Genomic DNA, 72,089 nt, shown 5'->3' with positions numbered 1-72,089 from the left:
TGAGGTCACAGCAGCCTCCGTGTCTCATAGGTCACTGGCTAGTTCATGGCTGCTGGCGGTGCTTGTGAGGTCACAGCAACCTCAGTGCCTTATAAACCAGTGGCAGGCCCCTGACTGCTGGCTGTGCTTGTGAGGTCACAGCAGCCTCAGTGCCTCCTGAGGCCAGTTGTAGGCTCCTAGCTGCTGGCTGTGCTGGTGAGGTCACAGCAGCCTCAGTGCCTCCTAGGCCAGTGGCAGGCTCATGGCTGATGGCTGTGCTTGTGACGTCACAGCAGCCTCACTGCCTCATAGGCCAGTGACAGGCTCATGGCTGCTGGCTTAGCTTTTCAGGTCACAGCACCCTAAGAGTCTGACAGGCCAGTGGCAGACTCCTGGATGATGGCTGTGCTTGGGACGTCACATCAGCCTGAGTGCCTCCTAGGCCAGTGGCATGCTCCTGGCTGCTCTCTGTGCTTGTGAGGTCACAGCAGCCTCAGTGCCTCCGAGGCCAGTGGCAGGCTCCTGGCTGCTGGCTGTGCTTGTGAGGTCACAGCAGCGTCCGTGCCTCATAGGCCAGTGTCAGGCTCATGGCTGCTGGCTGTGCTTGTGAGGTCACAGCAGCCTCAGTGCCTCCGAGGCCAGTGGCAGGCCCCCGACTGCTGGCTGTGCTGGTGAGGTCACAGCAGCCTCAGTGCTTCACAGGCCAGTCGCAGGCTCCTGGCTGCTGGCTGTGCTTGTGAGGTCACAGCAGCCTCCATGCCTCCTAGGCCAGTGTCAGGCTCATGACTGCTGGCTTAACTTGTCAGGTCTCAGCACCCTAAGTGTCCGACAGGCCAGTGGCAGGCCCATAGCTGCTGGCTGTGCTTGCCAGGTTACAACACTCCTAGAGCCTGATAGGCCAGCAGCAGGCCCCTGGCTGCTGACTGTGCTTGTGAGGTCACAGCAGCCTCAGTGCCTCATAGGCCAGTGGCAGGCCCACAGCTGCTGCCTGTGCTTGTGAGGTCACAGCAGCCTCAGTGCTTCACAGGCCAGTGGCAGGCCCATAGCTGCTGGCTGGGCTTCTGAGGTCACAGCAGCCTCCATGCCCTTGAGGGCAGTGGCAGGCCCCTGACTGTTTACTGTGCTTCTGAGTTGACAGCAGCGTCAGCGCCTCATCGGGCAGTGGGAGGCTAATGGCTGCTGGCTGTGTTTGTGAGGTCACAGCAGCCTCAGTGCCTGATAGGCCCGTGGGAGGCCAATGGCTGCTTGTTGTGCTTCTGAGGTCACAGTAGCCTCAGTGCCTCATAGGCCAGTGGCAGGCCCATAGCTGCTGGGTGTGCTTGTGAGGTAACTGTAGCCTCCGTTCCCTATAAGCCAGTGGCAGGCCCTTGGCTCCTGGACGTGCTTGCCAGGTGACAGCAGTCCTATTGCCTGATAGGCCTGTGGCAGGCCCTTGGCTGCTGGCTGTGCTTGTCAGGTCACAGCAGTCCTATTGCCTGATAGGCCAGCAGCAGGCCCCTGGCGGCTGCCTGGGCTCATGAGGTCACAGCAGCCTCAGTGCCTCCAGGGCCAATGGCAGGCTCCTGGCTGCTGGCTGTGCTTGTGAGGTCACAGCAGCCTTAATGCCTCCTAGGCCAGTGGCAGGCTCGTGGCTGCTGGCTGTGCTTGTGAGGTCACAGCAGCCTGAGTGCCTCCGAGGCCACTGGCAGGCTCTTGGCTGCTGGCTGTGCTTGTGAGGTCACAGCAGCCTTAATGCCTCCTAGGCCAGTGGCAGGCCCATTGCTGCTGGCTGTGATTGTGAGGTTACAGAAGCCTCAGTGCCTGATAGGCCAATTTGAGGTCAATGACTGCTGGGTGGGCTTGTGAGGTTAGAGAAGCCTCAGTGCCCTATAGGGCAGTGGCAGGCCCATAGCTGCTGGCTGGGCTTCTGAGGTCACAGCAGCCTCCATGCCCTTGAGGGCAGTGGCAGGCCCCTGACTGTTTACTGTGCTTCTGAGTTGACAGCAGCGTCAGCGCCTCATCGCGCAGTGGGAGGCTAATGGCTGCTGGCTGTGTTTGTGAGGTCACAGCAGCCTCAGTGCCTGACAGGCCCATGGGAGGCCAATGGCTGCTTGGTGTGCTTGTGAGGTCACAGCAGCCTCAGTGCGTGATAGGCCAGTGGAAGGCCCGTAGCTGCTGGCTGTGCTTGTAAGGTCACAGTAGTCCTATTTCCTGATAGGCCTGTGGCAGGCCTCTGTCTGCTGGCTGCCTTTTGAGGTCACAATTGTCTCTGTACCTTGTAGGGCAATGGCAGGCCTCTGGCTCCTCGCTGTGCTTGTGAGGTCACAGCAGCCTCAGTGCCTCATAGGGCAGCGGCAGGCCAATGGCTGCTTGGTGTGCTGGTGAGGTCAAAGCAGCCTGAGTGCCTGTTTGGACAGTGGAAGGCCAATGGCTGCTGGCTGTGCTTGTGAGGTCACAGCAGCCTCTGTTCCCTATAGGCCAGGGGCAGGCCCATAGCTGCTGGCTGTGCTTGTCAGGTCACAACACTCCTACAGCCTGATAGGCCAGCAGCAGGCCCCTGGCTGCTGACTGTGCTTGTGAGGTCACAGCAGCCTCAGTGCTTCACAGGCCAGTGGCAGGCCCCTTGCTGCTGCCTGTGCTTGTGAGGTTACAGAAGCCTCAGTGCCTGATAGGCCAGTTTGAGGCCAATGAATGCTGGGTGGGCTTGTGAGGTCAGAGAAGCCTCAGTGCCCTATAGGGCAGTGGCAGGCCCATAGCTGCTGGCTGGGCTTCTGAGGTCACAGCGGCCTCCATGCCCTTGAGGGCAGTGGCAGGCCCCTGACTCTTTACTGCGCTTCTGAGTTGACAGCAGCGTCAGCGCCTCATCGGGCAGTGGGAGGCTAATGGCTGCTGGCTGTGTTTGTGAGGTCACAGCAGCCTCAGTGCCTGATAGGCCCGTGGGAGGCCAATGGCTGCTGGCTGTGCTTATGAGGTCACAGCAGTCCTATTTCCTGATAGGCCCGTGGCAGGCCTCTGTCTGCTGGCTGCCTTTTGAGGTCACATTTGTCTCTGTACCTTATAGGGCAATGGCAGGCCTCTGGCTCCTCACTGTGCTTTTGAGGTCACAGCAGCCTCAGTGCTGTATAGGACAGTGGCAGGCCAATGTCTGCTGTCTGTTCTTGTGAGGTCACAGCAGTCCTATTTCCTGAGAGGCCCGAGGCAGGCCCCGTCTGCTGGCTGCCTTTTGAGGTCACATTTGTCTCTGTACCTTATAGGGCAGTGGGAGACCCCTGGCTACTCGCTGTGCTTGTGAGGTCGCTTCAGCCTCCTTTTCCTGTAGGCCAGAGGGAGGCCAATGGCTGCTTGGTGTGCTGGTGAGGTCAGAGGAGCCTCCGTGCCTGTTTGGACAGTGGCAGGCCAATGGCTGCTGGCTGTGCTTGTGAGGTCACATCAGCCTCTGATCCCTATAGGCCAGTGGCAGGCCCATAGCTGCTGGCTGTGCTTGTCAGGTGACAACACTCCTAGAGCCTGATAGGCCAGCAGCAGGCCCCTGTCTGCTGGCTGTGCTTGTGAGGTCACAGCAGCCTCAGTGCCTCATAGGTCAGTGGCAGGCCAATAGCTGCTGCCTGTGCTTGTGAGGTCACAGCAGCCTCCTTTTCCTATAGGCCAGTGGCAGGCCCATAGCTGCTGGCTGTGCTTGTGAGGTCACAGCAGTCCTATTGCCTGATAGGCCTGTGGCAGGCCCTTGGCTGCTGGCTGTGCTTGTGAGGTCACAGCAGCCTCAGTGCCTCCTAGGCCAATGGCAGGCCCCTGGCTGCTGGCTGTGCTTGTAAGGTCACAGTAGTCCTATTTCCTGAGAGGCCCGTGGCAGGCCCCGTCTGCTGGCTGCCTTTTGAGGTCACATTTGTCTCTGTACCTTATAGGGCAGTGGGAGGCCCCTGGCTACTCGCTGTGCTTGTGAGGTCACCTCAGGCTCCTTTTCCTGTAGGCCAGTGGCAGGCCCATAGCTGCTGGCTGTGCTTGTCAGGTGACAGCACTCCTACAGCCTGATAGGCCAGTGGCAGGCCCCTGGCTGCTGACTGTGCTTGTGATGTCACAGCAGCCTCAGTGCCTCATAGGCCAGTGGCAGGCCCATAGCTGTTGGGTGTGCTTGTGAGGTAACTGTAGCCTCCCTTCCCTATAAGCCAGTGGCAGGCCCTTGGCTGCTGGCTGTGCTTGTCAGGTGACAGCAGTCCTATTGCCTGATAGGCCTGTGGCAGGCCCTTGGCTGCTGGCTGTGCTTGTGAGGTCACAGCAGCCTCAGTGCTTCATAGGCCCTTGGGAGGCCAATGGCTGCTTGGTGTGCTTGTGAGCTCACAGCAGTCCTATTGCCTGATAGGCTAGTGGCAGGCCCTTGCCTGCTGTTTTTTCTTGTAACGTCACAGCAGTCCTATTTCCTGATAGGCTTGTGGCAGGCCTCTGTCTGCTGGCTGCCTTTTGAGGTCACATTTGTCTCTGTACCTTATAGGGCAATGGCAGGCCTCTGGCTCCTCACTGTGCTTGTGAGGTCACATCAGCTTCCTTTTCCTGCAGGCCAGAGGGAGGCCAATGGCTGCTTGGTGTGCTGGTGAGGTCAAACCAGCCTGGGTGCCTGTTTGGACAGTGGCAGGCCAATGGCTGCTGGCTGTGCTTGTGAGGTCACAGCAGCCTCTGTTCCCTATAGGCCAGTGGCAGGCCCAGAGCTGCTGGCTGTGCTTGTCAGGTGACAACACTCCTACAGCCTGATAGGCCAGCAGCAGGCCCCTGGCTGCTGACTGTGCTTGTGAGGTCACAGCAGCCTCAGTGCCTCATAGGCCAGTGGCAGGCCCATAGCTGCTGCCTGGGCTCGTGAGGTCACAGCAGCCTCAGTGCTTCACAGGCCAGTGGCAGGACCCTTGCTGCTGCCTGTGCTTGTGAGGTCACAGCAGCCTCAGTGCCTGATAGGCCAGTTTGAGGCCAGTGACTGCTGGGTGGGCTTGTGAGGTCAGAGAAGCCTCAGTGCCCTATAGGGCAGTGGCAGGCCCATAGCTGCTGGCTGGGCTTCTGAGGTCACAGCAGCCTCCATGCCCTTGAGAGCATTGGCTGGCCCCTGACTTTTTACTGTGCTTCTGAGTTGACAGCAGCGTCAGCGCCTCATCGGGCAGTGGGAGGCCAATGGCTGCTTGCTGTGTTTGTGAGGTCACAGCAGCCTCCTTTTCCTATAGGCCAGTGGCAGGCCCATAGCTGCTGGCTGTGCTTGTGAGGTCACAGCAGTCCTATTGCCTGATAGGCCTGTGGCAGGCCCTTGGCTGCTGGCTGTGCTTGTGAGGTCACAACAGCCTCAGTGCCTGATAGGCCCGTGGGAGGCCAATGGCTGCTGGCTGTGCTTTTGAGGTCACAGCAGCCTCCGTGCCTCATAGGCCAGTGGCAGGCCCGTAGCTGCTGGCTGTGCTTGTAAGGTCACAGTAGTCCTATTTCCTGATAAGCCTGTGGCAGGCCTCTGTCTGCTGGCTGCCTTTTGAGGTCACAATTGTCTCTGTACCTTATAGGGCAATGGCAGGCCTCTGGCTCCTCGCTGTGCTTGTGAGGTCACAGCAGCCTCAGTGCCTCATAGGGCAGCGGCAGGCCAATGGCTGCTTGGTGTGCTGGTGAGGTCAAAGCAGCCTGAGTGCCTGTTTGGACAGTGGAAGGCCAATGGCTACTGGCTGTGCTTGTGAGGTCACATCAGCCTCTGTTCCCTATAGGCCAGTGGCAGGCCCATAGCTGCTGGCTGTGCTGGTCAGGTTACAACACTCCTAGATCCTGATAGGCCAGTAGCAGGCCCCTGTCTGCTGACTGTGCTTTTGAGGTCACAGCAGCCTCAGTGCCTCATAGGCCAGTGGCAGGCCCATAGCTGCTGGCTGTGCTTGTCAGGTCACAGCAGTCCTATTTCCTGATAGGCCAGCAGCAGGCCCCTGGCTGCTGACTGTGCTTGTGAGGTCACAGCAGCCTCAGTGCCTCATAGGCCAGTGGTAGGCCCATAGCTGCTGCCTGTGCTTGTGAGGTTACAGAAGCCTCAGTGCCTGATAGGCCAGTTTGAGGCCAATGAATGCTGGGTGGGCTTGTGAGGTCAGAGAAGCCTCAGTGCCCTATAGGGCAGTGGCAGGCCCATAGCTGCTGGCTGGGCTTCTGAGGTCAAAGCAGCCTCCATGCCCTTGAGGGCAGTGGCAGGCCCCTGACTGTTTACTGTGCTTCTGAGTTGACAGCAGCGTCAGCGCCTCATCGGGCAGTGGGAGACTAATGGCTGCTGCCTGTGCTTGTGAGGTCACAGCAGCCTCCTTTTCCTATAGGCCAGTGGCAGGCCCTTGGCTGCTGGCTGTGCTTGTGAGGTCACAGCAGCCTCAGTGCCTGATAGGCCCGTGGGAGGCCAATGGCTACTTGGTGTGCTTTTGAGGTCACAGCAGCCTCCGTGCCTCATAGGCCAGTGGCAGGCCCGTAGCTGCTGCCTGTGCTTGTAAGGTCACAGCAGTCCTATTTCCTGATAGGCCCGTGGGAGGCCAATGGCTACTTGGTGTGCTTTTGAGGTCACAGCAGCCTCAGTGCTTCACAGGCCAGTGGCAGGCCCCTTGCTGCTGCCTGTGCTTGTGAGGTTACAGAAGCCTCAGTGCCTGATAGGCCAGTTTGAGGCCAATGACTGCTGGGTGGGCTTGTGAGGTCAGAGAAGCCTCCGTGCTGTATAGGCCAGTGGCAGGCCAATGGCTGCTGCCTGTGCTTGTGAGGTCACAGCAGCCTCTGTTCCCTATAGGCCAGTGGCAGGCCCAGAGCTGCTGGCTGTGCTTGTCAGGTGACAACACTCCTACAGCCTGATAGGCCAGCAGCAGGCCCCTGGCTGCTGACTGTGCTTGTGAGGTCACAGCAGCCTCAGTGCCTCATAGGCCAGTGGCAGGCCCATAGCTGCTGCCTGGGCTCGTGAGGTCACAGCAGCCTCAGTGCTTCACAGGCCAGTGGCAGGACCCTTGCTGCTGCCTGTGCTTGTGAGGTTACAGAAGCCTCAGTGCCTGATAGGCCAGTTCGAGGCCAATGACTGCTGGGTGGGCTTGTGAGGTCAGAGAAGCCTCAGTGCCCTATAGGGCAGTGGCAGGCCCATAGCTGCTGGCTGGGCTTCTGAGGTCACAGCGGCCTCCAGGCCCTTGAGGGCAGTGGCAGGCCCCTGACTCTTTACTGTGCTTCTGAGTTGACAGCAGCGTCAGCGCCTCATCGGGCAGTGGGAGGCCAATGGCTGCTTGGTGTGCTTGTGAGGTCACAGCAGCCTCCTTTTCCTATAGGCCAGTGGCAGGCCCATAGCTGCTGGCTGTGCTTGTGAGGTCACAGAAGTCCTAGTGCCTGATAGGCTAGTGGCAGGCCCTTGGCTGCTGGCTGCCTTTTGAGGTCACATTTGTCTCTGTACCTTATAGGGCAGTGGCAGGCCCCTGGCTCCTCGCTGTGCTTGTGAAGTCCCATCAGCCTCCTTTTCCTGTAGGCCAGAGGGAGGCCAATGGCTGCTTGGTGTGCTGGTGAGGTCAAAGCAGCCTGAGTGCCTGTTTGGACAGTGGAAGGCCAATGGCTGCTGACTGTGCTTGTGAGGTCACAGCAGCCTCTGATCCCTATAGGCCAGTGGCAGGCCCATAGCTGCTGGCTGTGCTTGTGACATGACAGCAGACTCAAAGCCTCCTAGGCCAGTGGCAGGTTCATGGCTGCTAGCTGTGCTTGTGAGGTCACAGCAGCCTCCTTGCCTCCGAAGCCAGTGGCAGGCTCCTGGCTGCTGGTTGTGCTTGTGACGTCACATCAGCCTCAGTGCCTCCTAGGTTTTTGGTAGGATCCTGGCTGCTGGCTGTGCTTGTGAGGTCACAGCAGCCTCAGTGCCTCCTAGGCCAGTGGCAGGCTCACAGCTGCTGACTGTGCTTGTGAGGTCACCGCAGCCTGAGTACCTCCGAGGCCAGTAGCAGGCTCATGGCTGAAGGCTGTCCTTGTGAGGTCACAGCAGCCTCAGTGCCTCATAGGTTAGTCTACAGCACCCACTGCTGCCTGTGCTTGGGAGGTCACAGCAGCCTCCGTGCCTCCTAGGCTTGTGGCAGGCTCATGGCTGCTGGCTGTGCTTGTGACGTCACAGCAGCGTCAGTGCCTCCTAGGCCAGTGGCAGGCTCATGTTTGCTGGCTGTGCTTGTGACATCACAGCAGCCTCAGTGCCACTGAGGCCAGTGGCAGGCTCCTGGCTGCTTGCTGGGCTTGTGACATTACAGCAGCCTCAATGCCTCCTAGGCCAGTGACAGCTTCATGGCTGATGGCTCTGCTTGTGAGGTCACAGCAGCCTGAGTGCCCCTGAGGCCAGTGGCAGGCTCATGACTGCTGGCTGTCCTTGCGAGGTAACAGCAACCTCAGTGCCTCATAGGTTAGTGGTAGGCTCCTGGCTGCTGCCTGTGCTTATGACGTCACAGCAGCGTCAGTGCCTTGTAGGCCAGTAGCAGGCTGCTGGCTGCTGACTGTGCTTGTGAGGTCACAGCAGCCTGAGTTCCTCATTAGTTAGTGGCAGGCTGCTGGCTGCTGGCTGTGCTTGTGAGGTCACAGCAGCCTCAGTGCATCCTGGGCCAGTGGCAGGCTCCTGGCTGCTGCCTGTGCTTGTGAGGTCACAGCAGCCTGAGTGCCTCCTAGGCCAGTAGCAGGCTGCTGGCTGCTGGCTGTGCTTGTGATGTCACAGCAGCCTCAGTGCATCCTAGGCCAGTGGCAGGCTCATGGCTGCTAGCTGTGCTTGTGAGGTCCCAGGAGCCTCAGTGCCTCCGAGGCCAGTGTCAGGCTCCTAGCTGCTGGCTGTGCTTGTGAGGTCACAGCAGCCTCAGTTCCTCCAAGGCCAGTGGCAGGCTCCTGGCTGCTGGCTGGGCTTGTGAGGTCACAGAAGCCTGAGGGCCTGACAGGCTAGTAGCAGGCTGCTGGCTGTGCTTGTGAGGTCACAGCAGCCTGAGTGCCTCCTATGACAGTAGCAGGCTCATGGCTGCTGGCTGTGTTTGTGAGCTCACAGCAGCCTCAGAGCCTGACAGGCCAGTGGCAGGCTCCTGGCTGCTGGCTGTGCTTGTGAGGTCACAGCAGCCTCAGTGCCACCGAGGCCAATGGCAGGCTCCTGGCTTTTTGCTGGGCTTGTGACATTACAGCAGCCTCAGTGCCACCTAGGGCAGTGGCAGGTTCATGGCTGCTAGCTGTGCTTGTGAGGTCACAGCAGCCTGAGTGCCTCCGAGGCCTGTGGCAGGCTTATGGCTGAAGGCTGTGCTTCTGAGGTCACAGCTGCCTCAATGCCTCCTAGGCCAGTGGCAGGCTCATGGCTGCTGGCTGTGCTTGTGAGGTCACAGAGAGCCTCAGTGCCTCATAGGTTAGTCTACAGCGCCTCCTGCTGGCTGTGCTTGTGAAGTCACAGCAGCCTGAGTGCCTGACAGGCCAGTGGCAGGCTCCTGGCTGCTGGCTGTGCTTGTGAGGTCACAGCAGGCTCAGTGCCTCCAAGGCCAGTGGCAGGCTCCTGGCTGCTAGCTGTTCTTGTGAGGTCACAGAAGCCTGAGGGGCTGACAAGCTAGTGGCAGGCTGCTGGCTGCTGGCTGTGCTTCTGAGGTCACATCAGGCTCAGTGCCTCCTAGGTTAGTGGCAGGCTCCTGGCTGCTGGTTGTGCTTGTGATATCACAGCAGCCTCAGTGCCACCGAGGCCAGTGGCAGGTTCATGGCTACTAGTTGTGCTTCTGAGGTCACAGCAGCCTACGTGCCTCCTAGGCCAGTGGCAGGCTGCTGACTGATGGCTGTGTATGTGAGGTCACAGCAGCCTCAGTGCCTCCTAGGCCAGTGGCATGTTCATGGCTACTAGCTGTGCTTGTGAGGTCACAGCAGCCTCCATGCCTCCTAGGCCAGTGGCAGGCTGCTGACTGCTGGCTGTGCTTGTGACGTCACAGCAGCCTCAGTGCCTCCTAGGCCAGTGGCAGGCTCATGGCTACTAGCTGTGCTTGTGAGGTCACAGCAGCCTCCATGCCTCCTAGGCCAGTGGCAGGCTGCTGACTGCTGGCTGTGCTTGTGATGTCACAGCAGCCTGAGTGCCTCATAGGTTAGTCTACATGGCCTCCTCCTGGCTGTGCTTCTGAGGTGACAGCAGACTGAGTGCCTGACAGGCCAGTGGCAGGCTGCTGGCTGAGGGCTGTGCTTGTGAGGTCACAGCAGTCTGAGTGCCTCCTAGGCTAGTGGCAGGCTCATTACTGCTGGCTGTGCTTGTGACATCACAGCAGCCTGAGTGCCTGATAGCATAGTCTACAGGGGCCCCTGCTGGCTGCGCTTCTGAGGTCACAGCAGCCTTAGGGCCTCATAGGTTAGTGTCCAGCGCCCCCTGCTGGCTGTGTTTGTGGCATCACAGCAGCCTCAGTGCCTCCTATGCCAGTGGCAGGCTCATGGCTGCTGGCTGTGCTTGTGACATCACAGCAGCCTCACTACCACCGAGGCTAGTGGCAGGTTCATGGCTACTAGCTGTGCTTCTGAGGTCACAGTAGTCTGAGTGCCTCCGAGGCCAGTGGCAGGCTAATGGTTGTTGGCTGTGCTTGTGAAGTCACAGCAGCCTGAGTGCCTGACAGGCCAGTGGCAGGCTCCTGGCTGCTGGCTGTGCTTGTGAGGTCACAGCAGCCTCAGTGCCTCCTAGGCTAGTGGCAGGCTCATGGTTGCTGGCTGTGCTTGTGAGGTAACAGCAGCCTCAGTGCCTCCGAGGCCAGTGGCAGGCTCCTGGCAGATGGCTGTGCTTCTGAGCTCCAAGCAACTTGAGTGCATCTGTGGCCAGTGGAAGGCTCCTGGCTGCTGGTTGTGTTTGTGAAGTCACAGCAGCCTCAGTGCCTCATAGGTTAGTGTCAGGCTCATGGCTGCTGGCTGTGCTTGTGAGGTCACAGTAGCCTCCGTGCCTCCGAGGTCAGTAGCAGGCTAATGGCTGCTGGCTGTGCTTGTGATGTCACAGCACCCTCAGGGCCTCATAGGTTAGTGTCCAGCGCACCCTGCTGGCTGTGCTTGTGATATCACAGCAGCCTCAGTTCCTCATAGGTTAGTGGCAGGCTCCTGGCTGCTAGCTGTTCTTGTGAGGTCACAGAAGCCTGAGTGCCTCCTAGGCCAATGGCAGGCTCATTGCTGCTGGCTGTGCTTGTGAGGTCACAGTAGCCTCAGTGCCTCCTAGGCCTGTGGCAGGCTAATGGCTGCTGGCTGTGCTTGTGAGGTCACAGCAGCCTCAGTGCATCTGAGGCCAGTGGCAGGCTCATGGCTGCTGGCTGTGCTTGTGAGGTCACAGCAGCCTCAGTGCCGCATAGGTTATTGTCCAGCGCCCCCTGCTGGCTGTCCATGTGAGGTCACAGCAGCGTCAGTGCCTCCTAGGCCAGTGGCAGGCTCATGGCTACTGGCTATGCTTCTGACATCACAGTAGCCTCAGTGCCACCGAGGCCAATGGCAGGCTCCTGGCTGCTTGCTGCGCTTGTGAGGTCACAGCAGCCTGAGTGCCTCTGAGGCCAGTGGCAGGCTCCTGGCTGCTGCCTGTGCTTGCGAGGTCACAGCAGCCTCAGTGCCTCCAAGGGCAGTACCAGGCTCATGGCTGCTGGCTGTGCTTGTGAGGTCACAGCAGCCTCAGTGCCCACAGGCTAGTGTCTAGCGCCCCCTGCTGGCTGTGTTTGTGAGGTCACAGCAGCCTAAGTGCCTCCTAGGCCAGTGTCAGGCTCATAGTTGCTTGCTGTACTTGTGAGGTGACAGCAGCCTGAGTGCCTGCTAGGCCAGTGTCAGACTCATGGCTGCTTGGTGTGCTTGTGAGGTCAGAGCAGCCTCAGAGCCTGACAGGCCAGTGGCAGGCTCATGGCTGATGGCTGTGATTGTGATGTCACAGCACCCTGAGTGCACCGTAGGCCAGTGTCAGGCTCATGGCTGCTGGCTGTGCTTGTGAGGTCACAGCAGCCTCACTGCCTCATAGGCCAGTGACAGGCTCATGGCTGAAGGCTGTGCCTGGGAGGTCACAGCAGCCTCTGTGCCTCCGAGGTCAGTAGCAGGCTCATGGCTGCTCGCTGTGCTTGTGAGGTCACAGCAGCCTCAGTGCCTCCTAGGCCAGTGGCAGGCTCATGGCTGATGGCTGTGCTTGTGAGGTCACAGCAGCCTCAGTGCCTCATAGGTTATTCTACAGCGCCCTCTACTGACTGTGCTTGTGAGGTCATAGCAGCGTCAGTGCCTCATCGGTTATTCTACAGCACCCCCTGGTGGCTGTGCTTGTGAGGTAACAGCAGCCTCAGTGCCTCCGAGGCCAGTGGCAGGCTCCTGGCAGATGGCTGTGCTTCTGAGCTCCAAGCAACTTGAGTGCATCTGTGGCCAGTGGAAGGCTCCTGGCTGCTGGTTGTGTTTGTGAAGTCACAGCAGCCTCAGTGCCTCATAGTTTAGTGTCAGGCTCATGGCTGCTGGCTGTGCTTGTGAGGTCACAGTAGCCTCCGTGCCTCCGAGGTCAGTAGCAGGCTAATGGCTGCTGGCTGTGCTTGTGAGGTCACAGCAGCCTCAGTGCCTCCTAGGCCAGTGGCAGGCTCATGGCTGCTGGCTGTGCTTGTGAGGTCTCATCAGCCTGAGTCCCTCTGAGGCCAGTGTCAGGCTCATGGCTGCTGGCTGCGCTTCTGAGGTCACAGCAACCTCAGGGCCTCATAGGTTAGTGTCCAGCGCCCCCTGCTGGCTGTGCTTGTGACATCACAGCAGCCTCCGTGCCTCCTAGGCCAGTGTCAGGCTCATGGCTGCTGGCTGTGCTTGTGAGGTCACAGCAGCCTGAGTGCCTCCTAGGCCAGTGACAGGCTCATGGCTGAAGGCTGTGCCTGGGAGGTCACAGCAGCCTCCGTGCCTCCTAGGCCAGTGGCAGGCTCCTGGCTGCTGGCTGTGCTTGTGAGGTCACAGCAGCCTAAGTGCTTCCAAGGCCAGAGGCAAGCTCCTGGCTGCTGGCTGTGCTTGTGAGGTCACAGCAGCCTGAGTGCCTCCTAGGCCAGTGTCAGGCTCATGGCTGATGGCTGTGCTTGTGAGGTCACAGCAGCCTCACCGCAAGGAATTTTCGAAGGCATCACAAGTGGATGCTGGTGCTAGTGTTTAGGCAACTGAAATCCATTCTCAGACTGGGATTGTAGCTGAGATTCCCACTTCACATGTTGATGCCACCTGTAGACACCTGGAGTGGAGGGGGGTCACTAATGTGGGGCTGACCACTAGGCTGACTGCCTGCAGAGGAAGCGTGAAACTTGGGATTTGGGGCATCGTCTGAGCCCTGGTTCTCAAGCGTGCACAGGGCCTGCTGCTTGCCCCCTCCAGAGCTCAAGTCCTCCTGTGCTAGCAACAACAGGCGATGTTGCAGCTGTGTGGGGAGGCTATTGTTGCAGCCTGTGCACTGGGGGCTATTCACCAATACAGAGCCAGCTGCTGAAGCTGGGAGCTCCTCCAGCATGAAGCCTATCTCCGCCCTTGTCCTAGGCACCATTTGCCTCCCTGCAGCCACCACCAGGACACACAAAGGCAGCTCATCTCTGAGCACGTCCCTTCGACCCTCTGCATGACAGGAGCCAGCGCTGGGCATGTGGGGCTGAGACGCGGAGAGCAAAGGGGGCATCATGGGAGCCAGCAGCAGTGTCACTGTGTCATAAGAGGTGCTGGGCGGCCGAGAAGACTGCCCTTTGTGCCCGCAGCCCCCAGCCCGCACCCGCAGCTCTGCCCCATGACCCGGCCGGCGCATCACAATGTGCGGCAGTGACACCCGGGTGGCCACGGTCACCAGCACCCCCCCCGCCCCAGTGCGGCGCTGTGCCGGCGCAGGGCAGCAGGGAGACGCAGGCTCCCAGCCCAGCGGCACTGCCAGCACAGGGACACTGCTCCCAGCCTTGCTCAGGCCCGGCCCGTGCCTGGCGCTGCTCGGCGTGGGGCACGGCCACACCATAGCCGTCTGCCCAGCTGCAGCACCATGGGCCAGGCCAACTGCTGCGGCGCCTGGGGCACTCGCAGCCCCGCTCCTGGCACGCAGGCACAGCCCGGGGCCCCTGGCTACGTGGCTCCTGGTGCCAGCCTTGGGCTCATGGGCAGGGGAGCCTCCCGGCCCCCGGCGCCGCTTGGCGCCTTTGAGTCACGCAGGAGCCCCCAGCTCCTGCTCAGTGACCGGGCGCAGGTGACCCGGCACCACAGGACGAGGGACAGACACATCCTGCTCTTCCCCAACGCCATCGCCATCGCCAGATTCAAGTAAGATTAGCAACCGCAGCTATCCTTCCTCCTGCTACCACCTCTACCACCAGCCCCAGGGCACTGCTCCTCCCCGGAGCTGCTTCCGCGGGAGCAGAAAGTGCCTCCTGGGGGCTGCCTGCACAGCACCTGGCCATCAGTGGACAGGGGCTGGCTCATTTTAACCTTGGCAGGGCCGCACAAGCAAAGCAGCACGTGCTTTCCCAGCAGCCTAAATGCCAATGGAGGTGCCCACAGCTGGGCAGGAGAAGGGATTTTGGCCAAACTCTTTGCATTTGTTCCTTACTGAACAGCATCTCTCTGCAACAAACAGCAATACTGCCAAATATTGCTGATCTGGATCCTCTAGGAGCCAAATCCCCACGGAGGCTGCCCAGAAGGAGGCCTTTTGCCTATTCTCACTGCGTATGCGATGTGTGGATGCCCTTTGCTCCCGACAAGGACTTGTGTCCAAATGACCTGCAGTCCTCTGCATGGGTGTCCCTGCACTGCGGGTAGGAACACCCTTTCCCTTTAATTCAGGGAGGTGTAAGAGGAAAGGGGCAGGCTCCTGGTTTTGCTGTCCTGATTCGCAGCCCCTGATGAAGCGCCTGCTGGCACTGCTGACCAGCAGCGACTTTTTGGAAGTGCCTTCTGTGTGCGCTGGGCCTGAAACTCCTTTCTTCTGCCTGAGCCTTGGGGTGGCTGCCTCGAGGCTCTGCCCCTGGGAAATGGCTCTGCCCTGGAGGGCTGCTGGGGCTGCCCCCATGACACAATCTCCAAGTCAGACTCTGCTCTTGCCCCCGGCAGATGCGGCTCCACCTTCCTCCTGAAGCACCGAGTGCGTCTCGGCGAGCTCTGGGTGCTGTGTCGGAAGCATGAGGTGGCGTGCGAGTGGGAAGATGAGGAGGAGGTTTTTGGCCTGAAATGTGCCAATAGCCTCGTCCTCGTGTGGCCCGGTGACTTCTGCGTGGTCACTTTCCGGTGAGTCTTGGGGACACGTCCAGGACTGTTCTGGGGGGTAAAGAGCACTGTGCTGGCCTTCAGGTCTCTGTGGGCTTGCTGGGGCTCAGCTCAGGCTGTGGGGAGAGAAAGCAGAAGCCCCGCTTGGGTTTCAGATGCACCCACCAGCAGCTCCAGGTGTGCACAAGGCACCTGCCCCTGCCACGTCCCTGCAGCTCTGCTCACCTGGGGGACACCGAGCAGGGGACACCGAGTGGGGGCTTTGGTGTCTGGCCGTGTGGAGCAGGGCCAAGCGGGCAAGATGTGCCTGGGGGCCTCTGCCTCTGCAGAGGAGGGAGGAGGAGCAGCGGGCTCTGAGGCTGTTTCTCCTCTTTGCCGCAGGTCGCAGGAGGCGAAGGAGCTGTGGCTCAGTGCCATCCTCAGGTGAGCCCTGCTGGGGAATTCAGCCTGCCAGCAGCTGGCGTCAAGGCTGCAGGCAGTGGAGAGCTCCCAGGGGAGCTGCCCCCAGCAATGCAGCGGTGGAGGTGGGGGAACGGGACACCCTCTGCGCAGGGCAGCTCCTGGGCAGAGCGGCAGGAGGTGCTTCACCTTGTGAGGGCACGTGAACAGCAAGGCCGTGGAGCTGTCACCTCAGCTCCTTGCTTGCATGGATTGGGACCCCAAGCTGCCACTTCCCATTTCCATACGGAGGAGGCCCGGAGGCAGCAGACCCGGGGGTGTTTGCAGAGCGGTGCTGCCAGCGAGCGCTGTGGGAAGGTCTGCTGTGTGAGGGTGGTGTGGAGGTGCTGGGCTGGTGTCAGGGGAGCGAGCAGCGAGGGCTGGCTATGACTGAGCTCTGCCTTTGTGCCTGCCCTGTGCCCAGGCAAAGCCAAGGAGCCCAGGAGACCCGCGTCACCCGCCTGGCCTCCCTTCGGCTCCTTGTGAAGGTCATTGGCTCCTACAACCTCGTAAGTGTCCCTGGGGTTTCTGCTCTGCGTAGAGCACCACGGGGTTTTTGGCAGCAGCTCCTGCTACCAGCTGCTCACGTTGGCTCTTTGCTCTCTTGCCTAGCCGGTGCCGCTGAGTGCCCGGACCGTGGAGACGTTGATTCCGGCGGAGATCAGGGGCTCGCTCCGCCCCGGCCCTTGCCAGGTGCTGGCGGGAGGTGTCTGAGTTTCAGGAGGGAAGGTGGCGGGGACGGAAGCCCTCAAGACACCAGCTGCCTCACGGGGAGGTCTGGGAGGAGTTGCTTAGTGTGGGGGCAGCGCAGGAGGGCTGCGCCTTCTTGACATCCACCGGCACCCCAAAACTGCCTGGGGGCTGTGGTCTGCAGGGTCAAGTGGGGTGGCCGGCTGCAGCAGCAGCCTGTGCCCCCAGCACCTGTGTTGGGCAGAGAGGCAACGCCATTCCCACACCCAAGCGCCTCCTCCACAGGCGTCTGATGACCTCAGGATTGGCCCTGGAGCTGCTCACACATTTCTGCGCTGCTGCAGCGACACGCTGGCGGCCCTTGCTGCTGCGGGGTGGCCCTGTAATCTGAACATGTTTCTTGCAGGCTGGCACCAAGCAATGCCCTGTCTTGGTCCCATCAGCTCCTGAGGAGGGACTTTGCCACTCGCCTGGTGAGTTGGAAAGAGAAGCTGAGCAGCTGCCTTCTCACATAGCGCTTGACAGCAGCTCCAAAGCAGGAGCCCCTCCTGCCCCTCTTGCCAGACCTTGGATGGGGCACGCTCAGACTGCGTAGCCAAAACTGCCGCCACTGCAAGCTGTCCAAGCGACGCATCTGCCTTACGATGGTCCCAGAAACCTCTGCCATGCCCAAAACCTCTGCACATGACAAACACCCCGCAGCTCTTTCTGTGCCCTGTGTGCTCCTACTTTCTCAGAGGAAACAGTCACCAGAAGGTGAAAAATGCAGGAAAGCTGGTGTGCTCAGAGGGGTGGTCACACTTTTACAGCTGTGGTGGTTCTTCCCTCAGGAAGCCCTTAGCTATCTCCCAGTTTCCCCCGCAGAGTCAGAGTCACTGTTTCAACACACGGCTCTGCTCTGCATTCGGCATCACACGGCACTGCACACAGACAATTTTCCTCTGGCTTTTTTCACCTGCCCTTTGCTTTCCTCTTGCTTGCAGTGGATGGGACTAAGAAAAGGAAGAGGTTGATCCTGTGGCCGTTTGCTCAGAGATGAACCTCGGCCAATGGGGACTGCCCAGGGCAGCCAGACTCTGGCCTCAAGAGCCCCCTCTTTGGGCAGCCTCTGGCAAGTCTTTGTGGGGAAGAGGAGACCCTGCCCCAGCCAGTCCAGGTAAGCCAGCCTGGCTATGCAGTTACCCTGCTCCCGGCTGTGTCACGGCAGCATCGCCAGCACTTGGGCTGTGGCTCTCTGGAGACAAGGGATTTGGGGGGTTGCCCTCCATGCTCACTTCTCACTGGCAAGGCCTGAAGGTCAGGTCTGATTGTGCAAGTCAAAGGGGTCGTCTGCGGGTTTGTGCGGCCCACGCAGCTGCTGCGGGAAGTAACTTTGGAGTGGAGACAACCCCAGAGCAGGAAGAGGAGAAGCAGGTCTGCTCCCTAAGGGGCATGTTGGTGGCCTTGCAGAAGTCATTGAAAGGAAGCTCTCAGCAGCATAAACAGATGGCGATTTCTGGGTTTCCCTGAAGAAGGTGCTCAAGAGGGTGGCTTGGGGTTACTTGGCCAAGTTTCTGCCAGTGTAACCTACCGGCAGTGAGAACTAGATGCAAACCCAAGCAAAGCAGAGTGCGCCTCCCAGGCAAAAACTTGCTTCTGTCTCCAGCAAATGCTCCCCTAAGGCTAAAGGGCCTTTCTTCACCCAAGGAACTCTTCTGCCACCCCTATCTGCTTTCTCCTGCAGGATCTCCTGGCCATACTGTACAGAGAAGGGCCTGCCACTGAGGGGATATTTTGCAAAGCTGCCAGTGAGACAGAGCGCAGGGACTTGAAGGAGGCCCTCGACAAAGGGGACACCGTTGGCTTGGACAGCAAACCTGTGCACCTCTTGGCGGTAGTCTTGAAGGTGAATTCTTCTGCCTTGCAGCTCTGAGAGGACACTGCGAACCTGCAGGGGCCCACTCAAGTGCCTGGATGGTCCCAGGGGGGACTCAAAGCTGATACCCTAGTGAAGCCAAACGGCATGTTTTTGGACTTGGGAAAGTTTGGCATTTGTGTTTTCCATCTGGTTTTCAGTCCCCCTTGTTCTGCCACTGATTTCCTGCCTGCCCACGGGAAACTCCCTTCCTCCTCCTCCTCCTCCGCCTCCTCCTCCCCAGCACCCTCCTCAGGGAGGAAGACTGAGATTTCTGGGTGGACTCCAGGCTGATAGGCACCAGGGCCTCTTACTGCACTCATACAGGCATGTTCAAGCAGGGCAGGGACCTGTGCAGCCCACTGCTCTGCCAGTGGCCGTGAGCACCTTTGAGAGCAGGTAGCTCAAAGCAAGCTGCCTCCTTGGGTGCCCAAGTGCTGGGGGTGCTCCCTGTGGGCTCAGGCGTGGTGTCCAAAGCCTCATCTCCATATCCTGGCCTTGCAGGACTTCCTCTGCAATATCCCCTCCCAACTCCTGTCAGCGGCCCTGTACGAGAAGTGGATGCTGGCTCTGGAGAAGCCAAGCAGGGAAGAAAAGATTGAAGAACTGAAAGAGTGAGTGTTGTAGCCAGTCATAGTGTTCTGGAGGGGCTGAGAGAGGCCGGGGCCTTCTCCAAAAATGGGGAGTCGCATGGAAAAACCTGCCATTTCTATCAGCTTGCTAGTACTGATACTTCACAACACAGGCACAGGCTTTCATGGGCCTTTGCAAGGCTTCCTGTGATGTTTCCTGACAACCTTACCTTCATTCACACTGTCCATCTACTGAAAAGCAGGCACTGTGCTCAAACGCTCACCTTGCAGTCAAGATCTGGTCATTCCAGATCTTGCACTTAACCATATACCCAGCTACCGCTGGGGGTTTCTTGACAGGACTTGTGTAAAGTAGTGAAAGTAAGCACAGGCGTTGCTCTCTTTGGAGAAGGCACCGTTTGTGGGAGTTTACTTGAGACTTGCTCACGGCAAGAAGCAGTGGCCACTGCCCCCTCAAGTCATGGCTTGTTGTGCTTGTGTTCACACAGGGTGGCTGACCAGCCGCCCCGACCAAATCGTCTCTTGCTCAAGCCCGTGCTGGCTGTGCTCCATCACATTAGCCAGAACGCAGAGACCAGCAGGATGAACTCCCACAACCTTTGCCATCTGCTTTGGGCCCAACATGCTGAGCCCAGGCACGGACAGCACACTCCCACTGCAAGTCCAGAAAGAGATGAATGACAAGGTATGTTGAACTCACCAGCTAGCTCCCCCCACTGGGGCACAGCTGAGCCATCCCCACAGATCCCATGGCTATTGCAACAGCTAAATGCAGCAGCAGCACCTGGGAGCATGGGGGATGCCCCTCAGCTGGGCTATCTGCAATATGTGACAGGCAGATCTCCTAATGGAGCTGCAGCCACAGAGCTACAGCTTTCACTGGAGAAATGTCAGTCAGGAGCAGCAAGACTCTTGAGCACATTTTCTGCCTCTTGCACTGACACCCATGGTTTTCCGTGTGCAGGTGCTGGTGGAGTTCCTCATTGACAACTGCACAGCAATATTTGGGCGGGACATGGCCTTGGCTTGCAGCCCCTCTGCTGAGGAGTGTCCCGAGCACACCGGCAGCTCCGCAGGTAGGAGGCTGCACTGGGGATTGGCACTGCCCAGGGCTGCTGGTTGCAGGTCTTGAGCTGGCTGTGGGAAGATGTCTGTGGCAATGCAGAGAGGTGTGGAGGGTTCAATACCTTCCGGCAGTGCCTTCCCCCTGCAACACTTTTCCGGAAGTTCAGAATGACCTTCCTCACACCACAAACTGCATCCCAGCTGTTAAACATCTGTAGAGCTCTGCTCTGCAAAGCCTTGCTCACTATGGGCCAGAACTCTCCCCCTGTGCAGGATATTGCCCCCAGGGGTATTTGTATCTCCTGAACTGCCCCTCACATCCATAGGTGTTAAGGCCGCAGCTTGCCATCTGCCCGGGCTGCGTGGTGCCACTGCAAAAGTCCCCTTTTCTCTTCAGAGGGCCAGTACAAAGTAGCTAACTGGCTCTTTGTGCCTACAGGACACCCAGGTGCTGCTCAGGAGGATGCTTCTGCCCACAACAATCCAGAGCCTGAAGCTGGATGCAGCTCCCCAAGCTCTGAGACGCAGCAGCCCAGAGGCAGAAGCCCCAGCGGGAGCAGGACATATGCAACATGTGTCTCTGCCCCTCCACTGCCTCATTTGAAAACTGACATTAACATAATGCAAAGGAGCATCTCAGAGCCATCCCTGTCCTTCCAGCACCCCTCGGAGGGCAGCAGAAGGCACCAGAAACGGAGCAGAAGTGTAGATAAGTGCACTAAGAAAACTTCAGAGGAAATCAAACATTTACAGTGAACAGTGAAGAGCAGGACCTAACACGGTCAAGGCTGCTCTTTGCTTTCAGCTAAATTTGGCCTCTTCCAACCTGGACAAGGACCCCAAGAGAAGTAGAAAATGGTTGTTTTGCCAGAACACAGCAGGGCTTTGACAGAATGCTGAAGAGATCTCTGGTGGGTTTAGTGGAATAATTTAATAGGCAGGCATGTTGGTAGGTAGGGAACAAAAAGACATTTGCATTTGAGAGTGCCTGTAAGGTCTGGGAATAGTGAAGGCCTGTAGAGGCCTGAAGCTCTTTTGCATTGAGGAAAATGCCCTGACAGAAACTGGATGAAAGAGAGGAATTTAATCACAAACCTGAGTTAAGGAAATAAGATTCTGGGAAAAAAAAAAAAAACCATACATTCATTTCACTTTCAGACTAATGCAATATTGTTTAACACAACTAAGAAGCTGATCTTCCTCTATTGTGAAATCATGGAATCAAAATAATTCAGGTTGGAAGTGATGTAAGGAGTTATTTCCAACCTCCTGCTCAAAGCAACATCAGTTGTGAGGGCAGACCAGGTTGCTCTAGGCTTTATCCAACTGAGTCTTGAAAACCTCCAAGGATGGAAGCTGCACAACCTCTCTGGGCAACCTGTTCTACTGCCTGAGTGTCCTCATGGTGAACAAGCTTTTCCTTTTATCCAGCCTGAACCTCTCATTCAATTTATGCCCATTACCTCTCATCCTCCAACCATGCACCACTGTGAAGAGCCTGGCTTCATCTCCTTGGTAACCTCCATGTAGGCATTGGGGGTCTCCTGTTAGTTCCCTCTGAAGCCATTTATTCTCTAGGCTGAACAAGCCCAGCTCCCTCAGCCTTTCCCCATAGGGCAAGTGTTTCAACTCTTAAACACATTGGTGGCCCTCTGCTGAACATGTTCTAGGTTATTATTATCTTCCTTGTATTGGAGGCACCTGAAGCTGGATGCACTATTCCAGATGTGGTCTCATGATTTCTGAATAAAGGTGAAAAATCACCCCCCCTAACCTGCTGGGTATTCTGTTAATACAGTTCAGGAGACTGTTGGCATTCTTTGCTGTCAGGGCACATTGATCGTTATGTTGACCAGGCCCCCCGGGGCTGTCCACAAGTGCTGCTCTGCAGCCAGTCAGTCCCAGTCTGGATCACTGCAAAATTAGAATTATAGAATAATGTAGGTCAGACTGACAGCAACCTGAGACCAAAGCAAGGTGATGAGTTGTCATCCTGGGAAGTCCAGTCAATGACTCAGGACCAGCAGGGGACCATGCTGGGCATAGGCCCACCTATAATATGGTTGGGACCAGGACTGGGGGCCAAGTCTAGAGATTAGGTGGAGCTTCCAGGCCCATGGGCATAGGGTGTGTGGGTAGAGGTCCCAGATAAGGCTAGTCTGGACAAGAATGGCCTATGGTACTCTCGGGGCCATACCATATATGGATGACACTTTGGTACAAGGACAAACTGAAGTCGAAGTACAACAGTACACTGGAGAAGTAATCAGCGTTATGCAAAACACAGGTTTTAAATTAATCATGATAAAGCCCCATTAGTAAAATCTGATGCTTAAAAAGGGTCAAGATGAATGGCGCTCAGCTCATCAATGGGTAGAGCTAATTATAAGACTCCCCATTCCCACAGAAGAAGCTGAGTTGCATTCAATTTCGGAATGAACTTTTTGCAAGACTTTATCCGTCTACTTTCAAAAATTGGAAAACCACTAATCAAACTGTTAACTACTTTCTACGCATGTATAGCAGACTACTCGGAGGAAGAGCAGGCCTTGGAGCAGTTGCAGAGAGGAGCAGCCCTTTTCTCCAGAGCAGAACTCTGGAGCAGGCTCCCTGCAAAGCAGGGGATACCAAGAAGTTGGGTATACGTGTGCCTCCTGCCATACATGCTCATCTCCCATCTCTGCCTTGACTGAGACTCTGGTGGAGGGATGCCCCTCTTGCTAGCTTGCTGTCTTTTGACAGCTTTCTTCCTCCCTAAGGAAGAAACAGAAGATCACTATTAATCCTTCCATTCCCCCCGCCACCCATGCTACCTGCCACATGCACCTGGAGAGTCTCAGTTCTACTCACATGCTTAGCATGGCAGAGAGCAGGGTCCAGTGCATTGCCAGACACCTGGACATGTTCATGATTATATCAAGAGACTGCAGAAGAGAAAGGAGATTGGAGGCACAAAAGGAGGTGAAAGTGACTTGGAGAAATCAAGGGGGAAATCACAAGGCCTAAAATCTAAGGATCAGTGCCACTGCTGAGGGGTTGACCCTCCAGGAACACGTAAAGGGCGCACCACTGAGTATGTCTTTCTCAGACACACTCTAACAATTAACCTTGTCCAGGGATGGTTTAAATTAGTGGTAGCTGGCTTGGCCCAAACTGCAGAGGCCACAGCTGATAGGGTCTCAGTGGGGGCACTCTGGCCTTGGAGCAGCAATGCAGCCTGCCCTCTCCTTGGGAAAAGCATGGAGAGCCCCTGGGAGAAAAGGCAACAGTGGGTCTAAGTCTCCCATTCCTCCCTGCTATCCCGCTCACCATCCCTTTGGTACCCCAGTTCCTTCTCAGCGTGAGAAACAAGATTATCTTCACTGGGGTCTGTCTGCTCCATGCTGGAGCCCCTGCCTTATGCTGCTGAAGAAGACTCAGCTCATGCCCTCAGAACCAACCCCTCCCCAAGCATTCCACAACTGCTGTAGGGAGAAGCCACAGGAAGCAGCAGTTCACCTGCCCTGCCTGGTAAAGGAGGCCACCTACTACTTCAAACAGAAGCATCTCAAGAGCAAGAAAAGGGCACCCAACCCTGTCACTAAGTGCAACTAAGCCAGAAGCACCACCTGCACAAGATCTTGACTACATCTGTCAAGATCCAGCTGATGAGATTAATCTGGTCTGAGGTAGATAATAATAATAATGACAAAAAAGGAAGACAAACTTTGCTACCCAACTCCTACTAACATTTTTTATAACTGTAATGTACTTTGCTTTTTTGTCAAGGTTATTGTTGTTGATGAACTTCTGCACTGGGTGGCTTCACCTGGTCCTAATTCACCGAAGACTGCTTTGTCTGGCAAGGCTGGGGTCACACTTTCTGAGTGAGTCAGTCAGAATGCAATAAGCCAAACAAAAATGGGCCAATGCACGTTGATATGGTGCAATCAGCCACTCAGTACTCTTGAAAACAACATGCTTAAGAAATCATGGTTCCATGTTCAAAGGTTGTTGGAAATGCCTGGGGACCAACTTCAGGGTTTCTTTCAAAGAATGAAGTAACAACTTGAGTCTCACCAACTCCAAGCAGACCCTCAAAGACGCAAAGCCATAAATCAATGTGCATGTTAAGGACAAGAATAGCAGAATAACCGCAAGCTGTGACCTGACTTTCTTGATGTGTGAACAACTCATGATCAGAGGACGTGCCTGTTGTTGGACTGATCTAGTCACATTAGGGAAGTCATGAGCTATTTCTATTTTGTATTCCGTGTATTTTTCATTGATGTTTAAGAACAAGAAAGTTCCTAATAACATTTCCCCAAGAAATTGCCTTTTTAAACTGAGACTATTATAAATTCTGTTTCACCCAGCTTGGAAAGCTTGGATAGCTCACACCACCACCATCACTCCTAAGCAAACTCCAGTTCATAATGGAACATACCCTGCAGAGACAGAACAATATCAAAGGCAAAGAAGAAAAGAGTGTAGGACATGGCTGGCTTGGTACAAGGACAACAGATATTGGTATGATATTTCATTTTTCAAAGATATTCTAAATACAGCTCTTGCATTACAAGGGACATTAGCTTCTTGAGGTAAAAATTAGGAATACAATACCACAAGAACGAACCTACACTTAGGATCTTAATGAAATAAGATCACTGAGAACTATCTACCTGCTAATTCACAGATTTGTTAAAGAAAGGCAAAAAAAAAAAAAAAAAAAAAAGGCAGCACTTCAGTATGTGTGGGGAATTTCAAAAACAAAAGTTCCTTCCTATTTACTTGGAGATTCTAACCTGCATGTCCTTCCACAGTAAGTAGAAAAGGCACTTCCAAGTAGTGGCTAGCACAAACCCAGATTTGCTGGCCAGCTCCCAGTGCTATGATTAAAATATAGTTTAGCACTCAGTTTTGAGATTCTCTGCCATAAGCAGATCTTTTTTTGTCATTGAGCTCGGTCTTCAGCAACCTAAACTTATATAAATGTGTAATTTTAGATACCTACCTATGCACAATTAAGTTTTTCTTTTGTTAAAAGGGATACATTTTCCTTTTTCTCCTGTAAAAATCAAAATGGATTATACTGTAGCCTGGACAGAAATTATATAGGAATCTGAATCTTACAATAGAAAAATGAGATTCAGTTTTAAAAACCTATTTGTCTAGTTACTCTGAGTAAAAAGAACAGAAATATTTCTACATCATCATTGATATTGCATACCTCTTGTTTCTATAGTATCTTTAAAATTAAGATCTGAATGTAGCATGCTGGATCTGCAGAGAAGCTGTAACAGGAAAAATGTACAGGCCTTTCCCTATAAAAGAGCAATGTGTGTATTTGTTATTTTTAAGTATGTTCTGCTTCACATTCCATTCTCCATGAAAAATGAAAGCTAACCTATATCACACAAAAGTGTTGGTAATACTTATGTATCTGCTACCACCTGCTGACAAACACCATTATTGACTTTATCCTAGCCAGTCTCATAGAAGCAGCCTGTATTTTGTGATAAAGCTTGCACTGACTGCTCTCTACAGTGCCTGACAGTAAAAACTACATAAAATTTTCAATACTGTATGTTGTAGTCATAATAAGCCACTAACTTTCTATCCAGCCAGCTTGCCTGTATGATAGATTCACCACTGACCAGCATATTCAGCTCATAAAGCATCTACTATATCTTCCATTCACTGAACCTGTTCAGCTGTTGCAGACAGTTATTCTAGTCAGTTACTGAGCAATTTAAAAGAAACTGATTCCCCATTTACAGAAATCCCAAATCATTTAATCTAGTACATTAATCGTAAGATTTTTTAAATGACAAGTCAATTTCTCTTGGCCTTATTTCCCAATCTATAATGTGGGCTGAAAACATCTTTTTCTTTTTTCCAGTCTTAAAACTAAGATCAGAATAGTAATAGAAATGAGAGCCTTTGTTACTTAAAGCATTGTAAAATTAAGCAGGATGGTGCAAAGCCATTCATTTACCTCCAGATATTATTGTTGCTGAGAAAAAGACCACCAAAATCCTAAAACAAAATGGAAAAAAACATCTTCAGTTTTAGGTAACTCACACTAAATTGCAGAAGTATGACACTAAAAAGAGATTACAGTTCACACTGAGGCCTGTATTTGTCTATATGGTAGAGTAAGTGTTTATAGTGTTTACTTCTGCTTGCACTTCCAAACATTTTGAAAAAAGCTGTCAGAGTTCCCATTCCTGCAGCACTTCATGAACTTTCATGAATCAAATTTTAAACCCAATTTCATATAAAAATGATCTGGCAAAAAATGTAAGCCAAAGCTTCAGATCTGGTAAGCCAAACCTTCAGAAAAAATAATTTCATGACAGCAATAGAAATGTCATGAAAACCACAGCATAGAGCTACTGCGTAACAGTATGCCTTGTGGTTCAGACAAAGATAATTCTGTTAAGATCATGAAGCCTGCTGTCTTAGCCGATGAACCTGAACTTGAAATTTCTACTTAAGAGCGATAGGTCTTTAAGACTGGTAGGTTCCTCGAGACCTACACGCATTTAGCAAAAACAAAGGTGTGAATGAGATGTCTTATCCCCTTTTCATTGCCCACTAATCCATTTTTTTTCTTTTGCAAGATTAGCATTTTTCACTAGACTTAAGCTCCTGCCTGGAGTGTTCAAGTGGTTTCTAGTCAGAAATTTCCAATCAGGCTTAACACTGTCCTTTTTTTTCCCCGCAGTTTCATCCTAAAGCAGCTGAAGCCAGGCACTGTTACTGAGGGAAGACCGAAGAGGCAACACGGCACAGGGCTGCAGATCTGAAGGGCCCGGAAAGCCCTGACAGCAGCCTGACACTATGCAACAAACTGCCACAGAAAATACTCTCTGCCAATCTTCTTGTATGTCAGCTACTAAAAACCTAACAGGAGTTTCTGCCGTTTCTCTGAGAAGGTCGAGTCACCACTGAGAAAATTTCAGTTCCAGAAGCAGGAAAGACGATTCTTACTGAAGACCGGGGCAGCCCTGCTCCCCGCGCTGCTGCCGAGAGCCGCCTCTGCCCTCCCAGAGGGGAGCGGGAAGCCCTGGAAGCGCCACCCACACCGCGCAAACGGCCTCCCCCCGCCCCTAGCTGTCGCGGAGCAGGGCCTGGGCGGCGGCAGCCGTTGGGCGCCTTCTCGCGAGGCTTCGGCGGCGGGGAGGGGCGGGGGGCGGGGCGCTGCCGCCGCCGCCGTGGAGGCGCCGCGGGGCGCGCCCCTGGGGCTGGGCACTGTGCTGGTGGTGAGGCGCCCCCGCTCGCTGCAGCCGGGCTCCCCGCGGCGCTCGCGGCTCGCTGCGGCGGCGGGGCCGGCGAGGGGAGGGGTGCGGACGGCGCCGGCCTCGGGGGTGCCGTGGGGCTCGGCCCCTGCGCGGGGGGGGCGCGTTTGGGCGGGCGGCCGGGCCGCGGGCACCTTCCCGGCGGCGTTGTTCTGGGGCGCCCCGTGGCTGCGAGCGGGGCCGGTGGGCGAGAGGGGGTTTCCTCTTCCGTGTGGGGTGTGGAAAGGAAAGCTGCCTGATGGAGCTTGCGTGATCGCCGAGTCTGTCTTAATTTTGTCCCTAGACGACGGACTGGTCTGAGCCCTGGCTGGTGGGGCTGGCGGTTTTCCACGTCCTCTGCTTCCTCCTGACGTGCTTCTCTCTGCAGCACTATCGGGTGCAAATAGGGCACTTCCTTTGCGTGGGTGAGTAGTGTGTGCAGTGCTGCTTCCCTGAACTTGCCTTTCGGGTGGCAGGCGGCACCTGCATCCTTTATGCCACTAATACTGTTAAAGATATTCTTCTAGGTTAGTAATTACAATTTTCTGTATATGTCTGCGTAATACTGGGTTTTGTGATATGCTTTACAATAGTTAAAGGGCATGCAAAGCAGTATTTCTCTTTTATTAATACATGTGCCTGTACACAATAATACTTACTTGCATTTCATTGTCACAGAAGCTGTTATAGCATATGTGCCTATTTGTTTTGTTTCCAAGACTATATGAAGTAGTGACTTGAAACTTTGGCCTTAGGGAGGATTTGTGATAAATAAGGTTTCTTCATAGTTAATTATGTATCACAGCTTCACAGAAGATTGCTGTTACTCTAGAGAAGCAGACAAGGACTCTCACAAGCTGGCAGTTACTCTCTGCCTTCTTCTAATGCTGCCCTTCAGGAAATATGGCCAGCTTTTGGCTGGATTCATTTCTGGATCTGGTCTACTGCCTGACTAACACCTGTGCGAATGGCATGAGGAAGAGCAAACCTGGTTCTTACCGTTGCGGTACCAGTGTTTGCTGTTTCAGGATTTGTCAGAGGTCAGCCTGAGGATCCTCTGTGGCCTTGCCTAACCAAAGCTCTGTCTTTGTGGCTGACTGGCTTAAGAGTAGCCTTGCGGAGGGTATTTGTTTTAGAAGATGTCATGGATTTGATTATATGCATGTGCTGCGAGCAGCACCGTGGTTCTAGTTATGGCTGTACACACTGCCTCAGTTCTGTCATGCTTACAGAGTAATGGAGGAAGGATGAGCAAGTTAAAGAGAATCACAGGCAAAAAATTCCACTTGAAGACTATGTTGACATTTTAAAATATCATTTAGTCAACTAGTTAAGTTGAAAGGGGAATCACAGTTTTCTCAAAACTGCAAATACGTAACTCAGCTAAAACTAAGGTTTCAGTGATGTAAATTACCTCCCAAAATTAATATAGAAATCTTAGTAAATTTCTGTAAATCCATTTCTAACTGCAGAGTACAGAGGAAGAAATAGTGATGCCACGTGTACAACACATTAGGCCCAAGTGTTCCTTTTAAAAAGTCAGGATTTTCTTTCTTAAATTTAATGTTAGGCATGTAGAATTTCTAATGACATGCTGGCTCGGTTTACTTTAGATTCTTCATCTAAAGTATTCTTAGTGTTACCAGCATGGATTTGCACACCCAAGCACTAATTGCATTGAAAATTGGAGTGGAACTGATCTTTGATGGCTTTTCAATGCAAGTATGATGTAAATTTCCTGTAAGCGAGATGAGTGCTTAAAAAAATCCTTATCAAGTCACAGCCTTGTACGTCCCTGAAAAATTGAACCACTGGTGATACATCAACAATAAAAAATATTTTATGTTGTACAAAGTAAAAAATGACTAAAGAAACTACAAAATTATCACACTGGTTTACCTTGACATGATAAGTATGATCTATATTGTGCAGTACCATACAAAGATAACCCAGCTGATGCCAAAACAATACAGAATATTGTTTATTATGGCATTCCCCTTCACATCACCAAATTTTTTTTTTTAACTGGTTTGGGCATGTCATCTTTAAAGTGACTGAAGCAGTTTTAAGTTTCTCCTTGTATCATTTTCCACAAAAAACAAAACAAGGAAATTTTTTAATTGGATAATATATAGTCTCATTGCTTTTCTATTAAACATATGATTTCAATGGATTTTCTTGCTGTCTTGATGCATTTATGCTACATATAACTGTTGAATAAGGATATACTAGTTTTCACTGGACTGCAGCGGACTGCTCTGCTATATACCTACCACAAACAAAGCTTGTGCTGTGTCCTCATAAGTGAATTCAAAACACTTCTGTGAAGCAGTTTTAAATACAGTGTTTCTCCTAGATATTTTAATGACCAAAAATGTTAAAACTATAAATAGAAGGGATTTACCTTTTTAAGACTTGGATGCAATGCAATGTAGGAAGGAACTGCATAAATGCTTGTTTATAATTCTGGTGAATTTACTCTTAATGTTTAGTACACTAGCTTTAGATAGTAATGGTGGATATAAAACCTAAAGCATCTAAAATGATATCTTAATTCTATACCAGTCTGGGGGGAGTGCTGACTTTATTTTACAGATTTATCTTAGAAGCAATCATCAACAAGATTGATGGAAAAAATACTGATTTAAAAAAAAAATACTCGTGTGTATACTGAGCTCTTCCTGTAAGCTCAGATATGCAGGATTTTATGTCTCTTTGTAATATTGCAAGTATGTTTTCTGATCACTTAATATTTGTTAGTATCTATATGGGACACTTCAAACATTCAGAACTGGCTTTATGTAGTTAAATGTGTGACAATTTTCTGAGGATCATGGAATTTTAATGTAGAGTACGTATACATCTTAGAACTGATAACTTGCTGTTTATTTTTAAAGAAGTATTGAATCTAACAATACTTTTCTTTTGTTGTACAGTAGGTTTAGTTTACTGTGCTGAATATATAAATGAATTAGCAGCTATGAATTGGAGGTAACTGTTTTCCCTTTCACATTTAAATGCATGAGTTATTTTTTTGTATCATTCCACCAAAAACATTAATTGAAAGAGTCACTCATGTCTCATCAAGAGAATGTGATGGTGGAAGATCTGTTGCACTGATTGATAAAATCCTTTTGGACAAAACCATACAATGCAATATAGTTTCAACTTAGCTTATAGGAAAGAGTAATTTTTCTAACAGTTAACATGTGTTTACTGACTAAAAATCAAAAGAAGAAAAACACTTTTTGTTTGCATGGATTGTTGTAAACTAACTCTAAGAGAAAATCAGAGTAGTACAGTTAAGGGAAAGAGGACATGGGCTTTTTTTTTTTTTTTCATTAGCTGTTTGTGTTTAATAAGGTGAAGTTAAGCACCATTTCTCAAAAATATCGCTAAGTATTTTATATGCTTATTATGTGCATAAATATCATGAAAATCTGCCTGGTTTACTTAGTCTGTGTACCAGAATTAAACTGATGACTTTTTTCCGTAAGCATTGAACTAATCTTTCCCCAGTGTAACAGGGAAAGATTACTATAGTAATACTAATAGTCTTTCTGGAAAGATACTATGTGTGTGTGTGTGGGGGGGGGTTCTGTCAAACAATAAAGCCTTACAAAAAAAAGAAAGGCTGGTATTGTAATGAATGTTCATAACTGATTAGATATTGACGACCCCTTTCTTCTGGCTTGATACAGTAGAATGTTGTCCCATGCTTGGGGCTCCCAAGAAGTGGGATAATCTGGCCAATATCCATGTAGAACAGCTATTATGAACATATAAAGTTGTGTGGAATACAGTGAATAATGTTCTTTTTTTTTTTTTTTCTTTTCTATCAGGCTATTTTCTAAATACCAATACTTTGATTCAAGAGGAATGTTTATTTCACTAGTCTTTTCAGCACCACTTCTGGTGAATACTATCATAATTGTGGTATGTGTTTATTTAAATGGATACTTCTTTCATGAAACTGATAAGTAAATGTGTGTGTGTGCATGTGTGTGTGTACACATTATATTAAAAATGAGTTGAATGTAATAATACTCATACTTTTCAGGTCACCTGGGTTTACAGAACTTTGAATGTAATGACTGAACTGAAGACACTACAGCAGAGAATTAAAGCAGAGAAAAAGAAGAATTGAAAGTGTTGAATATTTTTATTATTATTTGTAAAAATACTGTTTCATGTAATGAGTCCTTCTTGTATGTTTATCCAAGAACAGCAATGTTTTTTTGTGTCTGATGTTGAGAGGACTTTGCACCCTTTGGCCATGGACAATGAGGTGAAAGCAGGGGTTCACAATACATCTCAACTTTGCTATGAAATCAGGACAGGCTGGTCTTAACAGGTCTTTCTGTGCTTTAGTACAAGCTATTTTTACCGTGACCAAGACAATTAACACTGATAACGGTACAAACTTCCAGTCAGTTTTCATACACCTGTGTATTTTTTTTAACTGTGTGTTAAATACGTATTTATTAAGTATCCAGTCTTCTACTTACGCCAATTGAAGCTGTGCTATGGATTCTAGTAAATGAGGGCTAATATTCAGAACACTTCAAGAACTCATGCTTCTACAGAACATTTTACTTTGTAGATCAAGTTTCATATCTCATGTATGTATTGTGTGGCAGTGAACAATTCTGATACAGGACCATTTTATAAATAAAATTATCCATTGTATCTTGAATACAGATTGTTGGATTGCAGTTGATATTTTTAATTGTTTTTTTTTTTCCTTTTCTTTCTCATACAAATTGCTGGTTTGGTAAAATCTTGTACTTAATTTGTGTAAGTCAGTCAAAACCATCTCTAAATTGTTTCAATTTATATTTTACACTTTAATGCAGTTAGATAAATATCCTTTCTTAAATATGAATGAAATTTTTATAGTGTCTTTTGCTAGTTTGTGGAACAGAAGGGAAGGGGAGAAGCTTTAAGGTGTTCTACAAAATTCTGTTCATATGTATATACACATGTATAAAATGTTTGACTTTTTAATAAAGAACTGGAAATGACAAATTGACTCTGGTGAAAAGATCATATTAGATTTAGGGAATTTGGTGAGGCAAAGGAGATGAATACAATGTAAAAGAGTCCATGTACTTTTTTTAGTAGAAGTTATATGCGGAAGCAGTTAAAGCCTTGTGCAGAGACCTAGAGCTTCGTCTAAAGTATGTATCATTTAAGACATGGGAAAAATGATCTACAAAATTAAACTTAGTAGAGTACAAAGGTTAGCTTGCAAAAGAACACTACTAAGGTTCTAAGCTTGCATGTATTTGTGAACTGGTGGAATTACATACTTCAGGAAAATAAGCAAATGCATGCACATACACAGTTTGAGCCTCACATGGGGCAGGGTGAAACTATTTCTGGAGGGCTTCACAACGTTGTGGAAGGGCAGTGCAAGTGCTAGGCTGGGATCCATTTCTTTACCTTTCCCATGAGTTATGAGACTCCTTAACTCAGCACAGCTTTCCTCATTCATTCCTCTATCAAGACCTGCAGGCTGTGCAGGCCATATATATATATGTATGTTAGCATATAAATAAATATGTGCAGGTGTGGACACTTGTAGTGTTCCATTCTGTTACAACTCCTAGTGCAATTTTGGGCACTTCTTGAAAATGTCTGCAGTAGTCTGGTGGATAGTATGTGCCTTTAGGTGCATACTAAAAGCCACTGTTTTGGAGGTGTGAAAAGAATTTAGCCAAATGGCTGCAGGATAGCCTGTGCAACTTGTCTTCAGGACCAAAGAATAGGCCTATTCTATTTATATAGACATAATTCTCCCAGCCTGGTTTGGAAAAGTTCAGCTTTGGTCTTTATAGATGGGGCAAGATCAGAATTTGTGGTCTAGAGTTTTTCTTCTGTGGACCTAAATGTGACCACACAAATGTTGTCACAACAGTTCACAAGATAAAGGTCATGAGCAGAACAATATCAGGGTATAATCATTTTAGTATTACACATGTTTTCAGTTGAAATCCTTGCCTGGTACTGAGGGATCACCTATTAAGAATAGCCTTTGGCATCGTTGCACACTGTGTGTAGGAATTTGATTCACAGTAAATAAGGTAGTTTAGAGCAGCATGTTCCCTAAGCAGCAAATATCTCACAATCAAAAAAAATCTGCTATATTTAGTACATCCAAGGCAACCTTTCCCTACCTATTTCAGTATTGAACCCATTTCCTTGTGTCTGAGGTTGGAAAAATGAAAATTCCTCCCGTGTATGTGAAACTGGAGAGATGCCACAATCAGAACTCTCGTAAGATAGGCAAGATAATAAGTGTCTTTCTGTATCGCCCAGGTGGGTTGCTGTTGCTTGGTCCTAGATTTATTAACAGAAACAATTCTCCACATCTTTGAGGATCCCAAACAAAATCAAAAAAACCCAATCTTGTGCTTGCCAAAGTTCACTTTCTTTTTCCCCTCCATGTAATAGACCTTTTAGGCAGTATTTTGTTTTGTGTTGCATTGACAGCTGAATGTTGCTATTTAATACAAGGTTTTAATACACCACAGTCTTTTAATAAAGTGAACCCTTACATTTGAAAGGCAGGGGGGTTATTTATTTATTTTTAATCATCAAGTGAGAATAATCTTTTACCTGTATGGTATCTGATAATTTTGGATGCCACTAGTAAAATGTGGTAGCTAGCAGGTGGCTATTACTTAGTTTATAGAGAGTCAACGTGGCAGAGGAGTGAGCTTGTTTTCTGGAAGTATTGATGAGTGAAAGTATGGACGGCACCTAATTCCGAAACATAATATTTTCTTGAATGAGGAACATCTCAAAATTCAAACTTCAAAATTTTAAGCATTTTTAAAGCTTTCCTGACTACTTAAACTTTAATAATTTATCTTATATAACTATTTAATTTACTCATCACAAACAAACAGTGTTGCTTTCATATATATGATTGTCAGAAAAATCATCCTGTTTTCTACATTTGAGAAAGACTTAAACTTATAACTGGGTTGATGATTTGTCCTCTAGCTAGCCTTGCCTAGGAAACCACTATGTTCAAGAGTTAAAGTTTGCAAAATATTTGACATCAGTGTCTAGCCATAAGAGAAACCCTCAAAATTAAGTAAAGCGTGGTTTTTTTATTTGTTATGTGACTGGATTTATGAAGTGATACTACAATAGCATAAAGTAAGAGCCTAGTTGCTGTCAAATCAAAATAATTACATCATGAATTTAGAGACTGTTGTTTTGCCTATTTAGAATTTTATATGTATAAGTGAATGAGAGCCAAATGTTTAAGCCAGGCGGAATACCTTAGCCAATACTATTTAATTGGGAGATGTGAATTTAGGTTGCTTGTGGAAAAGCCTATTTATTCTTTCAGTTTGGAGTAAACATACAAAAAAACAATTGGGTCCTTTGGTAAATAAGGCTAGACAGAGCTGATTTGCTACTGCTGCTGTGTATCTTGCAGGCAGTGACTCAACCTTCAGCCTTCCTTAAGAGCCTTCCTTTCCACCGCAACACGTGCTGTTAGCCACTGTGGAAAAACATTAAAAGAGAAGAAGCAATATTAACCTGGCAGCTTTACCCTAGCAGGAAGAAGCTCTGTTGCGTGAAAATTTGTGTAAAAAGACAAGCTGGCAGAAATTGGCATCATCCCCTGTGGAAAAGTTCCCTACAGAGAAGACATGAGTTTCCAAGAACTAGAATTTAGGATTCTCTCTTCTTACACATTCACTGTAATTTACTCTTTTTTTTAAAAAAACTAATTTTCAAACCAAATACAAGTGTATCTGTTTTTCTGTGCATCAAATCATTATAGTTAACCATACTAGCCACTGGATGTCACTGTTTCATATGCAAAAGCTGACTCAAAATATTTCTTTCATAGCCAGTTCTGCAATGCTTTTCACCATAAATTCATAAATACTTTCTGCAGTGTTTTAGGATGACCAGGAATGCTTGGACCTTAGCTTTCGAAAGCATAAATTGTCATCTGAACTGCAAGATAGATCTCCAGTCACTTGCAAAAGTTTATTCAAATTCTTCCTCTTTTCATTCAAAAGCACTTCTTGTAGCAGTGAAGATGAGCACGTATGTAGTGTTTTGAAGTCAGGATTGTGTTTTGGTTTGTATTTTAAAGCTTCTTAATTAGGCAAGGAAATAAATATCCCCCTTCACTCACACCTGCATTTCACCTGGAGGAGCCTGTCTCCAACCAATTATTAACAACTAAAACGAAAACAATTACAATGTTTTGCAAACAATATGCAGGAAAGTGTACTGAACTGGTCTTGTTCATGAACTAACAAAACTTATGCATATCTCCCATTTCTTTGTGATTTACCCTTACATAAGGCATCATTACCAAGGCTGTCCTTATTAAGTTATATAGCTATCAGTTGTTTATAGCCATCAGTGAGGTTGTCAGAGTGTCTGAAATCACTTCGGTCTTTCTCTGCATTCTGAAAAACAATACCCAGCAAAGTTCAGAGGCTTTCTGACTCCCTTTGAGAAGCTGTACGTGCAGAGTTCTCCACTGGACGTTCCCCTTTGTATCTCGTGTGTTGAGCTTGTAATCTTGCTGCTCTGTTTCTTATTTATCCTCAGAATCCATCTGAGCTCTCTTTCTGCTCCCTCTTTGAGAACACAGACTTGCAGTTCTGAGTTGTTTTCACTCCCCTTCCTGCAGTTTGCATGCACGCACATACACAAAACAACTATGAATAGCTTTGGCAATTTAACCTGCCATGCTCGTGAAACACCTGCCTCATACCTCAAAACTGATCGGCTACGTAGACCTCTGTTTTGCAGCCTGCTTTCCTCTGACCAGTTCCTCCCCTTTGTGGCTGTGCTGATACTATTGTTTTACTGCAAAACTGGAACAGTGTTGTACCAAATAGGAATAATTCAAGACTCAAAAGGAAGACCTCTATGTTTGTATCTGTGTTTACACATTTAAATATTTCATTTAAATATGACTTGCAGGATCCTTTCTTATACAGTTTCTCAGACATAATAAAGCCCGGTAAAGAGCTGTAACCGATAATAGTCAGTGTTTGTAACAGTATAACATTTAAATAGTCCCATGGATACTGGGTCTTGTTGTCTTTGGCACTGTCCAGAGTTAGAACCAGCTGAAACCAACGTCAGGATCAGATGTGTGGCCTCTCTGGTCTGAAAACATTATAAAAATCAGAAAGGCATTCAGCAGAACTGATTGAAACAAGACACATTTCTTAAAATGGACAAGTTCCTAGTGTCATTTATAACACACACGTTAATCCTGAATCAAAGAAATACTATCCAATATCCCCTTCCTCCCATCTGCTCCAGCAAAGACCTGAGAAAAAGGGTTTGCATAATGGCCTGAGGGCACACAAAATGAAGTTCAGCTGGACAAGGAGATGCCTAGGCTAAGTCCCTTCACTGGGATTGTGTTTATACCTCAATCTTAGCATTGTGAAATCAAATGCATCCAGGTAACTACAACTGGCAGGGTGGGTTGTGAAGTTTTTCATATAATTAGGACAGATGCACATTGGTCTTGAAGAACACTAGCCTTGGAAGGGATTTAGTATTGTAGAAACAAGGAGCTTTTAGAAATTCCTCACATGATTCAAGAAATTGCTTTGTGGAATCTGGATAACTATGCAAACAAAAGTAGAAATGTATTACTCCTTTGCAGTCTGCAATGACAATTTACCAATAGCTCATCAGTAATATTTTTTCCTGAAGTCATGTGTGGTAGGACCTGCAAGACATGAATCATTTTAGGTCAATAACTCTATCATTCATGCTTCTGATACCATACTCCATGCTTTGATTTAGGGATTAGCAAGAGTAGTCAGCTTCCTGTAGCAACCTTGGAAGAGACAGTGATTTATGAGATTTGTACCAATCAAAAGCATCACAAAAATCAGGAAGCTGATGTACCAAATAAAGTATAAAAGTGTCCAGCCCTTCACGACAAAATATTTTATAACAGAATCCAGGGAACTGTCAGTTTGGGGATTTTTACATTCGATCCACTGCAGTGTTGTAAAAAATGGAATTGAAGACAGGTTTAATGGCTCTACTTGAAGGTGTTGGTTTTGTAGGTTAATTAATAGTGAGACTTTTTCTAAATAATCACTATCATCAATCACTATGTCCATTTTTCTTTTGAAATCACAGAGTTAGCAGAAATGAAGGAAACAATCTAATTTTATATAACTTCCTGTATTTTTTTAATTGCACCAAATCCTAAATTAAGCTAATCCTTCTTCAATGGTTATAAAAAAGCAGGACACAGAACATCCCTCTGATGAAAATGAGCTAATTTATAAAAAGAACACAAGAGTGATTTCTTTTTAGCAAATTGGTTTATTGATTTATACCATCAAAGTTTCAAATTAATTAGCAAATAAAGCATGTGGTATCCAAGTTTTCTACTTTTGCATCTGCTGCCATGTCACAGAACGAACAAGCTTAATATGCCAAATTAGCTGTCCAGATTTATACGTGAGTGAAGAATGACAATTGTTATCATGGTAATGATTTTCACGTAATTCTCTTTGAAAAAGAAATAGACATAAATTCTCTTTGAAAAAGAGACATGCCATTTGTCCACAGTGAATTTGTCAAACTGTAAGAAAGGTCAGAATAGCACTGTCAGAGTCCAATAGTCTTTGACCTGGTTTCCCTACAACAAACCATGCTCTAGTTGCTACAAGATTCAGTGTCAGGAGATTCATTCTGAAGGTCACGGATTTACTATGTATCCTGGAGCATGCTAAATGACCTCCCTACTGACAAAAGAGAAACAAGCTATTTTCCTAAAATACTTTAATAGCCTTGGTAAAGATGGGCTCTACAGACACAACAGTACTGTTATTAATATTAGTCTTTATTCTTGCAAAAGGAGTTCATTTTCCAAGAGAAAAGATACAGATCTTTTTAAAAGAATAGATATCTTGCCAAGAATGGGGTGTTAACAGTAATAAACCACAATGTTATGCCATCTTAATTTAGAGTATTTTTCTATCATTAGTAAGTCGCCTATCTAAAGAAGTAAATAAGATTCTAGAAGTGAAATGAATGTAGTGCTGGTAGTGAAAGGCAGAATAGTTTAAGGTGAAAAATGTGTATGGGATATATTAAAGTTCCAGCAAGTTTAAAAGAAATAGGCAGGAAGGAAGGAAAATTAGTGCATGAATCATACTCCTTTGGGTAACAGTGTCAGCAGACTCTGAAATCATCATGCTGCACAGGACAAACAGATGAGCAAATTGATGAGTAACTGACAAAACACTTTTTTTTCCCCCCGAACACTGAACTAGCAAACGGTTCTTTTTATATATTAAAGATGTGAGGTAATCACAACCATCTCTCTGAAAGTCAGAGCTATAAAGAAGCATATAAAAGAGCAGATGGTACGTTATGATGATGCACTAACAAATGCAAGCAGCCAGAATTGCAAAAGTGCTTCTTTGTGGACCAATTTAATCATCCTGACTGAATTTAGCCCTTGTTATCTTCCTGTAGCAGGTATTTCTGGCATGGTCTAGCTTGTGTCAGTTCCTTACACTACATGGCTCAAGTTTCTTTACTAGAAAGGTCCAAGTTTAAGCCAATCTCTCACTGAGCCCAGATTCCTTCCTCTGTTAGCCAAGGGCTAACTCCAGAATTGAACCAGAGTGAGAGTCAGCATGTAAGCATGATCAAGGAGTATTGATTTGAGCCCTAAGCGGACAGTATAGACCAGTGTTTTCTTAAAACACTTTGAAACCTTGTTTTGGTTATATCTATCTTGATGTGATCTCCCAAGTTCATTAGTTCAGTTCCTCCTTGGTTTTTTTGTGATTGCTCTCCCACCTTGAGTGGATGCTAGCAATTCCCCTCCCCAGACAGAATTTCAGTTGACCCATGAAAGTGTTTGCACAGAACTAGCAGGAAGGTATTGGAATGATGTTACAATTCTCGTGTAAAAACCTAACCATATACAGAAATAATTCGGTATTGCCAAAAGTTTGGTATGAAGTCTTCCAGAAAGAGAGTGAACACTTACAAGAAACAGAAGTTAGTGGAGAGCCAATGGAGATATTTTCTTTTCTCTGACTTTACTAAGAACTTAATATTTTCTTCTCAAATGAGATTTTCAACTTGCAAATACTGATAGACTCTGTCCTACAGCAAGAGTTCAAGACAGTCCATGTCTTTTATACATTTAAAAATATCATTTTACACATGTAAAAATATTGTGATACTGCTGTAATCACTTATATTGCTCACCTTATCCAACGTATGAACTTTAGCTACCATTCCCAAACTGTAGTGTGGGAATAAAAGACATAAGGTTCCCAAACCGGGTATGTGGACAGTTATACTCTAGCTACAATAGAAGTGCAAATGGTGAAGTGAGAAGAAGATGTAGGATGAAATCGTGTGGGAAATACTACAGATAAAAATGAGAAACTGGTAACTATATCTGACCTACTTTACTTCACAAATCCTTCAAACTCCTTTTGTCAATACAACGAAAAGACTAGAATCTTCATTCTTAAAGAATATGGCTATTAAAATAGTACCTGCCTCTACACTCAGCTAAAAAGATGAAGTATTCAATGTTTTTTCCTAAGACTGCAGTCTCAAAGGTACCTTATCTACAATTGTGCCTGGCTTTTGTATGGCTCATGGCATGCCTTAAATCTATTTTTCTACACTAACATTTACTGTAAACTATTTATTTAAATCACAAAGTATAGAAATAAGACCAAGTCAATCATAGAATGTGGTTATGGATGTAACTTTCTATCTTCCATTAAAAGGCTCACAGACAAATACAAATAAGACAAATACAGCCTTTGCTCTTATGACATGAAGGGCAGAATAGAGGTAGCATAATTCCCCTAGAGAAGCAGAAATTGGAAGAGTGAAACTATAAACCCTATATCACACATAGTAATTACAACTCCTGTGGTCATACTGAGCTGGATTTAAATTAGCTACCTGTTTACTGGTAGCGGGGGAGCCACAATGGCCTCTCGAATAAACCCTGAGTGGCTGGCATGCACACACCTCTGTGCAGTCACAGAGCAAATTAATGGCAGGAATATTTATGCAATGTCCACTAGCTTGAACTTCTCAGTGGCAACTTTCTCCACTTGAATGGATTTTTAATTTGACGCTAAAAGATGTAAAAAGATAGTCATTCCCTTCAGATCAAAGTACTTCAGACCTGTCAGAACTTTCAGCCCTTAAAGTATTCAAGAATTTTTCTGTTTCCAAATGAGCAACTAAGTCAAGCCTTTAGGATCACTTACAATTCCATGGTAAAGAAGTTTTGTTTCCTCTGCTGAAATCTAGGCGATGAAGTCTACTACATGAAGCTTACCAGATTCTGCCTTTAGTATACTCAAACTTACCCACCTTTTGCTTTCTTATAGCAGATGTTTCCTTCACACTTCAGTGCTTCGGGTAAATGTTTATATGAAGCTATCTTATTTTGGATCCTATTTTGACTCCACTTTGAAAAGCTCATTAAAACACATCTCAGCACAAAGAACAATAGGAGACCATACCAAGGATTCCAATAATAGTTCCTTTTCTGACCCTTTTTGAAGGCAGACAGGTCATCCAGACTAGTGAAAACAAATATGCAAGCATCTACACTAGGCAGAATCCATCCAGCTTTGCAGTAAGACATGTTGTGCTTTTCCTCAAACTGCATTAAATCACAGTTTGTAGGTTAAGAAAGTGGATGTGACTTACCGTGCCTGTAGGTGCTATCATACCGACAGCTCTGGTTCTGCCCTTAAGCTGCTAGCAAACTGAAGAGCTGAGATAGAGGACTTATGACCCTTCCCATTGAAGCAAAGGAGTTAATCGGAGAAACTCACATATTGCCCTCCAATGTTGACGGTGGGATCTTCTCAGAATGTTATGCTTTGCCACCCTCAGAATGTTATGCTTTGCCACCCTAGTCTCTTGGAAAGATCAGCTTTTCCAGTCATTACAGTTTATGGCCACTTATTTCATTTACACATCAGTTTGAAATCTGATACATACCGTGCAGTGGACAGTGTTTGGAGTGTACAGTACTGCTTATAGCTGCATGTAGAATACTGTCTGCCTTTACATTGTGTAGGTTATATTTCCTAATTTTTTCAAAAGGTAAAAATTAATGATTTATAAAGACCGATATGATATTACCATCCTGAGAGCTCTGTTTAATGGCAAAAATGAATGAAATAATGGCTTTGCTGTATCAGACCAAATCTAATCAAGTCTCATGCCTCTGACCCATAGCAGATGCATAGCAGATGAAGTGTATAAGAACAAAAAAATCACATGGCCCCAGCAGGCCCTCCCCACATCTGGTGATTTTCATACTGGGACATATGAAAAGGCCAGAACCTTTGTGTAAAGTAGCTCTTAATGCACTTCCCCCCCCCCCCCCCCCAAGATTTTGTCCAATTGTTGGTGGGTTTTTTTTTTTTTAAACTCATTCAAACTTTCAGTAACTTCAATACTAACTTGCATAAAGTTTTTCAGCATTTTCCAAGCTTTTAATGACTTCTAGCCAACTCTTAAAGCAAAATGAGAGAACACAAGTAAGCTTGTACACTATACATGATACTCTGTTTCAGATAGCTGGACTAGATGGTCCCTGCTTAAAAGGACAAGTGGATGCCTGTGACTTATCAATAAACTCCTACAGTGAAAGAAGGCTCAGGGGAGATAGGCGAGGGTGATGCACTTGTGAAGCTCAGGGAAGAGTACAGGGAGTGACTGACCACAGTTGTTGCAAAGGAAACTGAACTTGGCTCAACACAGTGGAGACCAGAGAGTTGCCTCTGTTTTAAATAAAAAACTGTATCAGTTGGATGGATCAACTGGCTTTATCAGTTGAGTGGATCAGCTGACTGTATCAGTTGAGTGAATCAATTGGTTGTGTCAATGTTTGTCTCTGAGTTAATGAAAAAGTGTAAATGTCCTCCTGAGTCCATCAAACCAGCATTTAGTGCAGGAGGGGATGTATATGTGGCTCAGCCCAACACAGAGTATAAAAACTGAACAACAGAACTTTGAAGAGAACAGCGGGCTGGAGCTGGTTCAGCCCTCACTGAAATCACCTTCCTGGTGACTGGGGATGCCAAGCATCATGACAATGAGCATATTAGAGAGACAAGTAATGAGAATCACTTCTGTGTTTTGATTCAACTATATATTGCAATTGCTATACTTTGCTAAGTGCAATTTGTATTTGTATTGTGATTTAAGTACATTGCTGTATCATTCTGCTAAATCAAAATCCTGTGTAATGTCAGATATCTTAAAGTAAGTAAATTTGGTATTAAATATTAAACCTGCCATGCGTGGAATATCTAAAAGAACCTGGTCAAAGACTATTGGACTCTGACAGTGCTATTCTGACCTTTCTTACAGTTTGACAAATTCACTGTGGACAAATGGCATGTCTGCTGCTTTCTTGTTCTCCTAAGTGAAGGTGATTGGGACTTTTTTGACCAAGTGTATTCTGGTAATTTGCTGAAACTGATGTATACATTTTAGGAATGAGCTGTTTTCAGCAACATTTCTGATGGGAGAGGTTTCTCAAGTCTAGGCTGGAATTGCTGATCAGACAGAAACAGCTGGAGGGAACCTCAGAATAACTGACAACTCAGTGAACAGGACCCTCATTTAGAAAGGGGTGTAACTCAGATGCATACCCCTGATCAGATTTAGGCATAAGCTTGAGATTCACCCTAGTGGAGTGCCCTTATCAATATCCTATTAGATCTTCCTGGGCAGCCTCTTGTTATTTCCTGTCAGAAAGCCACTTTAGCCTGAAAGAGAGCGACTTCAAAGTTCAGTTATTAGGCAACAAGAAAACGTGGCTCAAATTCTAACTTGGTGTGACCAGGTGCAGTTGCTGACATGCCTGTTGATTTTCTTCAACTTTGGCAAGCAGTCTAGCCATCAAAATATGCTGGAGAGATCCTCTCTACTTTTTGTTTTTTGTTTTTATCTTGATTATGAATGTAAACATAGGGTATATATTTTAGAACTGCTTTTAGGAATACTTCAATAAATCTTAAGTTATTCTGTATGGATAATTTTGTCATCGGATCACTAAAGAAATGGTTTTTTGTCACTGGATCACTAAAGAAATGGAAAGAGAAATCACACTGCAAAACATGCTTTAAAAATAGGAATATTAATTAGTTTAAATGTTTCGAATATAGCACATTTGGACTAATAACAATAAAATTTTGAAACAAGGAATCAAGAGGTACTGTAGGAACAATTCCAGCTTATTCAATGTTTAAGCTCTGCTATTTTTTTAAAAAAAAGATTAGCAATGCAACATTCCAGGAACAAAGAAATATAGTGCTGCAAACCCCTATATATATGCATACTTTTCTTAAATAATCTTATTTGCCCACTTATAAGTACTCATGTGCATGGGAATTTGTAGGATAATGACTGCCAGTATGTACAGTAAAATTAACTCTTAACCACATGCACATGTCAAGGAAGGGCTGTTGCTAATCTTTTTGTAGCAGCTTAAATGATCATTACTCTTGTTGTTGTTGACAGCTTTTTCCTGCTTAACTGCTGAAAACATTTTAGTATTATATGGTGGCTTTTCTCCAGGTTTACAGAATATATTTTTCATGTTGCAAGAGGGAAAATTTACATTAACCTTAATATATGGTACTTGACATTTGTATTACAAGTGGAATTGATTACTTTAACATATGAGAAAACTACAGACTTAAAATACACAGAGTATAAAACAATAAGCACCATGTCCCAATGCCTTCTTTACTTTGCGCTATTAAACATTCTGCTGCTGGTCAGTTTTAAAAGTCATAATATCTGAAACTTTTGCTATGAAAAGATAAATTAATACTTAATTTATAGACTATTCTTAATGTCCATCAATGTTGTAGGTATTGCTATGTTATTGTTTCACTTGTGTCAGTTCCACTGTATAATTTTTTCCAGAAATACAGGCAAAGACCTTGACTGTTCAGGTCTTATGAAAAATGGGTAAACTTTACAGGTTTGGAATTCTGGTCTGAATAAGTATCTAACAGTTTTGACAAATTCTGAGCTGCTTTCTCAGATGTATACTGTACAACTATGTTTTTTTCCAAAGGCACAAATGAACAAAGTTGTACAGTATACATCAAAAATACTTTTAAAATTAGAAAATGGACAGTAGAATGCCCTTTTTTAATGTGAGAAGCTTTGCCTGCATTACTTTAAATGTGCTCATTTCCTTTAATTATACAAAAATACAGCAGTTCAACTCACAACTTTTAGGTCAAAGCTGTGCCTAAAATTCTCTCACAGTTTGAGGGCAAAATCTGACACAGACTTCAGCTATGATTCTCACAAGGGACACTCCCTAGGCAGTGTGATGTGAGCACCAGCCTCAGTGAAGCATAAGACTTCCCCCATCTATTTCTTTCATTATATATATGTCTTTCCCTCCCCCCCCCCACCCCCCCCACTCCCCAAATTTGGAAAATAAAATTCAGATAACTTTTCACTTCATCTTAACAAAAACCTCTAGTAATGTCTTGTTTTGTTTGTTCTTTGAATTGAAAGGAAGCAGATAAGAAAAGGATAAGAAAGCAGTTATCTGAGGTTTCAAGTTAAGTCATGCTAGCAACACCTATGAAGTCTTTGACTTTAAAGAGAGAAAAGTCAGAGAGTTAAATGTCTTGAAATAAGATGACAGAGAAAGCCATAGTGACAGGATGAAATACCATGGAAGGGCAGGGTAAGACAGACACTGGCTCCTGGTGGCCCTCTAAGGCAAGTGCAGCATAGGAGAAAAGGTCTGCAGGTCCCATTAGATACGTACAGTTCCTGCCACTGCTGCTACCTGGGCAGAGGCGCTGCATGTCCATGGTACATGGGTGCCTGGTGGGCAGCAAGTCCTGGAGGAATCCGAATACAACAAGGGTGCTAAAATACCTCACCACTGCCAGTATACTACTCATCCATACCATCTTGGTGCAATTTGTCTACTTGTGCAATTTTTGCTAGTGCTGGCAGTAAACCACAAATGCCTCTTAAAAAACAACAACAACAACAACAACAACACCTTAATCTGTGTTTCTCCTGTGAGAATCAAAAATGATTAATCCTTTGGTGCCCAGGAGTCAGCAGTTCAATGATGCTAAGCATTAATGAAAGCTGTTTACTTTCAAAGTCCTTTACTGACTTTGTTGTACTGTCATGGACCCATCTTTTCACTTCAATAGTTAGTTCAGAATTTTCTTCACACTCCTGATCCTTTGAAACATTAAACACGAATATGCCCAGCTGACCTTCGGCTTAGAAGAAACATGAAAGAAAACAAAAGACAGTAAGCAAAGATTTGACAAAGAGTACGGAGACAAATCGTCCTGGGTACAGGCAACAGTGCTTTCACAAAGAGAAGAAATAACTGTGGCCAATTTAGTTACAGGTTTTTAATAAAATGTAATTTTACCAACCATACGATCACAGCAGTCTTGTTAATTCATGCTCCTTTCTTTTAATAGCAGGCATCATTACCTAAGCTGTTCCTATATAATGTGGGGAAAGGACACTTGCAAGTTGGTGCTTCTGTGGTTTCCTTCTGAACTTTTTCTCTGGATACCTGAGATTATTCACACATCCTCCTGAGGAATTAGGAGGGTAAATTGAACCGAGAGCTCCAGCAGGAGCTGATTTCCAACACCCTCTGTAATGTTGCTGCTTATTAGCAGTGATGCTCTCATATTATTTTGAGCGTCATTCCCACATTGAGACAGATATGCTTTCCTTATGCAGCTGAGGAATCCAGGCAATATACAGCAGTTACACCTACAATCATCATGCGTCTATTGACTTCATGGGGGGAGAGGGAACATTCACCATCTGCCCCCCTCCCAAGCCTTCCTCAGCTGCCGTGACAGACCTTTATGCTACACTTGCAAAGTGGTTTCCAAAGTGGTAGAGGCAGTTTGGCCCAGAGCTTGTTCTCCATTTCTATTCCCCTTAGGTCTGATATGTGTAGTTCTGCTCTCTGCTAGCAAAGTGTCATCGGATTGCTGTTGTCCAGTTATAACACTGATACGAAGTACCAACTGTCCCCTGCTTCTTTTTGGAACAGAGAAAAGTGCATCATGGACTTTGAAAGGAAATAAGGGTGGGTGAGTCAATTAAATCCAGCAGACACAGGAATTCTAATAAATATATAGGAATACAATTTGATGTGTTTTGTCTGATTCTGTTTACTTATCTAATGTCTTTTGTAAACTGTAATTGTAAGAAATGAAGCCTACATTATTGCTTCCCTTTTAAAAAAAGAATTAGTTTTAATAAAGGTGTTCAGAGTTAGCTCAGCATTTGGAAAAACAAACTATTTCCTCAAATACTAAAGAAAGATAGAGGCAAAAGAAAGTGGAAGCTTTCATGAAGGACCCATCATAAAACCACAAGATTATGGGAATAATAGGTAGATAACTACCTAACCTTAGGCTACACAGGTCAGAATATCCATACCCCCTTTTTTCTGCCTATATCCCCTTGAATATCTGATTCTACACGGTAAAGGATCAGAAAAACAGTGAAACCCCTGCAAACAAAGACAGAAATTCTCTAGTAGTAGTCCAGGCTAGAGAAGGACCTCAAACCCATAAGATTTGCATGAAAAAAGAAAGCAATTAGTGTGATATCTATTTTAAAAGTACTAATTCCAGAAGACCTGATTGCTCTCTATAAATATATCAAGGAATATATATCAGGAAGTGAGAATAGCTATTTAAAATAAAGGATAAGGCACCAGAATAAATGGGTATGCATTAACAGTGTATAATTTTAGGCTGAAAATAAGAAAAAAATTAAAAAGCTTGGAAGGTAGGAGACAGGACAGGGTTCTGCTGGAGACAGTTGTGTCTCATACAGCAGAAATAAACTTCACAATGTCAATATGAAGAAATTTAATAAAAGGAATACAATCTGTGGTTATCTGGTATAGCAATCTAGAAGGTTCCTCGTGCTTCTTTTTCCTACATGAACTCCAAGATTATAGTAGTCACTTCAAATGGAGCAGTATGCTGTAATCATATTGTATTTTTTTGTTTTCTTAATGTACATATGGTGACCATACTCCATTATAAACACCATCCTGCTTCCAACTAATTTAAATCTGGCAAACTAATCATTCAGGCTGATATAATGCATGCTTGATCTCTACCTCAGATTATTCATTTACTTACAAGGGGGGGAAAAAAAGTAAGAATAACTCCAGAAAAGAGTAGGGAGTTCTGTCTTCAGTGAAGGGTTTTCTTTTTCTCCTAGCCAGATCCTAGCCAGTGGTCCTAATAACGGCACAGGACTTGAACAGAGACTTGAAACATAATACTGAGACTAATACTGGAGTAAGAGAAATTCCTTTTACACTAGAACTCTTACAGAATACCTAAAACCTCCAGAGTTTCTAATTACATATCTTGTTCTCCCAAGGCTACACAATGCTGCAGGAGACCATTGCATGGATCTCAACCTTGTGCCAGCAGATAAATTAAGATAAGATATCTCTGATCTATCATCCACACGGTGCCAGGGAAAACTCACTGAATTTAATAATAGGAATTTTAAATCCACACTTTTTCCACTGAAGCGTAACAGTAGAACTTCACACAAAATTTTGTTATAGACTTAGATTACTCTCTTTTATTCTAAGAGGGGAGCAAGCAATATATTCCTCCTTTTAGGAATGAAAAAAATCAAAAGGCTACATATGTAATTCTCACTCAAGCTACAAAGAGAGCCCTGCCAGACTAAGCAAAAGTAGTCCCTAATACATCGTCTCCTACCTGAATTCTGCCACATCTGTGCCTGGGTATCTTCAGTAAACATTTGTCAGGTGCTATGAGTTTTTAGATGAGTTAAATGTTCCATTAAGAGGATAAGATCTACAACTGCTGCTATAAGAGGATAAAATCTACAGCTGCTGCTATAGGAACTGAACTAAAAAGCTATGAATTGTTACAAACACTCTCTCATTTTTTTTTTTAATATCCTACGATATCAGATTTTGCAGGCGTGAGAGGGAAGGAAAGAAAAAAAATGACTTAATATTCTTCCTGGTGTAAGGATAAATATTCATAAAATGTTATAGTTAGGAAACACTGTGCAGCCCAGCTTTTCAGTGCTTTTTTTATTCACATACTCTTGTGCTTTCTTCACAGAGGAATCCTGCCTCATGCACAGTCTAGCTATTGATCATTTAATGAATTGTGGTTATACAGGAAATGAAACTGTTTTTCTAGGTACCCCAACTTCATTAAACATACACACTGAACACAGACAATATTAAGTATTAGTAAGTTAGGATAAGTATTGGGCCACACACAGATGTTGAACAGTTTCATTAACTGTTATCATTTTGTGTTTACAACTATGAGAAATCATGAATTAACGCAACAGAAAATTTTAATGTATAGTGAACCACATTATCAGTTTAGATCTGCAAGTAATGTTTTAAATTACATCTTTAGACAAAAAAAAATAGCTTAAAATGACCATCCTCATAAAATAGCATGAAGCAGATTAAATAATTGGTTATAGAAAATACACAGTAGTTTTTTAAAATTTATTTTAACAAGGCTTTAATCAGAGCTGGCTAGAGATTTCTCACTTTTATGGCTGTCAGACGTAACAGCAGTTTATAACAATTGTTTGCAATCCTGTGCACCTGTTTGCATCCTATAGGTTAGTCTTAGTGCTCCTTGAATCTATTACGATATACTGAAACAATTCAACTTCAGTTTATCTGCAAAGACACATAGGAGGAAAATAGGTAAACATATATCTCTCTAAACCCTCAGGAACACTGTAAATAATTTAAGCACTTGTTCCCAACCTCGTATTTTTCTAAAATCATTTTTCTTCCCTTGCAGTACTTTTATTGACTGACTCTTTTCATTATAATATTCTGCACTGGCAGAAACGTTTTCCCTACACTAGTGTGTGCACTGTATTTTGAAAGCAAGTCAAACAACATTAGCAAGGTTTTCTTCAAAGTGACATAGACCAAAATACCTTTTTGTGCATTTTCAGGAAGAGTTTAAAAACTGATGTTTTCTTTAATTGAAAACATGCTGTACTGTATTTTACACCAAGTTTTCTTCTTTAGTCATACAAATGCTGGATTAGTTTATTCTTTTCTAATATTGATATTCTTAGAAAGTAACCGGCTATAGCACAGCACTTTTAAAATTTAAAATCTTTTCTCTAGTCAGTGCCAAGTATAAAGAGAATTTATCACTCTCTGATGTACTTACAAGTTAAGTTTTGCCAAACATTTATTTAAATGAAAAATGCTAGGCATTCTGTTTCTGGTACCTTGATAACTTTATTCTGGGGCTGTATTAAGTTGGTTTGTTGTGTAGGTCTGATTGCGTTTAAAAGATGAAGCCAACAAGATAAGCCTGGGAGCTTATTTTCTCCACATTTATAACTTTGACTGCCGCTTTACCTGAAAGTATTAGAGCAGACAGTTCATTACTACCTGAAAAGGGGACTACGTTGTATGTGATCATCTGAAACTGATGACTTTTAAAGGTCATACACAAAATGAGTTTTGCTTTGCTGCAAGTCTCTCTCCTCTGCACAGAAAGAACCTTATTTTAACAGCAGCAGTAAGCATTATGTAAGAAGAAATGAGAGATTTCAACTACCTTACTGATGCTTTCACTCTGCCATGAATTTACTTTCGATCTAATGGGGAGTATACCAGATGACTGTATTGTTAAAAGTTTCTCTTCTCTGGGTCATCATTTGAGTCATGAATTAGTAGTTTCTATGCCTTTATCTTGCTTTTACTGTTCATTTTTATAAATCTCCTATTATACATGTTCATCCATAATGGATAACAAAATTATTCCTAATTCGGTGACATTAAGGGGTTTAAAGCCTGCAGGGTTTGTGGATTTTGTAGACTCAAAAATGTACAGAGAGACTGCAAAATAGTACAATAAAGGATGTTTCCTTAGAGCGTGACTTCAGCAATTTCCCCCAATTCTCTTTTATCTAAGGATTTGTGCAATTTATGTAATGTCAGATCACAACATTCAAGCAAATACATACTCAGTCTCCTTATTTTCTTCTCTCCTAGCCACATGCATTCATAGATACTTGTTTCAAAGGACGCCAGAGCTTGACTCCTTCCCACCTAACAATTGGTACTTAACTGAAACACCTAAGTTGCCTCTGTTGTCCACAGAGAAAGACTGGCACCTTCAGAACATGATTTGGATATCCTCCATTAGCTTCCTTACGCTTTGTTCAAGACCAGTTACATAGCGTTAAATCTGAGCCAAAATATAAGGCTTGGATAGGCCTGGACCACCAAGTCGGGGAGCAGAATATTTTCTCACATATTCAAGTGTTATCTTGACAGGACATATGACATACAAAATCAGACCAATTTTAACCTGATCCAGGGAGGTTAGCTGCAGCATCTGTATTTTAGCTACTTGCTGATGGTGGGGAAGAAGGAGGCAGAAAAGGTAGAGGACAATCTAATCCAGTTAAGGAACATACTCAGGTCCTACACAATGTATGATGAGTCTTAGACAAGCAAAAAAGCAATCCAGCCTGTTGAAAGTGGAGTGTGAGCAACCTTAAGCCAGGAATGGCAGGATCTCAAGAGTCATATTTGCATTGCACTCGCCATTATGTTCAAGGGGTAGTATGCACTCACTGACATAAACACAGGTGCCTGGGGGTGGGGGGAAATCTTACTTATACACTGAATGGTCAACAATAACTTTCCCGAAGACCTGGGAAAATGAATGATATTTGATCTCTGTGAACAGTGTGATGAAGTCGTCAGTGTGTTCTCTTATATTCTCTAGGAGTGGATAAATATCATGAAGATGGTGAACTGGCTACTTTAAGAAACCAGTTAAATGGTCCAGAAGCCAGAACAGCCAGAGCAACACTTTGGATAATGAACTAAGCCCAGAAGGATAAAAGAAAGTAAGCCACGTGTGTGGACTCGAACTCACCATCAGCTAGCTTGCAGACCCAACAACCCACCCATCAGCGGGGACGCCCCTGATGACAACTGCCAAGGTTTGCTCACTCTACATGGAACAGATGTCATTATGGAGTCTTTAAATAAGAGTGGTGACATTACTGAATGTATGGAGTACACCTCCATTCCAAGCACGATGAAGGCAGAAGCTAATGTGCACTGCTCACAGGACCCTGAGGACAAAAGCCTATGGCAATGTTACTGAAATTCAAGTGAATTTTGAGCATTTCTCTCTGAGTTAAAAGGAATTTCGGCATGGGACAGGTGCTACTGCCACAACCTGCCAGATATTTGAACATATGAAATGCTATGGTTTTGAACAACTTTAAAGCTGATAGGTCATGTAGTGCTGAACAGCTGGTTCCCATCAGCCTTCTCTGTGGGGGGTGTCCTCATAGTGTTAGAACATTACAGTTCCAAAATCTCTCTCAGATATTTATATAATGATGTGAAAATGAAACAAAGAATTATCCATTCCCGAAGAATGCCTTATCTTGTTACATTTCCACTGGCATTTCTAAACAAGCGTTTGGATAAACTTCTGGTATGCAGAGAACATTTTTTCTGCATATTGATATTCATACAATACGTGTTCTGTACCATGGACAAAGTAGAGAATGGAATCAAAAGAATAATTTATCTTTTATGCCAAAACCTCTGCCAAAGGAAACAAGTAGACCCTTCATCTCAACAGCACTGAAACTTTCTCTTTCTATGTACCTCTGATCAAAGTTCTCTAATTTGTACAAGAATAAGTTATAGATAGAGACATTATGCCTTGACCTTTGTCAATTCAAATAACTGCAAGAAAAAAGGATGAAATTCTTCATTGCTCCAATTAAGTCCAGCAACATATGTCACACAGCCAACATTCTGCTGACCATATAAAAAATAGCTGAGGGAGGTCTTTTAACGTGACAAAAATAAGCATTGAACTATCTTAGCCTACACTTCGTAGGCCCCCAAAAGACGAGGAAGTTAAAGGTGATGATCCATTGTATGACAGTGTTTAGGATATTCAGATTTTACAAGTTTAATAATAACCAGGTTAGCAGAGGAATATCTGCTCAACGCTACATGGAGTAGGTCTATATGGACAGACAATGGCCTATTTAAGGAATTACCTCTCAGAATATAAAACAACTGTTATGGGTGGTTGTCCCGATCCAATATCGGGGGGGGGGGGGGGTTCATTACGATCCCAAGGACGAGATTAAGACGCTAAAACCGGTCAAATATCGTACAACCTTTTAACTTTATTTTCCACGGAGTGGGGAGAAAAGGTGGGGAAAGGCAAAGGGGAGGAGAGAGAGAAAGAGAGAGAGAGAAAGAGATATCACCACCCGTGGATCCAGCGACGTTCCGTTGGTCCTCTTCACCCTGGGTGTAAATTTTAGCGATGCGCGTGCAGTAATTAGAACTCGAGCAGGGTCCGACCCTAGGTTCCCGCTGAAAAGTTCGGAGCCAAATCAAGGCAAATGAAATAAATAAATTGTAAGGACACGCGTGCAGTAGTTACAGCTCGAGTTGGGTGCCTCCGAAGAGGGACCCCGAACAAAGAAACCCCTGGGCAATTATAGCTTTTTCAAATTAAGTTTCCCACCCCTCACGCGGTAGTTCAGACCAATAGTAATTTTTAGGTCTGGGGTCTCCTGCTCCTTATTGGGTCTCCTCGTTGTTCCTAGGCAGGCTGTTTTTCCTCCCTTATCTTTACTGTTGCGGTTTCTGCTGACAGATGTGTTTTGATTCCTTGGGTCCTACCCTTATCTCTCAAGGCACAAACACGAAGAGGTGTTGTTCCAGCAATTAGCACTGCCCCAGCAGTGACAGTAGGTGTTATCTTCCAAGGTCCTGAAGAAGAGGATATAATCCAGACCCCCCCCCCCCCCCCAATTAACACTGTTTCAGCAGTGAGGGGAGGCTTTGTTTCCCAGGGTCCTGGCGCCCAGGCAGGCCTCACTTCAAAGCCTTCACATCCTCCCTCCTGGAGTGTGAAGCATAGGAATGCAGACTGCTTGTAACTCCCTTGTCTTTCCAGTCTGCACCAGCTCTGGGGCCCTTTCTCACTGCCTAAGGCTTCAGCAAATTTAGCTACTCATGCTAAGCAAGTTTTATAAAAGTTGTGCTAAGCGGCAATAATTTACAGTCCAGGTCCCAAAGTCTCTGCCCGATTGTGCCCTGGTTCGGCGCAGGCTCGATGTGTCCCAGGTGGTCGCAGGGAGACCGTTTCAGGGGTCGCAGCAGCTCAGTCCTGTTTCCGCCGGGAACAGATAGCTTGTTCGGGGTTATGGTTTGCTTGCACCTTATGTACCAAGAAATGTTTAAGGCAACAGTTCACTCATCTGTCCGCCACAGTGGTGTATGAAGATATTTTCAAAGCTTTAGATTGGTTGTCTAAAATATTGCAGGACTTTTTGCACTGCATATCATTAAGATAAAAAGAACCTTATCTATATATAAACCGAAGTTGGGTTCTTAGTTCACAACTGAAATCAAAAGATCATATTTAAAATACTATCTTATATCTTTTTTCTTGCAAATCAGTGTTTGGTGATCTAAAATCAACACCGAAGACAAGAAGAAATTAAAAGCTATCTAGTTCAGTGCCTTAGCAATCTATGCCATAGCTGCTAGTCAAAAATTATTTCTAAAAGTTTCACAGATACAATGAACACATTACATCTCCTTGTAACAGCCTTTTCAACCTCAGTTCTAGTTTTTCCCTTTCCTCTTCTTTTTGAGCAAAGAGAAGTAACTGAAAATTCTGGTTTCCTCAGACAGGTTTATGTTGACTTGAGGCATTTAAACCTCTTGCTGCTTGAAGTCATTTCTGAACGGGACACAGTATAAGAAACTGGCAAAACAGAGAAATGTCCCTCTTCTGATGGGGGATTCGCTGTTTGTTTTTAATGTGCAAACTCTATTTCACAAACCAACTTATTTTCCAGCCATACAGGAACCATGGTATGAGTATGAGTAATGCCCCTATATAATTATAAAGTCATACATGATGTGCCGGGTGTCCCATCAATTTTCTGGCCACATGTTACTACAGTAAAGTTGAATGGTCTAAATCATGGACGGTCTTGGTCATAGTCCCAGTCTCTATTTTCTCTTCTCTTCAACTGATTAGTTAGACATTTGGCTATATTAAGTAAAAATACCTCTATCTCACCTTCAGACTAAACAGGATATAGCACCTTTTCTCTCTAGCAATACAATTCTTGGGAATATATGTAATCTGACCTAAAACTCACTTCTTTGTCTTAGTAAGTAATATCCAGTAGCTGAAAGGTAAACAGATAATTTCATTACAAACCCTTAAGAGACAGAATCAAGCAAAATGTCCATAATGCCCTCTGAATGAATTTGCTTTGTTTTGTGTATTGTCTGTGAAACAAGGGGAAAGGGGTTCTAAACTTAATAAGAATATGACAAAAATGTACAGATGCATCTTTCCTACAGTTAGAGAATTCAGAATTTCATTCCAGGTACGTAGGAGTTTGAAAGGTACAAGGAAAAAGATGGTGTAAGTTCATGTATGCCAATACCACTATAGGTTAATTCTTCTTCAGTATGCATGTTTTGTACATTTAGATTCACATTATTGACTGTGTTCAGTTCTGACACCATACCAGTAATATTGAGTGGAACTTCACAGCAGGGTATGGTGTTTAAAGACTGTGATCGCTATTCATCGTCTGGGAAACCTGGTAGCTTTGTTGCTGAATTTTCTATTTTGCTGTTATTTAAACAGCAAGTCCTTTAAGTAAGATATGGTTTTAGATTGACCTTTGCCTCCTATTTTGAATTTTGGAAGTAAATTTTCTCAAGTATTCAATATACTTGCAGTGAACAACAGAACAGTGGTAGAATTAAAAAAAAAAAAATCACTTTACTGAAGTCACTCAATAAGCATGTTGTCGTTTCTGTGGTTCCCACCTCCCCAGTTCTCAGCAGCAAGCTGTTATGAAACAATGAATCTCTAAATCTGAAATACCTTTAGGTTCCTTACCCTTGTCTAGGTAAAGCATTTAGCAATGGCTTCACATTCTACTTTGATATTTCTCACATGTAGGAGGGCAACAACTCTGACAAATGTATAGTTTTGATCAGTATGTTTTTGATAAAAACAGCACAGAATTATTCCAAAATTTCTGAGACTGCAGTAACTTCCTAAACTGGAATGCTTTAATATAAGATCTCAAAGTACTGAAGAGGAAGAAAATTGACTTTCTGAGTGATACAGGAATTCCAGTAGTATACGAGGAACAAAAGACTTGCTTTGCCAGGTCCTGCCTGAATAGGACAGTAGTGCTGCTGGAAAGCCTAGTGTGTCACCTCTATCTTCCTGATCAGCCACTGGGACTATTACGAGCGTTTAGGGAAGAGAGAGAGGAGAAAAGAATATTGTAAGTCTAGATAGACTATTTAAGGAATGGAAATACTGTGTGTTTTTTTGATTTCCCTACAAAGCTGAAGAGTATTCTTGCGAGAAAGATAAAAGGAAGTAAGTAGAAAACAAAAATAGAACTAGAAACAGAAATAGCCTTTTAGATATAAATTGATTGCTGCTATTGTTAGGTGGAGATAATACTCCTGCCATGAAGAGCACAGTTCTTGCTATTGTGAGAGGGTTTAAACTGAACTATTGACCTTGCATATGTGATTGGTTTTGAGTCTAAATGAGAGCTGATGGGTGACCTCTCAGGTTGGGAAGTGAGAAGGTGAAGAGTATCTGAGAGTGTCGGCTTTGCTCAAGCTTGAACCCTAATTCACCAACTGCCTATAGCATCAAACCTCTCATCCTTTGCACTGCTGCTACCTGTGAAAATACTTGGAAGACATCCCAAAGTTAAGAGCCACAGAAGAGCAGTCCTCCTAAGCAACCATGACCTTTACTGTTGCCATTGTGCAATCAGAACTTCTCAGCGCTTTTCGGGAGTCACTTCCCACAAACTTTTTCTTTCTTCTTTTAAAAAGGAATCTTTCCTTCTATCTTCTCTTGCAGAGGAAAACCAGCTTTCCTCAGAAACTACACCCATATTTTTCCCTATGACTCCAGTACCATTTGAACCCTCTTTTTGATGACTATAGGCTAGCTGACTCAAAGACAACCATTCCCTTATGACTTACAAGACAAGCTACCAAGCAGCTCCTAACCAGCTTGCAGAGCTGTAGCTGTGTAGCCCTGTAATATGGTATTGCTAGCAACAGGCCATAAGCTTTGTACCGAGTCTGCAAGGCCTCATGACTGAGGCTGGTCAGGCTTGCTCGGCCTGAACTTTTCTTGAGCTGCCTGCAGCTTTACTTCACTTTGTTTAGCTGTGACAGCAATTTCACTAATTGACCAGGTGTTTGTGGCAATTTGTTTTACTTTTGTTTATCTTTGTATGGTACAATCACAGTTTTCGATAGCAGTAACAAGCAGTTATTCTATGCAGAATGAGATATTTATGACTCTAACATAATGATGTAGTGTAAAGAGATACAGGCTGGTATGACAGCAGGGGCCTTGAGAACTGGAGACACAGGATGTCGCATAATGAAGTAAAGCTGTGGGATGATAAGAGACGAGGCACTGGCTTAGCACTGGAGATCCCATGGCTATGAACAACTTGTTCATGGTCAGATAAAAAAAATGCAGACCTGCAGCTGGGCAAAACTGATTTTTATGGGTAACAAAGAGAAAAAAGTAGCTGTATCTAATATACGTAAAAGGCACCATATACAGTAAACGTGGATGAAGCACGGAGCTGCAGACCAGTGAAGAGTGAGAAAAGGTGTGAAAGTGTGCTAGCAAACACAAAAATGAGGCCAAGTGGATTCTAGAGTGAAGAATAAAAAACCGTCAACACGAACATTATATTCCTCCTGGCATAGGACTCCGGATGCTGACAACTCACCATAACCTCAGAATGAAACCACCAACCTTCGAACCCACAGGAGCAAGGGAAGGGCTTCACATTTGTATATATATAAAAGGTGAGCTGCCTCTTCACCTGTAGACAAGACTTTGAGTGTGACAGAGCACAACAGATTTTTCAGGACTCCACTGAAACAACATTGCAAAATCCATTAATTTTCTATGAACTATTCAAGTACATATTTAAAGAAAAGCCAAGTAACACAAGAAATGTATAAAATAGAGCAAGTATGTGAAATATATCAGTTATCAGTCCAAAAATTATAGCGGTATAAGTCCTTCTCATGTAGACTTTCACCACGCCACTGGAAGAGCACATATATTGACTCCAAGTTTGATTCATTTTCAACTTCTGATTACTGTGGGATGGCTGATGTTGAATGGGGTGCAAACTACCCCACAGAGACAGAAGCCATCTCATTTATTACTGGAGCAACAAGTAAAGAAGTAAAAGAAGTCGGTCTCTCACAAACAGATTTTGGGAAATTATTCAAGGCTCCACTAAGTAGAATAACACATCTGAGCATGTCCAGTCTAGATACTTTCTACATACTATTTCTGTATCAGGAACAGGCTGGAGTTTTGTTCTTAGTATATAGATCATTTTTTATGTAGTCTCATTTCACAGAGACTCTGCACTGAATGGCTTGAAAGCTTCTGTATTAAGCCACATAACAAATATAGGAATCATGTCCTCCTGTCTGTGGGGAAGTTGGGCATAGGTTTGTGAATTGCAGTAACAACTCCAAGTGATCTATTATTATCTCTCTCCACAAAAACTGACAGAGTGGATAATGTCTTCTTGCGCCTGACCAGCCCCAACATGTTTTTTCCTCTTTGCATCCATCTCCCAGTCACCAGTTCCACATTAAGATGAACTGCAGCTGACAAACTGAAGCAGTTTATGCTTTGTTGTACTACTATTACTAAAAACAATCAAAGAAAAAAAAATCCATACTGCAGTAGTGTACCCTTTTGAAAATATACCTAAAATACACTGCTTTGGGGAGGGGAAACAATCCTGGAATTTCCCTCACCTCTCCTCATTCCCACCAGTCTCCCCATTCCCAAATTGACTTATTTATTATAAAACATTTGGTCTGGAAGTATGGACTACTGAACCCCTCTGGACACAGGGACTGGACCTTGGCATCTTGGACTGAGTCCAAAGCTGGAACAAGTCCAATATACACATTATATTACCCACAAAATCACATAAGGACTGTAGGCTTTGCAACAGTGTGTTAGGATCCCCATGCCAGTATGGGCACTTAACTATACCCAGTAATCATACAATTAGGGTTCATATTGAAAAAGAGAAGGGTGAAAGAGGTATATACATAGCTTTACTAGTTAACACAACTTTATTGTTTACTACCTTATAAGTAAATCAATTATTTGCTCAATAAGCAGTTTCTTCCACCCTCTTACAGACTCTCAGGTAATTTTTTTGAATGTAGCGTTCCCAACACATCACTATTTCAATAAGAAGTTGTACTTCTGCCTTGTACAACTAATAATGAATGAAGAATGTATCATGATTTTATACAAATACCATAGCTAAAACTGCACTGTACAAAACCATTATTTTTTATCCTTAACAAGTAGAACAGATTTTGTTCTACTCCCCTCCCAAAACATGTAATGAACTTTATACTTACTTCCCACAATATGTATCTTCTCTTCCCACAATATGTATCTTCTCTTTTAAAACCTTTTTACTCCTTTTTTCTCTGTTGTCAGTCACCATTTGTCAGAATCCAAAATTTAGACTTTTCTTGCATCTAGAAAGAATTGAAGAGAGATTATTGGTCAAATCCAGAAAAGGCAAAAAAGAGAGATTCCTAATGCATAAGGCGCTATATGAACCCTCATGATCAGGAGGGCCAGCTTTTAAATAAAATATGGAATAGAAGTTGGAAATAGTTTATTCTCATGTATAGATATCACTTTTAACACAAGGCTGATGGCATTCCTCTAAAAGTAGTAGCTATTTTCTTCAAATCCAGAACTGAGAGACAGAAAAATCCAATCCAGGAATGCAAGACAAGACAATCCTGTAGCCACTGTAGCAGGGTTACAGGAGGGAGGGAATTTAAACTACGTATGCCAGCCAAAAATCTTACATTGGTGCTCTACATGAGTATTTGAATCAGGATGGACCTCTAAAAGTCAGAACACACGACTCTATTTCTCCGAAGTCTAAATCACAGTAAAACCAGAGTTTATCTTGGACATAACTGCACAAGAAGTTTAGTGTGATACTGGGTTCATGAATGTGCTTTATGGTATCTTGGGTCCACACAAAATCGCTAGTGGTTGAATCTGATTTTTAGTGTGGACACTGTAGCAAGGCAGAGGATGTGGACTACAGAATCCAGTGCATGATCTGCCATATCACCCAGACAGATCAGGCCAGAATTGTATTGCAGATTCAGATCTCCTGCAATCATTCTGTACAGCCTGCAGGGGAAAAAAAAAAAAAAATCCCTACATCTGCTCAGTCTTAGTCATCACTCCACTCTCTAGCTGTCCATAACGCTTTTCCAAATCATTCCCATTTTATGCCTATGACCACCACATAAATTTGGAGATCTAAGCTTTCATCTCTCTTTACTTTCCTAGCCAATATGTTACAATAATTAGGAGAGAAATAAAGACATCTCCATAAAGACAGAATCCATGGTCCTTTATGCATTTTTTTAAAGAATATAGAACTGAGCATGATTTCAGTACAGCTAAGAGAAGCCAACACATCTTTGATACCATTTCAGAACCAATTAAACCACTGGGCAGCAGTGAAAGCAGGATATGATGCCAAGAGAAAGTTTTAACAAGACATGGGGCTTGACTACTTCAGTAACACCTGGTTATCCATCTCTTCTCTATCTCTCGTTACAGAGATCCTCTGTAGATCATTTAATACCCTACTCTGCTAAGCACTATTATTACTCTGTTTTTATGTCCTTCATCCTTCCATCACTTGTGGACTCTAAGTTAAAATAAATGTAAGAATACAGATATAGTAGCCTAAAGTACAGTATTTTTAATATTTCAGTAAAGTGCTGTGTAAGACACAACTGTGCAGACCACCTGTGTGTGGCTACGCAGCAGTATCCCTTTTGCCTTTTTTCTGCATTTGCACTGCTGAGATTTCATTTTTGGGGGCAGTGTTCTCAGGATAGAAATGGCAAAAATCTCAGGTTGTAGTCTGTTCCTACGTACCTAAAATGCATGTATTTCTCAAATCTCCGCATGTATCCTCCCTTTTTACATTAGTTCTTATGGGAAAAAATTGCCTCACTATCCATTGAATCACTAACTGTTGCATTTCTTGGAAACACATCTTCATTAAATAGCAGAACTAAATCAGGAACGTTCAGTTTTGCATGCAAGCAGAACTGATTACAGAGATAATGCTACCCTCATGAGCACAACAGGTTTCCATTTTTACCACTTCTGTGAACCTGACAGCACTGAATATAAGAATGAAGCCTAATGAAGAGCCTGCAGACATCACTGCAGTGGGTAATTCCCAGCGTGGTTGCAGCAGCAGTCATCATGCATGGAAGATTTGCATGAAGCCATAAGAAAGATTCCCCTAAGGAGGATGATTCCACTTAAGTTCTGCTTTAGACCTGCAGGGAAGCATGTATTTGGCATGGAAAGGACTGGAGAAGGAAAAGGGTATTTATTGGATGATGATAGGTACCAAACCAAAAGCGTAAGGATACATTTTCTCTTACTGCTATAGGAAAAAGAAACTTCTTCATAAATCACATCTTTGGGTACTGACTAAGATAGAAGTTGCAGTCTAGAAGTGCGAGTCCATCCCCAACCCAATGAAACCCAAATGAACATGAGATATACAGGAATCTCTATCACAAATATCACAAGCATAACATAAATATAATTTTGCATAATCAAGATTATCTGCACAATTAGAAAGAAAATCTCTCCTGGATTAGAGTGTAGGACTTGCTGAGCATGAATCAAACAGCATCTGTTTGCTTTGGAAAATGCAGACTCCACGCAGGGTCATGTAAGGCTTTTGACACTGTTTCCTATAACATCCTCACAGGCAAGTTCAAGAAGTGCTGGCTAGATGAGTGGACAGTGAAGTGTATTGAGAAATGTCTGAATGGCAGAGCTCCGAGGGTTGTGATCAGTGGCACAAAGTCTAGTTGGAGGCCTCTAGCTAGTGATGTCCCCTAGAGGTCAAGGCTGCATCCAGTCCTGTTCAACTTATTCATCAGTGACCTGGATGAAGGGGCAGAGTGCACCCTCAGCAAGTTTGCTGATGATACAGAACTGGGAAGAGTGGCTGATACACCAGAGGGCTGTGCTGCCATTCAACAGGCTGGAGAAATGGGTGAAGAGGAACCTCCTGAAGTTCAGTACAGGGAAGTGCAGGGTCCTGCACGTATGGAGGAATAACCCCATGCACGAGGACAGGCTGGGGGCTGACCTGCTGGAAAGCAGCTCTACGGATAAGGACCTGGGAGTCCTGGTCAGCCTGCAAGGTATCCTTGGAGTAAAGCATTGCCAGCAAGTCAAGGGAGGTGATCCTATCCCTCTACTCAGCCCTGGGAGGCCAGGGAATTTATCAGTGTGTATAAGTATCTGAAGGGAGGGTGAAAGGAGGATGGAGCCAGACTCTTAGTGGTGCCCAGCAATAGGACAAGAGGCAACGTGCTCTAGGTGACCCTGATTGAGCAGGGGGGTTGGACTAGATGATTTCCAGAGGTCCTTTCCAACCTCAGTAATTCTGTGTGTGTGTCTGTGTAAACACCACTAGAGCCTGCAGGCTGTGGGCCATATACCTTCCATTCTCCTCAGCCTCTGCAAGGCCTCAGCTGAAATCCTCTGCTATGAAAAGCAAAGGTCTGGGAGCTACAAAACATGACTTGTGACAAAAGGAGGACTTAATAGGGTTGGTTACAAAGAAGAAGAGAAGAGAGAGTAGATAATCATCAAGTTCACAGACAGCTAACAAAAACAAGCTAGCAAATACACTGTTCCTCAGAACCACTGAGGATGTAATATAAAAGAAGGAACTACAATTGTAATGAGACTGATACCTGACAGACAGAGTTAAGACAAACATTAAGAAAAATATTCTAATGTAAGAGAGAATATGGTGGTGTCTTCATCCTTTGCTGTCTGTAAAATATATTGGACAAACTTCTTTACAAAGTAACAAACATAGTTGAGGACAATAAAATAGATCTCAAGACCTTTTCATAATCCTGTAATTCTGTAAAAGTCACAAACAATTGATTCTTATTGTTCTCATAATTCTTTACGCTCCTGACCTTGTTCTGTCATCTCTTACAGACTTTATATATGTCTTCACTCTTTACCTTTCTTCTAAAGAAACAAAATCTGTATCTAGAAATGCAATGCTTAGCTTGTACTCTGAAAAGTTTCCCATACTGCATCCCTGAAAAACACTTTCAAAATAAGTTATTGGCCAATACTATCTGATACTTCTTTCCAGATGAAGGCAGAGAAATAACCAAGGAAAAGGAAGAAGCTACTGTTTTGATTAAAAGTGCACTAAAAAAGGGGGAATTACATTCTTCTGTTTGAAAATTTTCATCAAAGAAAGTAGATGATCACAGCTAAGGAATGGTAAACTAGAATTTTATATGGCCACATTCCCCAAAATCAAAGACAACTCTGGTGAAGTCACAGACCTAAATCAAAGCAGCATTGTGATTCCACCTTGTCACAAAATGCATTCCCTGTAGTTCCTTTACTTTCTTCTGGAAATTTACATCAATTAGTTCACATTCTGTTTACAGCTTTGAAGAACTTATATGCCTTGATAAATCACAGCTGAGATATCACTGCCCCCGGAATGAACCACATAGCTGTGAAAAAATGCAATTTGGATGGGTAGGTTAGAAATAAAAATAAAAATAAAAATAAAAATAAAAAACTTATCTCACAGGATTTACTCAAAAAGAAGGCAGCATATACATGAATCACTATTGCTAAGTAGCAATTACTCTTTTCTGTGGTTCTATCAATAGTCCATGTCCTTTCTCCACTTCTCCATGAGCCCACTGCAGCTGCCAACTACAAATAATATTTGGGGTTAGTCTGTTCTGGGGCTTCTCTTTGTCCTCAGATTAAAAAAAAACACAGTTACAAAAGGACAAAACAGAAAATCAGGGAAGGATGTGTTGGGCTATTGCTATTGTATGTCAGCAGGATGTTTCCACACAGCATGTTTTCTCTGAAAAGGCAGGGAAGGAGAGTTTGGCAGGTAGATGGCAATGGAAAATGAAATGGCTAGCTGCCCAGCCCCCTTTCTGTGGATGAGGGATGCCTGTGTATTCCTTGCCTACTCAGCGCGCTTTGCAAGCCACAGGCAATGGATGCTTCCTTCAGCATTTGTAAATTTTGTATAAATTTTGTAAATTTTCCTTCTAACATTCACACACTCAGCTTCCACCTTTTTCTCTGGGCTCTGCTACAACTCACATTAACATTCTAGTTAACCTGCTAATCTCTTAGCACAAACACAACAGGCCACATTAAACAAACAACAGATGGAAATGTGAGAGACCTAATAGCTACACTGTGTGAAATACCCTGCAATTAGCAATGACTTACACTGATTTTTTGGTAATGGTCCTTCCAGAGTCATTCAAGTTTCCACCCACGGATGTATTAAATTCTCAAGAATGAATTTAAATCCAGCCCAGTACTTTCCACAGTGAGAAATGTTCGTTTGCTATATAGCATGGTACACTTTAACTTCTCTCTTTTTAGTGGTTCCTACCTGGTTGGTGTAATTTGATTGCTGGAAGTGATTTCATTTGCTGCTGGATTGGGCTACTGGATTATCTGCAAGAAATTATTCATATCAGACTCCCTTCTTTCACAAGAAATCCACCTTTCTTTTTGCTTCTTCCTACTCCAGGGAAGACCAGATTCCACAAAAGAGAACTTTCAGTACTTATTCAAATATTTATGTCTAATGGGAGAAACAGATACTAGCAGAGAGACAGACACCTCTCTCTAGCATGAGGAGGGTTTTTTTTTGTGTCTGATTGGGTACTAAAAGCTGTTAATATTGCCCAATATATCTGGGAAGAGTTTGGGAAAAATAGCTTGCATTGCATCAGATCCAGACGCTGGGACAGCAGCAGCACTTCAGTGGTAAAATATTCTCTGTGGATACTTCCTATTTACTCTTGTTTGTTCCTTTACAACACCACAGCCAATTACCCAGCATATCAAGACACCCAATGTTCATGCAGAGGAGAGCAAAGAAGAGAGCAGCAGATCAAATCATGCAGGAAATTCAGCATGCCAGCTGGGAAATACTCAGGTGCAACTCAGGGAAAAATATCACCTCCTGTTTGCCTGTTCTGGAAAACTGCTCAGTAGAGAATTACTTGGCAAATGGCTGCTATCAACTGCTCTGGTACAACTGGATAATTCAATGTCTGGAACTCTGCTATTATAACAAACAGGAACAGACAAGGTATAGTAAGTCAGTTACAGCTCTGGAGACTTCTACAACAATCATAAAGCAACTGTGATGCTTTATTAACCTCCAGTTGGGTTTGGCAGTGTCTAGAGAATAGCCACTCTTCTTCTGCACTCAGAAATGGTAGATCCATTGCTAGCCAATATGCTAGTGCATAAATGACAATGTTAATCAGGCTTCTGCTCCACCTAAAAACCTTCTCTTTACAGGTCTTCAAGAGAAGGCAGCTAATAGCTCACGGTAGTTCATTGTTCATAATCTCTAAACTAACTTTCAGCTTCCAGATGCTGGCCAGCAGGTGCAGGACTCTTCTGGAAGCTGTTCCAAGGATAATGAAATATCTCCCAGAGGCCAGCAGACACTTCTCATAGTTTGGGATCTCCTGCACATAGTCAGAAAAGAAGTCTGATCATTAAACATCAATATAAAGTCTTCATATTAAAACAAAATAATTTATAAACTGAGAAAGATATTTGAGATAGTAAACTTTACTGCACCAGCCTTGCTTAGGCCTTGCTGTGGTGACAGCAGCGCTTGGCATGCCTCCAACTTATTTTGTACATGTCAGGAGGTTAAAAGGGGATCTAAGTACTACCAAAATTACTACCATGTGCACATATCTGGAGCATTTCCTGGCATGCCAAGGTGGCACATTCAAAGCAAGATCTTAATCACAGGCCCATGCAGATATGTTTAGTTCAAGCTTTAGATCCAGAGATCTCAGATTCAATTCCTGCTTCCTGTTACTGTGGCTCTTCAGTTCACGACTGCCTCTAACAGTTCATTATACAGGTTCTAGCTCCATATTTTTATTGATTCTGAGACAAAGGATTGATGACAGACTGCTACAAATTCTTCTGTCCTTGACACACAATTATTTCTGAAACAAACTAATAGCTTTCATTTATCTAGAACTCAGTCACTTCAAATGTGTCTGCTAATCCACCTTCCTTTTTGTTCTGATATAATTAAGAGATAATGTCAATGGAAGAGAGGTTTGTTGTGGGATAATATTTTTTCCACTGCAAGATATATGACAAAGTATTGATCATAAACTTCAAAACAAAGTAGTTATTTTCAAAATGATGGGACAGTTTTTGACAACTGTTTGTTGCTAAATCTTTATCTGTCTTTTTGCCTTCTTTATTTCTCATGTAAAACAAAGATTCAAAGCTGAAATAACTTGATAATGCAATACAATTAATTTCCAAACTACTTTCTGTTCAGCTAAGGAAATAAATCAGACTCCACTTCTTTCTTCCCCAAGAAAAAGCTGCACTTGCTTTAATAAGTTTGTTTTTTCATAGTGAAAGTTTAAACTCATAATACAGATTCATTAGTAGAGTTACACTGGAGTAACATGCTCATTTGGAATGTTTGATGACACTAATTACACAAAACCAGACACTTAAGCTAATATTATTTCATAAATACTCAGTTTCATACAGAATGTATGTAGGTAATATAGTTTTCAGATATGAAAGACGTATCTTTAATCTAGTACACAGAAAAAAGCCAATCATGTGGCAACACTGCTCTGCTAACAAATGATAAAAGGGAGTAATACGAGTGGGATATAATTCTATTCGCTACCTTATTAGAATTTTACATTTGGGATAGCTTGCACAAAAAAAGGATAAAAACTGGGTATAAGATGCTTTTGGGGGTCTTTATACAGTTTTTTTCTCTTACACCTTGCATTTTTCAATCCACTGTATATTTTGATGCTTGAATCTGCTTTTGATTAAATTGTATGGAGTGTCTCTCCATATCAAAATGGTATTTTATGCTTGCCACTGAATGAGCCAGCACAGTTCAAGACAGATGCCAAGGAAGTATGGTATCTGTTAGAAAAACACGCGAGGCTGGAGATTCTTGTAACCTCTCTAGAAAAACTGGAGTGTTTGGAGGTCAGACTGACAGGAGAAGAAAGAACAGCTTTGCATATGTGACATTCATAGAAATTCATGCTAAACACCATGGCCATAAGAGAGAGAGTGACTTGTGCTAAACATGCTATTAAAACATCAGAAAGGTTTGTGAAACAACAGATTTCTAACATAACCCCACATGTACAGCAAGTAAAACCGATCTCAGGGAAACAGAGTAGGTATTAGCAGTGTGCAGTAGCAGAGGAAATTTTACATTGCTGTAAGTGGGAAAAAGAATCAAATGACTGGGAAAATGCAAAGAAATCTAATGCCTTCCATGCGTACCATATTTTGTGTTCATTTGCTATCACTTCCCTGATTGCTATGTACAAGCATACAGAAAACCGCACAGTAATCTGATGACTAGTCAAAATCAACATACTTTCCCACAGAAAGAAAATGTAAATACAAAATAATTTTTTTTGTATCATATTTGTGCCAGATCTTGTTGAAAGTCATTCTGGAGAAGATTAGAGAAGAAAAGAAATCAAAAAAAGCATTGAAAGTGTCAGAAGACTCCAACCTAGAAGAAGCAAAAGAAGTACAGCAATAACAGAGCTAACAAAAGTATTAGCCTGGAAAATTAGTGGTCAGGCTGAAATCAAAGATCAGACTTTGGAAGGTAATTGAATGGATAATAGTGACACATGCGGCAACTGACAACTCTGAAGAAGGTATAGTCAGAAACTAGAAGAATTAAAAATGTGTTTGTGTAAATAAAAGAAGAGAAAAATCTATAGGCAGCAAAATCCCAACAATCTACCCACAGACACTGCAGAACACTGATATGGCATGGATCGTATCAGCAAAAGAAAATGAAGCTAAAATAGAAGAAAAGGAGGGGGAAAATATTGAAAAGAACAGATAAAGGTCACAGAACAATGGACAGAAATCAGGCTTTATTAAGCAGCAAAATTAATAATTGTGTAGAAATTTGGTTTATTGCACCATCAATCCTCAAATCAAAGATGGTTGATTATGATTGTAATTAAGACTAAAAAACACATTTTCTTGGAAAACAGTTTTCAAATCGGCCTTTTTACGTGATTAGAAGTTTGCCTTATAAAGTAACTAAGCCATACTGGGAAAACACTTTACATGGCATGCATGCCTTTTATGAGAAGTTCATCAATATTAAAATAACTTGATATAGAAGCAATTTTAAAATAGCTTTTTTCTGTTCTAAGACATATTGCACTAGTTCAACTATTTGATCTATATAGCAGTTCCAAAATAGAAGAAATATGATCATTGAAAACAAAGTATTAACAAGCATGTTTCTATGTTTAGATTAGAAGAAATTTGAGGAAAGTGATTACAACCTTGAACTTATTTTTACTTTTGCTGAATAATGAATATTAATTTTCTTTCATTTCTCTAGCTGATGATTTTTAAAGTAAAGCTAGTTAGAGACATTAATATATTTACCTCGATAAAAACACATCAGGGTGCAGCAGCCCTTCTGGACCCTTCCATCCCCTGAGAAGAATACCACAGCATAGCCAGCAGGGTCCCAGTTTCTACCCTACTCCAAGTCCCCAGCACTTTGGCTCATACAATGTATGTATGCCTCCTTAGAGGTAGGATGAAATATTCAAGTTCCTTTGCCCATAACCTTAAAAAAGGCTGCACTGTTCTATGTCACTTACTTCTGTGCCAGGAGGTGAGTCAGGCTACTAGGTGCGAGTGACGCTGTACTAAGGATTTCCCACTTTACTCGTGATGGGGATAATGGCACAACCAGAAGACCGTGGGAGCATCGAAGAAGGTCTGAAAGAAGAGAGCTAGGCTTGACCAAGATTAGAGAACCTTTATCTCTTATTTCATTGAGGTTGTACTACTCTCTGCAGAAGACAGTGGCTTCATGAATTGGTTAAAGTTAAAATACCTGCTTAGCCCAAAAGGCTGTCTTCTACCAAACAGTATTCCAGGTTTAAAACTTACCAAAATATTTGTCTGTAATGCAACTAATTTAGTCCCACATGATATGTTAATAATAAAAGTTGGCATTGTACAAAGTGAATGTGGCTAATATTTTAAAGACTAAAAACTGGTACAACAGATCTCAAAATACACATGAATATGAATTTATGCTTATTCTAGCATTGAATGGATTTTTGCTTTCTAATGGGCATCTCATAGGTATCTCTTCTTGAATCACTTCTGTTTTAATATTCTAGTGATAATTCTGGATCTGGAATAAAATATAAAATAATTGCTAGTAAAATTTGCAGATGATACAAAAATTGCTGGAGAAGTAAAAATAATGTGTGCAATTCAGCAGTACAGTACAATCAAGACTGCTTGGTAAGTGAATTTTAATACTGCCAAATGCAATACAATGCATCTAGGACCATAAGTGCCATCTAAACGATGATGATGTTTGGAATACAGTGACCATGAAAATACTCCAGGGAATATATATCCTGAACAGTTTTGCTTGAGAGTAAATTAGTGCTCCATGCAGCATGGCTATGTAGCTTCTGGTACCAGAATTAGCTCATATCATTGCATGATGCCACTGACCTATCAGCTTGATAAGTGGAGAGCACAGGTAGACAATGAAAGGTGACGCTCATCCCACTGTCAACCTCATCATGAAGGACACTCTACAACTTCTTTTTCGACAACAAGTCACAGTCGTGCAACAGTCAGTAGATGATAGGAATAACACCAAAACTGCTGACACTATAATTGTCTACATGCAATAATGCCAACAGGAGACAAAAGCAGCAGCAACAAAATAACAAATGCTTAGGATCTTTCCATGGCAGATTGTCTTCATTGCTGGTGTAATAAGTACCAAACATCTTCCCATCTATATCACAGACCAGTCTGGATGCCAGACTGTGATCTTTAGGAAAACAAGCTGATCAAAGCAGATTCCAGTCTATCCAAATGAAACAAAGGCACTCCTGGACTCCTTGTCAGCTGCACCTCATCTGACTCCGACTGATGCCGAAAAAGAAGTTTTCAAGTTTGTAGAGGACACTGTCTCTTGAATGTTTATCCCGACAACCGATTATGAACTGATTAGAACTGATTATGCCAGAATGAGGGTACACAATTTACCAGAAGAAATAATTTATCAGAGGAAGATAATAATTCTGATTTCTTTATCCACATATAATAGCAAAGTCTATCTTTGACAGTTAATGTGGTTGCAGAACAGGAATTGCCTTCAGTAGACCATTTTATATCCATCAATCAATTATGTAGGCTTGGGCCATTATCTAGTTGAGAAACTTCCTGTATATATATTCAGACATCCAGGTCTTGCTCCAGAATCAGGTCATTGATTCCTACCAAAAAGCACTGTGTATGGTCAGGTTGATTGTCTTCAAACTTCTGTTGTACACCCTTTTCATTCACTCAAAAAATTCTCTATTGCATCATAAGTCTTTGATAAATGAGGGAAATTGGACTTGAGTGCCAAAATCAAGACCCAGATGTAATATATTGATACGAAAGCAAGCGCTGGCTATTAACTCTTTATTAAAATGTCTTGTTTTTCCCAGCTGTGTCCTTGCCTTATTATCTCTTATCAGCTGTGCATGACAAACACATGGCCGACACAGAGCACCCAGTAGTCACCAGCTTAAGGCAGAAACAATGACCTGCATGAGGAAAGATCCTCATGTGAGAGAAACAACTTGGCCAGAGAAGCACTTGAGTATACTTCTAAACTCATAACAGGAGTGTGCTACTGAGTATGATTTCAACACAAGGGCTCATACTGTCTCTCATGCCTGACCATGATTACCTAGCTTAACTGGAAGTGGTAAGCAGTTCAGAGAGAAGGGTAAAAACAAAATAGTGCTAGACTACAACATGGCAAAAGATACGTGCTGGCACAATAAGGACTTTGAGAAAACTCTAAGGGACACCACCCCCAGTTGCTTCGCTGCTTGGAGCTGCTGTAGAGATGGAAGACTCTGCTTAATAACTTTATGCTGGTGTGCTGTCCTTGCTGTGTCACAGTAGCAGTGGCTGGCAGACAGGCAGGAACAGCAGAGCTAAACAAACCTCTCAGGCCCTCAGACTGCTCAGCATTATGAATTTGAGTAACTATTTAATCCCCCTTTTGAGATCTTGACAACACGTGCTTCTACCTGAGGTAAATCTGGTGTTGCAGCTGCTAAGAGGTACATTCATCAGGATAGTTCCTAGAAATGACAGTCACATGATGCACTTCCACTGTTGGGGAATGTGTGTAGCTATATCGTAGTCTCTATTCCCTGGTGGCAGTTTAATAGTATGGGCAATTACAATCCAGAGCCCAAGGCTGGTACTGCTTAGTTTACTGATACAGAGACATAGGTTTTTTTTGTCTAAAGTTACACATCTCTTTCATACCTCCTGTTCAGCTGCTGGCTGAGCTACTTCCATGTCAGAAGGCCCCTGAAGCTCCAGGTGTTGTCTGAGTTGCTTAAATTGTGTTACTGCTGTACTAAGACTGCATGCATTTATTTCAGGAGGACTAAGTCAATCTATTGGGATCAAGCTTCTAATATTCCGTTAATTAAGCCTGTGTAAAATTAAATCATTTACAAAAATATATCAACACTATGATTTCTATCATATCCAAACTTATTGTTTCAAACTATCAGTTTGATAAAGTCTTTCATCTGCTTGACACATGCTGATTGGCATTAATTTTATTAACTACTTGTAAAGTCTTGGACCTCATTCTGTCCTTGATCAGTATCAACATGACAAAGTCCTCCGTCCTCTTGTTCAACCTTTTTAAATATTAGCATTCTAGTTTGCTTCTAAGTCTCGTGAATTTCCTGACAATTTACAGATTTATTTGAAGAACCATTCAATCTGCTCCTTCAAAACTCCTGGAGGCAAATTACCTTTGCTAGATAATTTTAAAATGTTTAATTTTAGGTCCTTTCACATATTTCTGAGATATTCTTGGAATAGGATTTCTTTCATCATCATGGTATAAATAAATCAAGCCAGCCTCTTTTCAACCATAGAAAAGATATATCATTGAGCATTTCTACCTTCTTAGCATTAATACTGGCAATTTGTCCACCTCGCCTAGTAACAGATAATACTAGCTGGAGATAGATAATAGGTATAGATAATACTATAACAGAATAGATGATAGAATAGAATGGAATAGATAATAATAGTTGGAGCTCCATTTCTTGCTATAACACTTACTGTGTTTGACTATACATTTAAAAATGCTTATTCAACTCCATTGGCCACACAGACATTGTGACATCTTCCTGTCCCCTTTATCCTTTTACATTCCAGCTGCTGAAATCGTTCCATCTCCCTCCTCTAACCTCAGTAATACCAACTAGATCAAATCTGTGCTCATAAACTAGCAGTTCAAACTCTCTTTTTATTCCTCACGCTACTAACATGCCTAACAACTTCTAACATAAACAATTAAAGAATTTCTTCTATCTCATGGTATCTTGATTTTGTTATTGGCATCTTGATTTTTATGCTAAATGAATGTTCATTCCATTTTTTTTTTCATTTTTCTCTATTTCTTTAATGCCCTCCTGACAATTCTACCTAGCCCCACCCTACAATATTAGAACATCTACAGTGACGGAAGCCATTCATACAGAAGAGT

The 72,089-nt window shown here is 44.7% G+C and overlaps 1 protein-coding gene across 1 annotated transcript; it reads left to right on the top strand.

Annotated features, from left to right (window-relative positions):
* Positions 1-24,588: 24,588 nt before the first annotated feature.
* On the top strand, positions 24,589-32,094 carry LOC135326597 (transmembrane protein 18-like). Its single transcript, XM_064504405.1, has 6 exons — positions 24,589-24,601; positions 26,899-27,047; positions 27,367-27,487; positions 29,999-30,053; positions 30,905-30,998; positions 31,123-32,094. The coding sequence occupies exons 1-6, from the start codon at positions 24,589-24,591 to the stop codon at positions 31,207-31,209; spliced, it is 519 nt and encodes a 172-aa protein (XP_064360475.1). The 3' UTR covers positions 31,210-32,094.
* Positions 32,095-72,089: the final 39,995 nt, after the last annotated feature.

Source organism: Dromaius novaehollandiae, unplaced genomic scaffold (assembly GCF_036370855.1).
Source record: "Dromaius novaehollandiae isolate bDroNov1 unplaced genomic scaffold, bDroNov1.hap1 HAP1_SCAFFOLD_32, whole genome shotgun sequence".
Lineage (NCBI taxonomy): Eukaryota > Metazoa > Chordata > Aves > Casuariiformes > Dromaiidae > Dromaius > Dromaius novaehollandiae.
This window is presented reverse-complemented; position numbering and strand designations above follow the sequence as displayed.

What these genes read in the sequence shown, in the direction of transcription:
- LOC135326597 (XM_064504405.1), top strand. An exon ending in AGGGCACTTCCTTTGCGTGG is followed by an intron (nt 27,488 to 29,998) that starts GTGAGTAGTGTG and finishes TTTGTTGTACAG; the next exon opens with TAGGTTTAGTTTACTGTGCT. An exon ending in TGAATACTATCATAATTGTG is followed by an intron (nt 30,999 to 31,122) that starts GTATGTGTTTAT and finishes CATACTTTTCAG; the next exon opens with GTCACCTGGGTTTACAGAAC.